General features: G+C 37.4%; 1 protein-coding gene across 1 annotated transcript; it reads right to left on the bottom strand.

Annotated features, from left to right (window-relative positions):
• Positions 1–15,620: 15,620 nt before the first annotated feature.
• NDUFS4 (NADH:ubiquinone oxidoreductase subunit S4) lies at positions 15,621–65,248 on the bottom strand. The gene is made up of 5 exons (XM_072860211.1): positions 65,074–65,248; positions 44,118–44,196; positions 24,567–24,739; positions 20,199–20,272; positions 15,621–15,829 (listed from the first exon to the last, which is right to left on the bottom strand). The coding sequence occupies exons 1-5, from the start codon at positions 65,157–65,159 to the stop codon at positions 15,726–15,728; spliced, it is 516 nt and encodes a 171-aa protein (XP_072716312.1). The 5' UTR covers positions 65,160–65,248; the 3' UTR covers positions 15,621–15,725.
• Between the last annotated feature and the right edge of the window lie 6,841 nt (positions 65,249–72,089).

The following is a 72,089-nucleotide window of genomic DNA, read 5'->3' as shown; positions in this document are numbered from 1 at the left end:
TACTGCTGTGGAGGAAGCTAAAGTCTTGATCCACTGGAAACAGGCCGTTTGATGATTTAACTGAGTTGTTAATATTAATCTCATCCAAACCTACAAATTTAGTTATACTGTTCTTCTTAGCTCCAATGTTAAGTTATAGTTCATTTAGCTGCATGATTAAGGGAATATGTTTTCAATGACAGTTTACACATTTTATAATAAACACTTCTTTCATCACTCTTTAAATAAGGAACAGAATAGTAAAGCTATCAAAGGAATATCTTAACACATTGCCTTTCCTAAACAATTTGGGCTTAGCAAATTAGCATTTGTTTCAACAGTTGCAATCCTGATATACATTGACCACTGCCACATTGCAGTCTGCAGTCTTGATGAATAACTTCCCTTTCTCCTTCATCTATCTTATGTGTGACTACACACAAATAATCATCAGATTAGCAAGCTGTGTTGCAAATGGAAGGTAAATACTAGTAGTCCAATCACCACCATGGGCACTGTCATTCTCGTAAGAAAACAACTCCCATCTGTTATTTGTTGACTATATTCAGTTGACTTTTTCCTTGTTGTTTTGAAGTTTATAAGACAAAGTTTGTAGAGAGAGGTGATAACATTTTTAGGCCAAATGACGATAGAATTTTCTTTGAAAAAACTACCAAATCAACAAAGAAAGTGAAAATTGAGATCTGTCCTCACTACTTTTAATGCTCTAACTTTCTCTCTGTTTTAAGATAAATTTCTTATTTTTGTATTTAGTCTAAACTAGGTCCATGGAAATGTCTCCCATATTGAAATAAAATTGCTAAGACCAAAGTATTTCAGTGCCATCAGAAGGCAGTTAAAAACTACTGGCTTAATCAATTCCGCATTTGATTTCAACTTGTTAATGAGTTAGAAGTTATTTCCTTGAAAACAACAAAAATCAGAACAGTAATTTCTTTTTCCCAGTGCTTCTCTGAAAATTTTCGGTGTCTCCATTCAATAGATTGACCAGACGGGTATTCCGGACTCCTTACAACCCAAGTTCAGAATCTGATTTGCAAGTCACTGCCAACTTTCAGACATTTTCTACTTCTGAGAAAATTCTTAGGCTGTGATGTTTCATACTAAGATTATCAAATGCTGGTTTGGGTTAACTGCACTTTGTGGCAGAAACACATTTCTTCCATTTCCAGAGCATCATCAGCTCTAATGACAACAAACCAATTTCTATTCCCATTCTGAATAATGTTTTGGCTTTGCATTGGGCATGATTTACAGATGAAAGGAAACTGGCTGAATAGAAACCTTCAGGTAAGCCTTCCCTATTGTCTTCATGCCGAAACATACTTTGAGTATAGGAAGAGGCTCATTCTTTATGTATGGCCCTGCAAAACAAAAAATGTTTTATAGATACATTTATCTTCTCACATTGCCTGCAGACAAAGCTATAGAGAAAACTCTCGTCAAAAGAAAAAAGTGCCAGGGGCTAAAATTGTGTATGCTCAACTTGGCTGTGCTTGTCTTGCTGTCTAGTAGACTAGCTGGTCTTAATAATATTGAAGACAACTATACTGTGCTATGAGATTATTAGTGCTCTGAAAGTGAATAGCATCCAAAGCTCTTACCACTTATTTTACAAAAAGAATAATTTAACACAGTAATGGCTACTAAAATGATTTGGGAAATGGCAAGCCAATGGCATGAGAGGAGATTAAAGAAAGGGTTTGATGTGTTTAGTTTAGGAATCAAAGACTAAAAAGGAATCTGATTAGGTATTTTAGTTCAGAAAGCACTTACCAGAGAGGGAATATTGGCTAAGTAAATAGAAAGGTGTATGAACTGGTTATAAATAAAACTAGTCTGGAAATAAGAACAGAAACGTCAGTATTTCAGAGATGAGCTATTCTGGACTGGTCTTTGAAATGCAATAAGGACCACAATGAATGCAATGGTTCATGCTGGCAATTCACAAGTTTGTAAGTGGGATTTGATGACAGGATAGAAGTGATCCTGCTGTTGAAGATTAAAACTTGTGATTTGTATCTTTGGGTGGTTAACTTCTTGTATCTGTAACAGAGGCTTGAAAAGAGACTGCATTTCCATATATCTTTTTTGCACCGTATTTTAAGTACTTTAATCCTGCCAGCTGTTTACCTGCAGGGGCCAGAGAGATTTACATTTGCCCTCAGTGCATAATTTGGCTTTTGGGGAGTGAAGGCAGGCAGGGTTACTTTCTTTCGAAGCATCAGACAATGGCCACAGAAAGTGACGGGATATTGGGGCAGAAATTACTGGTATTTTCATGATATTGAAAAAAAACTTTACTGCCTCTGCTCAATTGTTTTGGAAGACCCTGATTGTCAGGTTTGGAGTCACGTGGATTCCTCTCCCCAGATTCAGTGTGCTGACAGAGTCTGTTAACAGTCTTTTCTGTTTTCTGCCTGTCTACATGATGTTAGGCAGTGCTTACTTTCTAGGATCCCCTAGGGACTTTCTCTTCACAAATGCCCTGCTATTGCTAAAGCTATGGCTGGGACATCAGTGATGTTTAATTTTTCCTATTTCACTCTTGCGTATTATCACAGAATCATATAGGTTGGAAAAGACCTTTAAGATCATCAAGTCCAACCATGAACCTAACTGCCAAGACCACCACTACACCATGTCCCTAAGCACCTCATCCAAACGTCTTTTAAATACCTCCAGGGATGGCGACTCAACCACTTCCCTGGGCAGCCTGGTCCAATGAAGTAAAATTTTTTACTTTTTTTTTTACTTCACCCTTTCAGTGAAGTAAAATTTCCTCGTATCCAGTCTAAACCTCCCCTGGCGCAACTTGAGGCCATTTCCTCTTGTCCTATCACTTGTTACCTGGGAGAAGAGACCAGCCCCCACCTCTCTACAACCTCCTTTCAGGTAGTTGTAGAGAGCCATAAGGTCTCCCCTGAGCCTCCTTTTCTCCAGGCTAAACAACCCCAGTTCCCTCAGCTGCTCCTCATCAGACTTGTGCTCTAGACCCTTCACCAGCTTCGTTGCCCGTCTCTGGACATGCTCCAGCACCTCAATGTCTCTCTTGTAGTGAGGGACCCAAAACTGAACAAAGTATTCGAGGTGCGGCCTCACCAGTGCCGAGTACAGGGGGACAATCACTTCCCTTATGGTCCATTATGATTTTTTGTCTTTATACTAAATATTTTGCGTTAATTACAGAGTGATAGAAACTTTTATACAAGTTTTTAAGGTTTCATGGGTAAATGCACGGTTGCATACTTGGGGCATTCAGCAGATATTTTTGTAGACAGCTGTGGAGTATCTATTCATGGTTGGCTGTGATTGATTCCAGGTCCCTCCAAAGACCTATGTTTCTTAGTATTTAAGTTCACGAAATAGTTGTTGAATCTCTGCAACTGTGACTAGTTGGAATATGTTTGATGTCCTAAAGAACATTAATCATAGGGAACTGCTCCGTATGTCCTTTACCTGAACATACTGCAAAAATGTAGTTTACAGTGGGGACATGATTTTTTTCTTTTAATGTAGGCTCTCCTGTGATTTTGTAGTAAAACTTCCAAGGCTCTGTTTCACCAGTTCGTCAGCTACAAGAGTAAGTTCTAGCTTCTGGGGATGCAGGAATATAATAGTCACTTCATCTAGGTTTCCATTCTAACTCCATCATGTTGGCAGGTTGGCAACATAGCAGGATTTGGTCCTTGGATAGTGATGCTGACGATGTGATGTTAGAGTCATAGCCTTTTATGCCAGATGACAGAAAAAACATCTCTGCAACTTACCTATCATTATTTTTTGGTACCATTCCAAAAGCAGCGTAAAAGTTTGGACAACCTACAGTAGGGACCTTGCTCAGATTTGTAAGATGTCACTCGCCACCTCCTATCCTCAGTCTTGACACCTGGAGACTATAGGCCACTTTGTTTATTGCTTCCCGATGTAAAAAGTCAACCTCTAGTTCTACAAGTAGATTTATGATGAGTGAGCTGTTCTTTGGAGGAAGAACAGTAACTACTACTAACGCAGCTCATTCTATGTGCTCATCTGCACCTTGATGGTGCTGCTGAGCACACAGCAACAGGAAACCCTGTTCTTCCTAGAACATAAGAAATTCCAGATAGCGCTAAAAGTGCTTTTCCCATGTATTATGAATTAATTCTCTGTTAAACATACTGACTGACCAGAACAGATCTGTTATTCAAGAAAGGATCAGTCTTGGAAAACCACCATGAACCACCCTGCTGGAGCTAACATGATAGACATTCACTGAGCAGAATTGTGAACATCCCTTAAAAGAAAAAGCATCTATGTATCCTTACTTGTTATTGAATGAGTAGCATCTATTTGGAATTACAGCTCAGCTGTGGATAAAATGGGATGGGACGGAGAGAGAATACCCAGCACTGGTTAACAGTATGCAGACATCAAACCAGTTGGATGCCCTTAGGGAAACATTTGAACATAAGCTTCTTTGATTAAGCAGCATTTCAATCTTTATTTAGCTAGCTGCTAAACATCTCTTCCTATCACTGGATTAGCATTTGCCAGGTACCAACAGTGAAATACATAAACACTTACTCAAAGGAGACCAAACTGTTGTTTCTCCTATGGTTCCTGTTTTATAAAATCTATTTGTGTAATAAATCTTCACCTGTTGTACATATGCCATACATGCACAGTCAGAATACTTAATCCCGAGCTGTTAAATGGTCTTCAGTGGAATCCCAGATACTTCCTTCACTTATAAATCTGTTAAAACCTTTATAATAGCAGAGTACTGAATACATGTATACAATACAATGAACAGTTAACTTGTGGAAATAATTCAAAGGAGACAGAAAAAGTATTATGTATTTTATTCTTGGATATGACTTCAGTGGCAGGAGGTAATTGCTTAGTGTCTGACTGAAGATTAAAGTACCACTTCATCAAAATAAGCATACAACCCAGACTTGTCCCACGAGGAGCAGTGTTTCATAAATGCATAAACAGGTGGCATAGTGCATACTCCAAAGATGGGAATATTTCCAAAAGAAGTTGCAGAAGCTTTTATGGAGTAAATCTTCATCTGACTGAGGAGAAGGTTCTCATATAGCTATCTGTTAACGTAGAGTATTTGAGTTAGCAATCCATATGGATTCATTTTGGGAGAAAATCTGCAGCACTGCTTGCAAAATGGTTTGTTCTTTTACTCTTTCAACAAAGCCAGTCACCTCAATCAGGTTGTTAATATTTCGGTAAGATGCAAGTCATCGAAAAGTGTTCTAATATATAGAGTATATGAAGACTTTTTATTGTAATTAAGTGATTGACATGGAAAGCTACAACTATTTTAAGGAGAAATGTTGTTTGGAGATTAAGGCATGGTGGACTTCTATTAATTCTCAAGAAGCAGAATTAAAATGCTCATAAAAGGTCCTATATTCACACAAAAATAATTTAAGAAACAAAATTAATGAGTCAAAACCCAGTCCCCATTCATTTCACCTATGATGCTAGAAAGGAAGGGCTCAATAACTGCAGAGTACAGACACAGCATTCTTTTTGACACTAGAACAAGCTGGATGGATTGCTGCTAAATTAAGTACAAAGAAACCTTGATAATTCATCAGACTCCCCAGGTCTCAGGGAAAGAGGAGGAGAGCTTATTTGGATGAACATAAGATTGCAAATTTTTTTATCAGCATCACTGCAGGTGAAGGTTGTGAGAACAGCCTTATATATACTGTAAGAGGATCCTTCCACCAGACATGCTAGAATGTTTTCGTCTCTGAACCAGGATGCCAGGCCAGAAATTCTTGCATAAAACAAAGGCAAAATCTGGCTTCAAGAGAAATGGACGTGCCCAGTGGCACATGACTAAGTATTCTCAGATTCAGGCTTATTACTGCCCAGGGATTTCTCTAAACTTGAAGTGAGTTTTACTGATTCCTGCTGATGCTCTGAAATCCAAAGTTTGCAAATTCTATTCTGCAAGATGGCATTAGAAATTATATTTCTTTTTCATTCTAAGACAAAATTTGGCAGAGATTTGAGAAGCAGCATATTCTGTCTGTGATCTGGCAAAGAAGATACTCTAACTAGAAGTGGGTGGAGAAATATTATCCCTGAGGATCTTGCCTGGAAATAAAACCTGGAGCGTTTGAAGTTCCTTGCAAAGAAAAATAGAAAAGAGCAATAGAGAAATAAACTAGAGCAAGTAACAGTCACAGCAGCTACCTAGGAGACATAAGATCCAGACTGAAGTTCTGGTTCCGAATCAGACATTAGGGCCTGGGTCATTTGCATTCGAGACGAGTACCCTAACAGTATCTAGAGTCCTTGCTTCAGCCACTTCTTTGGAGCAGTCCTAATTTGTGCAGATAGCTGGGTATCAGTTGGGTCAGCAAAAAAGAGAGGAATTCCTTAGCCTAACAGTTAGGGAATTCACCTGGGATGTAGCAGCAGCAGGTGCCAGTCCCTTGACTGTGCCTTCCCGGACATTGTGCTTTCCTGCTATTGGCTACTCTCATGCAAGTTCAGTGGTTTTGATCTGAAGTTATGCCTGGCTGTAAAAATATTTCAAAACTCATGTTTACTTAAGCCAGAATTTTCCCACAAATCACAACGATTTCAACAACTCAACATTTCCCATTATTACATAATTTTTTACAGAATATTTCCAAGCTTCCTAGATTCAGAGAACTTCTTATGTTGCTGACAAGTCAAACAGCAGGACTCTAATACATTAAAAAAATTCAAAATGAAGCCTAAAAATAAAACCTTTTTGAGCTAGCCTAGTACTAGATTAATGATATGCCACAGATAAAAAGAGTTGAGCACCTAGACAGGACTAGCAATTCTAATCACAGATGAGACAGTTGGCTACATTCTGCCATTTTATGCCCTCAGGAGATGGTGAAGGTCATTTAAGTGCACAGATGTGGGATGCTGAGCCTACTGGCCAAAAAAGAAATTCCAAACTCCATAAAACGTAGCACCAGGATGGAGCACACCTAACCACATCACTCAAAGACCGACTGTGAATCTTTAAGGCAATGCCTATGGAAAAGAATAAAAGGCCCAACAGGCGCCAGTAAGAACTGGATTTTTGTTTCTGTGACACCATTTGTTTTCTATTATGGATATTTGCGTCTTAGGTTAACATTCCTCCCAGATAAGACCTCATACCTGATAACATTCATCCCCAGGCCAGGCCATGGATCTATGTCCCTGGCACCATACAACTATTTCTGTCTGGAATCCAAAATACTCCAAAGAACCACATAACTTTGTGTTTAAGTTGTTTTTTGTATAGAGACCTGGTCAGAAAAATTGTCCAGGAAGAGAAAAATGAATCGTGATCCTGGAAAGAGACCCAGAGCACGTATGAAAAGACCATATGGTAATGATCAAAGTTGAGGAAAAACAAAAAGCTGCCTTCCACCTGCAAAACAGAATTGTCTGAAGATAGTGAAATGGGAATGCTTTGAAGATAAGCCATCATGTATTGTGGGAAAAGGAGGCAAGAAGCGAAACCTGGTATTGAGACAATTTCCTAAGGTGCATTCTGTGATTGGTGAGTGGGGGAGCCAGGTGCTGATTATTTTCTACCCTGTTCTAACATGTAAAAGTCAGCAGAAGAAGTGCTAATTGTATTTGTTACCTGCTTTTCCTCATAACCTGCCTTCCAGTGGATAGAAAGCAGGCAGGGAAGGAACTAAAAATGATCTCAGCTTGCTCTTTCAAAATATTGCAGGTAGTAAGTCATTTGCCCTTCCTGAAATGGGATTCCTATATTGTCTTCCATGGTCTTCTCCTGTCTCTCCTCAGGAAGATAAAGGCTTAAGTTCAAACACTGGCTCTGCAATTTTTCTCTCCTGTGCTTCTTAATCAGTCTGAAATCCGAAGGTAGGCACTGATGGGAAGTGAGGATGCTATTTTTGAGATCACATCAAGAGAAGTGTGTATACCTAGCTCTCTCCACTCCTCTACTGCACTCACTGGTAGCATCTATGCCTCCTTCAGGAAGCATATAGAATCTTGAGACACAGGCAGGACTTTGATACTGACCAAACTACTAGTCTGGAGGAAAAAAAAAAGGTTAAAAAGGCATTTCTTAGCCATTCTTTGTAGCAGAAGTGGATGCTTCAGCCATCATTTTTAAAGGAGGCAGAAAACTGAAGGAACTTGAGATAATATGACAAAATAAAGCTATGTATATGTAATTCATCCCTCAGTTAGATGATATTTTACTGATCAGAAATTAATTCTCTCTCAGACATGAAGAGTGGTGTTGATGATTGAACTTCAGGTGTTTACAGTGGAGATGGCAGTAGCTTAACTAGTCTCCATTTATAGTCATGTAAGTGGTTATAAGTACATAAAGGTGGTTAAGGTGGCTCTGTCTAGCCCAGGTCCTGTTTGTGATGGGGAGCGAATGTAGACAGCTGTCTAGCTCTGTAGGGATGCCTGCCGAGTTGCGTACCTTTCAGTATTCTCACAGCCTCCAGCCATTTGTGCTTTAGGGACTTCTGTGCTGGAGGTGGCTTCTCTGTGCTTAATAACCCTTAATGATATTTCTTTTTTCCCTGATAACTTGTTTGGTCTCTCTTTTGGGACACAAACATTTAGCATTCATATCACACCTATGGCAATAAACAAAAAGGTATTTTTAAAGCTCAGTGCATCTCACCTCTTCAGATTTCTACACTAGCTAAATGAAATCCCCCAGCTATTAAAGGAATCCAGTTTAAGTGTGGATATCCACATTGTGGACAGGTGGGTACTTCTCACCTCACCTCACTTTAAAGCAGATACTGTAAGATGTTGGCATTTGCAGTTTTACACCAAGTTACAGTGATGGGCTGCCGCAAAGTTGTTTCCAATTTACTGTTCTTTTAAAAATTTGGATTATATTCACAGTGGCAGGTTTTGCTTTTTTATAGCCTAGTTATTTAAAGTAATTTGGTTTAAATCATTTTACTTACATAGTTATTACACTTGTGCAAGTGCAGCTCGTGGAATCTAGTTACTGCACATTCTCAGTGCTGTGGTTCAGTACTCCCCATTGAGGCAAATGTACCTTTTGCTCCCAAATTCTGTTTTATGTATAGCTGCAAAGAGCAGTTGCAAACTAAGGATCCTGAAAGTGGAAATTAAAAAAGACTTATTCAGTTGAAGTGGTAAAATATTTAGTAGTTTCTTTTACAGTGTCTCGGTGAAGCTTCTTCATTTGTTATAAATGAGATTTTATGTCTGTTCTAGTTATTGGGTATTTATATATTTGAAGGCTATACTTTAGGATGTTGACTGGTAAAGGAACTTTTCTATCAGTACCCCAATAATAAACTGGAAATCTGTCTTGCCATAGAGAGAGAAAAAATGCACCATCAGAAAGCTAAAACTTGAATGACCCATGCAATAGATTAACGACTAAGACAGTCTGCAAGGTAAAGGGCACTGTGACTGCAGCATTTCCCCAGCCATGTGTACCACTCAAAAATATTTTCTCAAGCACTATGCAGACATCCCAAGTGAAGCAATAAAAGTGGTCAGGTGGAGGAAAGGGGAAGAAAGCAAAAATAAATTTCATTTTTGAGCAGCTTTGTAATTCTGACAAAACACCTATTTGGCAACAACATCAGATCATACGTAAACCAAAATAGTGAAACACCCAAGAACTGATCAGAAAAGGTGCTGTAATAAGCAGAGAATTTATTAGGCATCACTTGTAATAAGTGGTATGTTCTGGTTTTAAATTTACAGTATTTCTCAGTTTGATGTTTTACTTCCTTTAGCTGGTTAAGGCAGAAGGGAGAAATGACAAGCTTGCATTTGATTAGAAAAATCATCTCAGTAGACTGACTATAACTTTGCATACATATTCCTGTAACAGACAACCAAGGCATGCTAAAAGACAACTGCTTTACTTGATAGACATGTGAAGAATTTTCTCATCTTCTCTACTCAATACAGAGAAATTAAAATATCTTCCAGTATTGATGGGCACAATACAAGAATAAACAGTTTTCTTCACTTCTTCTGACTTAGCGACACCTTTTTAAGAATAATTGTACTTATTTATCAAGTCAAGCCATTGTTTTACCGGTATGTTTTAGGAGGGTAAACTGTACGTATAATATGAAAATATTTAATCTTCATTTAAATATTTCTGCAGTCTTAGACAATAATTTTGAATCTGTGGAATTCAGCCACACGCAGGTATCTAAGTATGATAACCTGTTTTAAAAAATCTGATGATCACTGAAGATCATGATGGTCAGCAGTAAATCTCCATCAGCTTCAAAGTGGAAATTTTTTGTGGTCATTTCTTCACTCTAAAGAATGTATTTAATCACAAAACATTGACAAACGCAACAGCATGAAATATTTGAATGCCATACTGGCAAATAGTACTAAGAACAGCCATTCTGCGCCAGATCAGGATATCCACCTGAACAAACCCAGCTTTGGCAGTGGCTAATAGTGACTGCCAAAGAAAGAACATAAAAACAGGGCTACTCCAAGGATACCCTTTCCCAGCTGTCAGCAGGCTATAGCTCAGGGATTTTTCTAAACAGGATACTATTTTATGTTTAATGCAAACTTTTATTGCATGCATTTGTGTTGAATTTGAGCTAGTGTAAAGTCAGTCTTGGTAGTCAAAAAGTTGCCAATGAATTTCAAAATCTGCTATGTGAAAATGTACTCATTTATTTTTAAGCTGCATCCTCACAAGTTTGTTCTTCTGCCTCTGTATGAAAAACAGTGAATAATTATACACTATTCTCTGTACCACTTGTGATTTCAGAGGCCACTACTGTACTCATCCCCAGCTCTCTCCTGTAGACTGAATAGCTAATTCCACCCTACAGATTTGCTTCTCAAACAAAAGATAATTATGTCTTTAAGTATGCTGCTGCCTCTCCCTGTAACTTGGTAAGAGACCTTTTTGAATGCCCTCGGTAAATCCAAATGGACTACTTGAATCACCTTGTCCCCGTACTCATCAACTCCGCTGAAGAACATGACAGTGAATTATGTCCAAAATAGCCAAACTGACAGATCATTTTTATATCGTATCTTTTCACAGCACTATTTATAGAGACTTTTTTTTGGGGGGGGGAGGTGCCGGGGGGGCAAACTCAAAACCCAATAAACCAAAACCCAAAACCTGTCACCTGTTATTCAGGTAGAGAGTTTTAAGCAAAATGTTTAAGCCACAGATAACAGTTGCAGAGTTTCAAATTTGAATTCATTCAGGACTCTCACAAGACCACTGTCTGACCTTTGTATTTATTCTAATCAACATGGTTTGAATGAAAACCAAAAAGGTTTTCATTCGCATTTTCTGTACAGAAAGAGTTTAAGACAAGGACCTTTCTACCTTCCCTCATGGTGAACGTGGATGTGAAGAATCAGTATTTTAAATCCAACTGAAATCCACATTTTAATACAATTTCAAAATAATTTGCCTTTTTTTGTTCTCTTAAGTTGCTGGAGGCACATTTATTTCAGCAATCCTGTGATATTGGTGATATACTCCAGCATTAATCAAGTAGCAATTAAAAATAAATCCATCTCAGAATGTAGGAACAAGAAGGACTTATCAAAGCAAGCTACCTTACCAGACATACCATAACTTACTATACAACTGTCTAAAATTATTTTTTCATGTTATTTCAGGTTTCTTTATTTGCACTTTTTTTCCTTTTGGAATAACAAAATATGTTGTCATGCCCAGTAACTGAATATAACGTCAGATAACTGTATCTCTGGCAAAACCAAACTACACAAGTTCCTGGTGTGAAATTACAAGCAAAAGCTAAAATTAGTCCAAATTAGCTTCTCCTTTTCTACCACATGACAAAACTTTGCAGATAAGGGTAATTAAATTTTCCATTTCATAGTATCACTTAATAGTCTGATTTGTTTTAAATTATCCATCAAACTGCACAGTTAAGGAATACACTGCTAGAAATCTGAAACTGTGCTTTTAGTTTCCTGACAGTCTTTAGGTTCCATTACAACATGATGATTTTGAGAGTTGCGGGGCCTTTGTTACAATAAAAAATGTTCGTTGGAATTATGAATGCTGCCAATCTTCAAAATATCTTGGTATCCTGCACGTGCCATTTTATCACAACAGAACTAGGCAAAATATATCAAAGTACTTGCAGGTATGCACCCACCTTTAGTCCTATACAGTAGATATTGTTATCTGTAGTCAGCAATAGAATGGGGAGTGTTTACATCCAGCATTTCAATTTGGCTTAGGCAAAAGAAGTGCCATAAAATATAAAGATTAGGACCATTCTGAGCATTCAGAAGACAGCTAAGCAGGGCTGTTTTGGGTTTTGTTTTTCTGTGGCTCATCACTGAATTGATGTAAACAGGCATACATTTAACAGAACAGAATTCACTGCAAGGAACTTGGAGAAAAAGTGGCAGGAAGGGGGAAATGCAAATGTAGAGTAAAATAAAAAAAAGGAGGGTTAATAGTAAAGTTAAAATTTCACCAAAACATTCCTGGTTTTAAACAGAAATTATAGTACTGGAGTGGCCAGTCTTTCAAAACTCATGTATGAAAATTCTCACCTGGTCAAGAGACATCAAAAAAAAAAAAAAAGAAGTGCCACATACCTTGTAGAGCTGATGGGAGTAAAAGTAGTAGCATATGGTGTTGCTTCTTGCTTAAAAGAAGGAACTTTCACACAGACTTGACAGGAATAATCCAATTCTCATTGTGACATGTAGCTGGCCAAGACAGCAATGACAGATAATAAGCCTTTTTCAGAAAACTGGTGACACTATGGACTAATTTGCTAGAACTAGGAAAGGACTTTGTCCAGTAGCAGAATTCTGCCTCCAGAACTTCACACAATACATCTACACAAGTCCAAGTGTAAACTACTTCAGGTCACCCCATTAATTTTTTGCGTAAGACCTTCTACAATAATGGAAGCTACGAAACTGTAAAGAAAACCTCTCAGATCTACACAGCTCAATGAAAGAACGTAAATGCAACATCTATGTAGGGCTATTCTGCAATGCTGGCATGCAATTCTTGTAACTCTTTAATACTCTTTTGGTTGCTATTGCCACATAAGGTGGTAAGATACCTCAGATGCATGCAAATCCCACTGAGTAAAGACCATGTTCTATTTGTTTGGGAGCTTTAAACTTTTTCTTTCCCCATTAATGATTTTTGATACTTCCAGATGTTTGAAATATTACTGCCATGAGAAGCTTTGATTAGTTGGATGCAGCACAGCTACATCTACCACCAAGATGAATCTCTAATCTCATTCAGCATTTCTGTTAGCCTTGAGTCCTCAAAATCTCTTTAGATTTCCATTTAGAGATCAATGGTTGAGAATATGAAAAAAACTAATTATGGTAGTTTACCTGTTGTGCCTTTTGTTTTGACATATTCTAGATTTGGGAGCAATTTTACCTGTCATAACACACTGCAGAGTAGACAGAAGCTGGAGTTCACCAATGAAACATTCACTTCTGAAGATACTTAACTAAAGATGGTCAGATTATCTTGTACAATTTGTTCCAGACTAGTGCTGTAGTATTCTGATAAATTAATGAAAGGGTGATGAAGTTTGGTATCTAGTAGATTTTTTAATCTCTAAAATATATTCCTGTTGGCACTGGTCCTCTGCAAGCTCTTGCACTCAATTTCACTTCTAGGGTTTGAAGACTATAGCGACAATAATCAACCCTCTTCCATTGTCAGCATGCTCATTCTTAAGAAGCCGTCCAACAGGAGAAAAAATCCAAGTCCTAGGAAAGTGATTGGAGGAAAAGAAGGTCTGGGCTCATATGCAACTTAAAGACTTCAAGGTGGGGTGCACAGTACAGAATCACAAGGAACATATGCAAATTAAAAAAAAAAGCTTTCTTCCTCAGGAAGGGGACTTAAATTCTCCTTTTAATATTTCCGTTATCTTAGCAGGAGAAACAAACAAAAGAAACTGTGCTCTGTGTGAAACTGATTCTAGATACGAGAAGTATACATTAACATACAGTAATTTCATGTATTAGGTGTGCAAAGATAATGTTAGGTATCTAACATTTATCAGTCGTTTTCCTGGACTATATAATTTCAAAAACTAAGCTGTGCATCTGCTGCATTAGATATCCAAGCACTTTTCAATTTTAACATTGACAATCTTATAAAGCTTGAAGATCACGAAATTAAGATCTTGCTGCTCTTCACTTGTAAAAGACAGAAGAAAAAAAAAAAACAAAACCAAAAAACAACAAATGGCTTTTCTTATTTCTGTCTCCTTAGTAAGATCAGCATATTACGCTTAGCCAGAATACAAAGAGATGCAGTAGATTCTGGACTGTTAAGATTCCAGTTTGGTGCACTTTGGCATTCCTGGAGGACTTTAGGCTCCACTGCACAATACAGCATTCAAAATTCAATAGGAAGATGAATTGGAATAACAGTTCTCGTCTGTGATAGGAAAATAGCGGCATAAGACAACTGGTTGATTACACTGAAACTGGGTCAAAAACAATGCTTTAAACAAATGTTAGCCAGCATATAGGGCAGCTGGTTAAAACTGAAACAAGAATATAATCAAATCTGGGCAACACAAGGTAGTTTTATGCCTTCCTTTAGCTATAATTCAGTGCATAGCACTTACACCATTCTTTAGATCTATGTGGAGAGAGCTGTCTCAACTGTTTCTTTTGTGAGAGTTGGGATAAAACTCTCAGTTGCATATGAAAAAGGTGTACCCTCCCCCAGTTTGTAATAGATTTCACTGATCATGTGTTGATATCTCAATTTGTTAAGTGAAAGTTAAAGTGAATAAACCAAAAGCCATAGATATGTAATCAAGGATTCCAAACATAATAATGTGCATTATTAAAATTAATGATATAATGTAATGTAAGACAAACTGAGTTTAGCTATGTATTCGATGTTAAGGCCGAGATGCAATCACCACATCTCGTTAGGCAACAGGAAACCTCAATGCAGATAAACATGTAACTACCAATAAAAAAACCAGAACTATAATTATATAACATAATATATGCTGCTGCTGTGTGAGGCACTCGACGCTCTTCTGACTTAATTTGTGAATATTTAACTGGCTTAGTTTTACTTTTGAAGAACATCACAGAGAAACAGTTGCACTCTCAATCTTTTGGACTAAACCTCTCCCATATCCAACACAAAAACCAGTGCTTTCTATTCCAGTCATGAATGCTTCTGGAATAATGACAATATTAATTTGGGCAGAAAGGAGGTTATATAATATACATTTATACAGAATAGTCTAAGTTATACTCAGATGTTAAGTTTTATATATCATACTTTGCTCTTCAATTGACAAACTTCTCTTGTATAGAAAGAGAAAGAAAAAACCCCAGCTTCTATTGAGAGAATTTGTATATGCAAGGCTGGTAAGTTTAAACAAGATAGTGAATATAAAATTACCATCAAAGATAAAACATAATCTTTAAAGTTGCAGCTGATTTCAAACATTCCTTTTGATAGATTCCTAGTACAGCAATTTTTTAGAAGTATGAACACTCCAAATCTCCTCTATTTATAGGGAAGTTTGTAACAGGTTCAATTGTAGACATCAAAAACATTTTAAATAGACATCACAAGATGCATCTGTAGTTTAAAGGTCAAATTTATTAGGAGATTAAGAGATGTATTATACATGGACTATAAATATAGCACAGCTGACTTTATTCACAGTCAGACGGCCAATGCCAACCTATTTTGTAGACACCCTTGTTCTTTTGTTCCAAGAAAAGTTTGCACCATAAGACTTGGATTTAGGTTTTGGAATCTTCTTCTCTTCAACGTCATAGCTCCAGCCTGGAGGTTACAGGGGAAATGGTGGGGGGAGACAAGAAACAAAGAGAATTCTAAATATTCTCAGCATACAATATAGAGCAAATGCAACTTAAACCCTTTAATATTCTTTTCTCCACGTAGGCATCCACTAGTTTATTCCTTTGTAGTTGGCAGCAGAGAATACTGAAATGCCATAGATGTGACATATGCCCATTCTCTCAGGTGATAAGACTTCACCATACTACGTACCTTCATTTTCTTTACTCCTGGAAAAAACTTGACAGACATCAGCGAAAAGCTCAACAGGGAACACTGACTGTCCTGCAAGTTCATGGCTCCACAACTCCATAGCATCACAGAAGCACTAAGGCTCTGTGTATGCTGGGACAGGAAATGAAAATAAGGAAACATGGAAAAAAATAGCACATGGAAGATCAATCCCAAAGGTTGGGAGAGAATGGAGACCTTGGAAAGCTAGAGAAAAAAGAAGGGTGGGAGGACCAAGGAAAGGAAGATCAAAGAAAAAACTTCAGCATTAGAAAGGAGTTTAATACTTAACATTTTTATAAGAACATAAAAAATTAGGAGTAAAAGAAAATCGAATGAAGTGATAGAAGACAAGTAAATTATGTGATAGTTAAGCAAGAGAAATGCTAAAAAATGTCAGAAAAGAGGAGGTGGAGACATTAGTGTTTATGTAAATCAAAATGCAAATTGGCTGCAGCCTCCAGGTGCCTGGAAAGTTGCCAGGGCAGCACTCAGTATTCCAAAGTTTGGTCTCTTTAGCTGCAACATTTCACTCAAAGTTGAGATACTTGAGTTGAAGCTAGAAGTGGTTAAGTATGCAATTTTAACTGATACTAATAGGATGATACTTTTCTTCCTCAGTTTTAAAACAAAAATTTGGTAAGTCCTAAAAGGTTTAAGATATACCTGAATTCCTACATTTAAGATGTTCACAGAAAATACTCAAGATACATCTACACATCAAAACATGTTTTGTAAGAAACACAAATTGTCACGTCACTGTGCCTCAATTTTGTGTACTCACAAATGTCACACAAACATTTTCTTCATGTTTATTAGGCTGAACCAATGTTATTTTCCAAGTTAACTATTCTCTGTAAGAAATACTGGAATAAAGATCTTAAAAACATCTGTGAGAGCACTGGCTTTTACCTCCTGTTCCGATTAAAAATACAAACTTGAGTAAACAGCCAAAACTGTACCCAGAAACAGAATTTGGTATTGCAACATTCATCATTGTAACACCTAACTTTGAGGCACTTGGCTGCTGCAATGGAATCTACAGCCCCAAGTTATTGCTTCATCTTTTTATACACCAGATAGAGAGGAGCCGAGTGCCTCCAAAAGAGGTTCACAACTGCCAGCACAATGACTTGGGCTGCCATAGCTACCCAAAATCCTCAAAGTTAGTTACAGATAACTTTGTATGACAAGAGGCCACCATATGTGGTAAGGTTTCATGCTCTAGAACAGTCTCCTTGAGTTAGGCACCTTCAGTTGTTCATGACAGAGAGCAGAGGTCACTTTTATAAAAACACCACAATGGCGGGGGAAGTTATTCTTGCCCAGAACCCTGCCATACAAGCCAAGTGGATAGAAAGAAGATTTCATCATCTCTGGAAGAACACCGTCAACACCTGACTAAAGGTTACTGTGCAGCAGAAAAACTCTCTGTCCTTGTTACTAGAGCTGTATGTTTTTAAACAACTGCCTCGGTGATGTCGGACAGGACAAAAAAGAATTTAGGTCAACAGGCTAAACTTTTAATTTCATCCAGTCTTTGCCTTGACTTCAGACCATCCTCAGCTGTCATACTTTGGACAGAGATCTCTCCTGTTACTGTATTCAGTGCTTTTATTCCTACATTAGAAAACACATCACATGGGGCAGGCAGAAAGATAGCTTGCCTCAGGTTCCTGAAGTTCTTAGGTGAGAAAGAATTCTTAGGTTTCCCAACCATATCAAAAACACCTGCAATATCTAGGATTTGCAGAAATTAAACTTGAGGTTCTTAAGAAATTTTGTAATGGAAAACTTGGGTGGTTCATATGGAAAGGACAGAGAGGTAAATATTTGTGTTCCTAGACTTAGACATGTTTCAATAACACCTCAGTGTAGAAGCTAAGTTCCATTGTAAATGTGTGCCTAAGTTTCTCATTTCTTTCTAAAAGCAGAACTAAATATTGTAAAATTTATATTTCCAGCTACATCTGATACTGAAGCTATTACTACAGAAAATATTACGCACATATCATATGCATAAAACTAAACCACCTTAAAAAAAAATGGAATAATAATTTAGGCAAGCCAGTATCTGCAGAAAAGCTTGGAACATCTCAATTATGATAAAATTAAGGGTGCAAGCTAAGTGAATATTGAACTAATAATATTAATACTAAGTCACAGCCTTAGTTTAGTTGGTTGAATTTATTTGCAGTTTTCCTGCACCATGGAGATTCATTACTAATTTGGTAAAGGCATAAACCTCCTACACTGTACAAATCAAGTATTTTACTTGAATCTGCATTTCGAAAGGACAGAATATATCATGTCCAAAGAGATGACATAAGCAGCTCATTAATACAGTGATGTATAGGCCAGGATTCAGTTTTTTTCTCTTATAGGCTGAATTTCCCAAGAAACAGAAATAGCATGAAAAATACAGAAGCGTAAGTAAAGCAACACCAGATTCTCCCAAATTTCATATTTGTTCACAAAACATTACAAAATACTATTAAAATTGCATAGTAATTGGTATATCCAATGCAAATATGATGATCCTATTAATTTCTTAGTGAATACAATTTATTTTTCAATAAAATTAAGACTATTAAGTTAAAAAAAATCCATTCAAAGAGGAACAGAGGAATTAAATACTAGCCTTTACCATTAAAAATTGCAAATAAATTGCACCTTAAATGGTTTAGCTTCTTAATTGTGTAAGTTAATGGACTTATCCTGGTTTTTGGGTGTACATAAGCCATCTAACAGCTTTGCACAATTTGGCCTGACCAAGAAACTTTACTATCTATTTACCCCAGACTAAATTTAGTTGAAAGCTGTAGACCACAGGGAAGACTTCTGAAGAAGCTTACACTCCATGTGCATTATTCCTGGTTTTAACTCAGTGCAATTAATCTTCCTCACATCCATGAACACTAAGGATCAAGCCTAGCTCTTTAAGGAAAATGAAATAGATTAAAAAAAACAAAAACAAAAAAATGCAGCAAAAAATTCATACCAACACATAAAAGGACTGCTGAATATTCATAAGGCTGCAATTATGGATACTGCTTGTGGTACCATAATTCTGTGAGAAAAGACAAGCCTAAATAACCAAATAAGTTTACAGACACAGTCCTTCTGATACATCATTAGCATTAAAAATATTAAGTAATGATACTGGCTTTTCTACTATCTTTTTCTCAAATATGAACAATCATCAAGTGTAAGTGTTTAGACTTTATTATTGTACTCAGGAAGAGTTAGGTATAACTTCCTCAATCTACAACTTGCTCAAGAGGAGCAGTGGAGGGGGAAGTGCTGTCTCTTCTCTCTGGTGATCAGCGACAGGACACAACAAAATGGAATGAAGCTGCATCAGGAGAAGTTCAGATTGGACATTTGGAAAAGGTTCTTCACCAAGAGGGCTGTCAGTCACTGGAACAGGCTCCCCAGGGAAGTGGTCACAGCACCAAGCCTGTCAGAGTTCAAGGAGCGTCTGGATGACGCTCTTAGTCATGTGGTTTAGTTTTAGGTAATCCTGCGAGGAGCAGGGAGTTGGACTTGATGATTCTTATGGGTCCCTTCCAACCTGAGATATTCTATGATTCTATGATAAATCCATTCTGCAACATAGCCAAAACTAAAGTCCGACATGCTTACTTGGTAGTCACTTAATTTTAGTTTTTCTGACTATCAAACATTCACAAGGGTTCTGACAGTCTTTCCTTAACTAGAATTCAGATGCTCATGTCAAGCCTTCAGGCAAAAATCCCACTGCCATGTAGCTGGGACGCCCAGCCCGGGATATTGTTAAAGTATTAATACTAATTTTCCTCCAAGACCTGAGCAAGGCTCAGTTATCATTCAAAACACGGCTACTTGCAAAAGCATTGCAATAGTAATGCTACGAGGCTGGAACACTTTTCCAGAAAGTGGAAGGCCTAGATCCAATGCCTTCAGCACCCTCGGAAATATTGCCCCCGTTTTCCTCCTCCTGAAGTAGAGCACTAATAGTCTACCAATTTTGTGGAATAGAGGGAAGGTTCTCTACCCTGTACTTTTTCTGTTGTTAATACTTTGAGATTAAGATTGCCTATAGAAAGCTGAATCCATCATACCTAATACATACAATACGTACCATTTTTTTCAGCAAAGGCAATGGCATCTTCTTTAGTAGAGAAAGTAAGAACCATGTTGGATAAAGGATCAGCTCTGTAAGAAATCAGATAACAAATTTTAAGCACATTTGAAATATAAAATAATTATATCTGTATCTCAAACGCTGGTCAAATGCTGTATTAGACAACTTTTTGTAGTACACCACCTCACAAGCCATTCAAAATCCCTTCATTTTTAATTATTTCCAGGATTAACACTTACTTTCTGCAGAGTATTGTTTCACTCTTTCAGTCTGTTGAAATTCCCTCCCAACTCCTTGCAGAAAATTAATGTTTTAAGGTTTTTATTACACAAACATGTCTAACCACCTGCTGAGGTTAGTAAGTGCTCTACAACAACCTTTTTAATTTTTTAAGCTGTGTAGTCCCTCTCTTTTTGGAAGATCAGGAGGCTTAAGGTAATTTTGAACATTTCAAGGAGATCAAGAGTCTGTAGAGTGGCTAGGGGAAGAATAACCTTATACAGAAAAGAGCAGAATATCAAAGTGAGCAGAGCAGGACTTAATCAGAGACTGAAAAGTATGTAAAAAAACTCAATACTTCAGCTCTGGCTGAGGTCACATGACCTCCACAAATTATTCCAGTACAGCAAGCAGATCACAGGCCACCACTGAAAACGAAGCTCAGAAATGCAAACTGCTAGCTAACTAAATACACAGTGGTTAGTTTTAGATGATCAGCTATTTCTTAACTGCATTTCTGAAAGGAATCAAACAGCAAAAAGCTTTTTGAAACAAATTAAAATCTCAGTTAAAAAAACCCAAACTGCCTTATTTGTTGCTGTAAAAGCTCAATTTAAGAACAATGACAAAGGATGGGGGGGGGGGGGGGCGGGGGAAGAGTTCTAAAAATTAACTTACAAAACTTTTAGAGAAATAAGATAACAGTTGTAGGAGCACAACGATTAGATGATGCTTCCCTGACAATGCTTCCCTGAGACAACACTGCACATGAGCCTGGGAGACAACCAGGAAGACAAGACCAAATTGCAACTAACTATTGAAGCAGCTGCCTCTTCAACTGTTTTCTCTTTGAAGCTAGAAGGGTAAAAGAGAAAAAGCAACCAAAGATACACTGAACTCTCTACAATAAAGGACAAAGCCTGTGACTGGCGGAGGGGGAGGGGAAGAGGGGGAATCTAGCTTCCAGCAAAGACAACAATGTAATTTTATCTGATGTACACGTGGAAAAAATGGAGTTCACTATATATCCAATATATTCCCCAACAACAACAAAAAAACAGGATAAAGGCAGAAATTACACTTTCAAAAGCCACTAAGATGGGTTGTCTTAAAGACATTTAAAGATTTCTCTTAAAAATGCAGTACGGAGAATTAGGAAATACGAATTAGTCTATGATGTGATCAGTGGAGAATCAAGTGACCCAAATATACCAAAATATTGTGACAACTTTTGCTTGTCGTTCTTCTCTTCCATGGTTGGAAAAATCTTCGCAACGCTACTAAGTGGAAACAAAGAAGCTTAAGTCTGAAGTGTAGTGAGGGACCAGTGCCTGTTCAGTACTGCAAGTTTGGCGAAAACATTCCAGGACAGAGACAGTTTGGAAATGAGGATAGTGCAGAAGTTATTTGCTCTGTTTTCATGTGGGATCATCCTCCATCCAATCTAAATACAGCTTTTTGATTTCTTTCCATAAATGAGCTATCCACATGTTTAAGTTTGTGATAATCTGTGAGCAAACGGGAGTTCAGGATGGCCAGCATGATGTCCTGACAGTATCAGCAACAGCAGTGCTGCAGGATTTCCTACGCCTGCCCTAAACTGTCGTATCAGTCACTACAAACTGGGATTCCACATTTTGTTCTCTTATGAGATCTTGTACAATGGAAACCATGCATCTCCCATGTTTCTTTGTTTTGAGCTTTATATTAAAAAGATGTACTCAAGGACTATCCATAGGCATTCCTGTAATGAAACCTCCCAATTAAAAAAAAATGCCATGGGTCCATTTTATTTAGATCCACAACTGGATAATTTTCACTGAAGAAAACTATATCCAAGGAGCAACTAATGCAACCAAAAAAGCAAACGAGACTGTAAAATGACAGAAATATAGCAAAGACCTATAGGTAAATAAGTATATTGAGTTCAGAGGAAAAGGGCTCTAATCCCTAGACCCTAAAGGGCTCTAATCCACTAATCCCATTACATTAATCAAAAGTAAATGGGGAAACTTCTAAGAACTATTCTTTGCAGAAATTAAATCTGAAGAGAAGACATTCTTCTTAGGTATTTCTGGATGTTGAATGGTAATTTGAAATTACCAGAATGTCCACCAATACTTTTTGCGAGAATTCCTTAAAAAATTAACAGATACAAGCTAGTTTACAAAACCCTTAACCTAGCAGTGTCAATTCTCAACACAGCACTTGCTTTTGGCCTACCTGAAGCTTGAGTACACAGGAAATATTCCTTTCCCTACCCCAAAATAAAGACGTGTGCAGAGATGTAATTCAAAACAGCCATTCCTTTTTAAATTCCCACAATAAGCTCACTTCAGGACAATTTAATATATAGGTAAACTCTTAATACCATGGATCATTTTTCTAGGTGGCTTATTTAGCACAAATGGTTATAACTGTTAGAAAGGTTAAAAGCCATTGTTTTGGCTGAGATCATGCAAAATCCCACCCAGAAAATAATTTGTCTGGGGAGGTTAAAGTCAGCTGAAAAGCAAAGGGGGATTAGAAGAAAAGCTAAATTCAACCTGAACTAAAGCAGGTGTTACTGGCACCTGCTCCAGTGTTATAATCTGTGCAGTGGTATAAATAGACCATACTTTAGTGGCTAGACAGTTGGGGGACACACAAGACAGGAGGGAAAGGTGTATCGCTGGTCAACAGTCTATCACTTAATTAATTTAGGCCCCATGAAACAACCCAGTGATTACTTGCTAAATGCAGAAGCTACTTGCAGTAGTTGAGTCATCCAAGGTATACATCTATTAAATAATTGAAATCTTAATCTCTGAAACAGCAATTTAAATATGCTTAAGATGAAATGGTGAAAAACCCCAGGACATGCTTAATATGAGGTCATTGTTATATACAGGCTTAAAGTTTAAAACAGGTATTTTAACAGACTAGTTTAATACAATTAATATTTTAATTCATATTCACTATTTTTTCTCGTCTAACAATAGTTGAGCTTGGCTTGCCTAATGCTTTGCAATACCAATACAACCAAGATGTTCCAGGTTGTGAGCCTCCCCAGTTTTTTATGGGAAATAAACATAACAGGAAGACTTGATTTCACGGTTATTTTGCACTAATATTTCTGGATACATTTATTTTAAAATAAACAAAAAAAGAAAAAAATAATTATGTAATCACATTTAGAATGTTAATAAATCTCAAAAAATACGTCCTCAAATTATTTCATATTTTATGTTTTAAGGTTTTTTTTAATAGAATTTTGTGGTCTTTGATCGTAAGTGCTAATATGATTGCAGCCAGACATTTTCAATACACATTGTATTCTTTTTGAAGTTTGAAAAGTAATCTCTAGTGGTTGATTTTTGTTTATGTAGAATAATTAACTTTTCTGAACATGCTTCAAACAAGACAGCTTTAAATCAAAATTACAATATTGTCAGTAGAATTGCTAGCATAGTCCTCACAGTTTACAGGAATTCTAACCACACTGTAAAATGTAGGTAGTTTATATAGAGAAAAAAGAATTAAAAATTAGCTGCATCCAAGTTATAATTACATGTCTAAATTATAGCATATTTAGCTAAAATTAGTACTTTTCTGGATTTTGGCCTATTTAAGAGTTTTTACTAATATTAGCAACATCGAAACAAACAGTGTAATATTTTAAATAGCTTTGGATTTTTTTTTAAATTAGTTACAGCTCCTCATTTCAGATCTTCAGGATATTTATAGAACTTAAAAAAAAAATAAAAATCCAGAAGCTAAGCATTGTTATTTTATGTTTAACCAAATTTAAAAGATGCAACTGAGAGCTGAGAAGGATTTACTGCTTCAGTTAACTAATAACCTTCTTTCCCTGATGCTGCCATACAGTAACATTACCACAAATGTAATCGTTGAAATTTCTGGTCGTTAACACTTTTTTCAAAGTCTTCCAGATGATGCTGTGAGCTAAAAATCTGCTTTTAAACATAACAGATCATTAATCATACGACTAACAAACCCAACCACTTACTCTTAAAAGTACTCTTTAAGTACTCTTAAAATGCAAGTAGATTTACAGGTAGGAAGGACATTTCAAACCTAAAATTTACATGACTAATAAGAGCCAAATATAGAAGAAAAGTATTTCCCAATTCAGTAACTACTCACGTAGATGCCCAGCCCATTAAAGGGTTCTCCCAGCGCTCCCTGTTATCAAATTCCATCTTCCATTTCTTTGTATTGTTAACTCCTGCCTGCATTGCATTACGTGCTGGAACAAAAATGTGAACTTTTCTGGTTTTGATGTGCTCATCTGGAACACCAGTTAAAGCAGTGATATCCTATGAAAAACACAATGGAACTTGTTAAAATAGGGTTCACGTACAAGGCTTGTAAAATAATGCTGCTTATGCTTTTTACATAATTTCATGCTTTATTTTTATTTTTTAAGCTACAAAAAAGGATAAAAATGCAGAAAAGTATGTTATGAGTCCAGTTGTATATAAGTGAAGCTGATACATGTTGGGGCTGCTTTCATCCTGCCTCCACTGGCTGAGTAAGATTTTTGCATGGATCAGTTACCTGAACCTGCTCATCTCCCAGCTACACAACTGCTAGTGCCAGAGGAGGACAGCACATTCCCTTCCATCCTCTGACCACAGCAGCTAAATCAGGACTGCTCCAACTTGCACCAGCTAAAGCAAATGCGGAAATGTATAAACTCTTCTTTCTCCCTTAAAGAAAATGTTAGAGCACAGATTGAAACATCAACAAATCCTGAAATTTTACATTACCATTAGGAGCCTAAACTTCATGTGAACAGGACTCTTCACCAAAATCCTAGTCAGCCAACTATGTGCTGCAGTGTGAGTGCTTTCACTTGGGCTTAAGTCTGTGTATAATTAAGAGGCAACAACATCCACGCTGACTCAAGAAACTACGCTTTAGCATGAAGGAAGAGGCAGGACATTATCTTTTGCACAATAATCTAATGATTGTTGGAGACTGCAGAGAAGGTACTAGAATTCAGCTCTCTTATTTCTCTAACCATTAGTTATTACATAAAATTGACCCTCTAAACGTGTTTTAAGCTATGAATATCAGCTTTTGAGAGTCAGTTCTTCTGCTGATGTTCAAGATCAAGAGAGCAACGTTTGGCACTGGTAACATTCTTTGGTATTTTTGTGAAGGACAAAAGGATTCAGGAGATTCCAACCTTCAAAGAAAAAAAAAAAAGCTTGTAACGTTGTATATAGTCAGTAGTAGGATGCCCTCCTCTACTAAGGCTTGGCTTGTGAGCCCTCAACAAATAAACCTAACAAAGATAAAAACTGAAGGATCACAAAACCAGCCTAAAAATATTAACTGACTTTAACACAGAATAAGATAGCGAAAAACCTCACAAGAATTGCTGTGAAAAATTACCCTCAGCAGCATCACATATAATCAAAGTGAACTTTCTTGCTAAAAACTAAACAGTAATTACATAAAATTAACCTGTCAGTTCACCCTAGTAGAGTAAAGAGTGAAATCAAACATCAAATCCATCTCTAAGGATGCTAAACTGCTCCTGTTCCTTACATACTTAAAAGGCCAGTGGGAGCTCCTTGGTCTTCCTCCCTGCCCTCCCCTCCTCTGCTCTCTCCAGGAACAAACAGTAAACTGGTAGAAGTCCAAAAAAGTGCAGCAAAATTTTGGGCATATCAAACTCATCTCGCCAGTACTGCCATGACTTGAATTAAAAGGCAAACAAGTTTAAATAAATCACTGTGGCTTTACATGTCTGTAGCTACTAACTTTATGGGATTTTGTTTTGTGGCAAACTTAAAAGCTCTTGATGCTGTCACCAGATCATCCTTTGAAATGAGGCAAGTCTCACTTTTCGCTTTACTTCAGAAAATAAATTTTGGGAGATCAGTCCCTCCAAACTACACAAGGGAGCAAGTTTAAAGCATTTGACTTGTGTTTGCAATTAGAACAGCAAGGGAAACAAACAAGCATGCACGCTAGTTTTCCAACTTCTCATATTTCTACCCAGAATACCAAAAGAAACTGTCAAAATATCTTAACAATTCCATTATAAATGCTTTTATTAGGATCAAGTAATGTTTATTTTTAATATGAGTCTAGCAATGATATGAAAAAGAAACACTACCAGTCACTGGAATGTTGCAACACGTATGTAAAACACCTCCTGACAGACTGGCATTTCTGACTGCTGAAGCTTAAACCACAGTTTTAGAAGGAAATAGCTTAAAGTTTTCTTATTTGAATTGGCAAAGTGCTTTGTTTAACAAAAAGGGCTTTTGACCTGCAGTAAAGTTTGGTGGGGCTTCAATGTTTCAGCTTGTCTGTTTATAGGAACAGGCTACTGTATTAGCCTTTATTTCTGTATTTAACAAACATGCCCCTTGAGAAAATGTAATATTCACAAAAAACTTCTTTTTCCCCTCTGAAATAATCTGCTACATGCAAAAATTCTGGGTTTGTTATCACCAAATACCTAAAAATATGCAAGCTTCAGAACAGCTCAAAATTATGAAATTTTTTTTTACTATTATTATTCTCAGCAACTCATATGTCTATTATGAATTTTATGCTTCAGATTTAGAGGTTTTTGAATTATACCAGAATTATCTGGAATTATTAAAATAAGATACTATGTTAAATAACATTATGGACATATACAATTTCCTCTTTCAAAGCCTCCACACCACACAATCATAAAAATACTACACATATTAGTGCATACAGAACACAATCTAAAGAGAGTATTAAAAACCAGCAAATGCTATATTTATGAGGTAACCGTAGTGAAGAAATGCCTAAACTTGTTCATCTGGATGAAAATAAAACCAAAACCCCAGACAAACCATAAGTCCCCTCAAGCCATGTTTTTTTGGGCACTCAGTTGGCTCCAAATCAAAGTTATTTCACTAATAATATAGGATTCATCCCATAAAAATCTTTTCAAGGTGAAAACTAAAACCTGCCTATTTTCAGAAACTAAAATATCTACATGGTGTTGCTAGCTCTTCATACTTTGATTCATTATAGCTAAAGTTTCCATGCCTTCTGGGAATCTAGCAATTGTTTATTGATATCTTCCCCATTTTAAAGCTGGCAATTGAACAGACAGTTGTTAGGACAATGAGTTTCTGGTTTCTGAAGCCCAAGTTGTTCTGACATAAAATCACTGTTTTTGCTTGCTGTAGACATGTAAGGTACTGTAGCATAGCTGAGCTGTTGCCAAAGATATGGAATAAAAAGGCTTGGCATCTATCACATACTTGACACCTAAAGAGCACAGAAGCTCTAAAATTCCTATTCCCTGTAGGCGCACTCTTAGTCTAGACAAACTGATTTCTCACACTTTTAAAATGCATTACAACACTCTATTGTGATCATTTCATCCACACAGCTCCAGCTAGTGACAGAAGAACCTGTCCTTTAAGCGACATTTCAATGGGCTAAAGCTCCCGTTCCAAGATGCCATTAAAACAATATAATACTTGAAAAGAACTATGCTGCACTGGGTTGAACTCTTTACTGTGTCTTCAGTGCTTTGTTCTGAGTTCAAGTTCTCATTGAAACTACCTGTGAACCAACCTTCCAAAACAAAGATGTTTTTGACAGCTGGTTTCACATTACTATCTCTTTTTTTTTTTAAGTGTTCCTTACTGAATTTTGCTATATTAGCATATTAAAATATTAGTGAGGTGTTTGGCATTCAGAATTCTAAATAACAAGGTGACAATATAAAAGACTTGAATTTTGAACTGTATAGGTTTGCTTTACTAAAAATTAACAACCCTGCTTCACATTTTTAACACAGGCTATCATCTAAAAGGTGCATTCTGACATTCTGTTTTTCTTAATATATATAGAGGGGCTTTTTTTTAAAAGCAAACTCTGAATTTTTTTACAATTAAAAAATTAAAATACTCATTTTGAGGCATTTTGGTTCTTCTTGGAATAAGCTGAGAGGGACAACACACTCACTTTTTTTCAACAGAAGAAATCACATCAAATTGCTCACAAATGAAGAGGAGGTTTTGTCTTTATTGTAGCTTACACTATTTAAGAACACTTGTCATGGTGGAAAGCCTGGTAAAGCTGTTCTGGAAAGAGTAATAAGAAATGATAAATATGCTATACAGCAGGGAGAAAAACTGGTTCACAGAGGCAGTGTCAACAAAAGCAGTATTCGGCATGAAGATGACTTCTAAAGGAAATGAGAATTTCTTTCAAGTACCCCACTAATAGCACAAATTCCAAAGGGGGCAAGAAAGGGAACTCTATAATGCAAGGGAAAGTGACAAAATGATTGGAAGTATCTCTGAAAACAAGTGTTTTGGAATAGATGGGTCAGGTGTGCATAAAGGTGTCATGTTTCTCCTATGACATATCCTTCCATGCATAGACAAAAACTGTACATAACCACTATCAACTATCTACTGTTTAGCACCCCCCCCCCCCTTTTTTTTTCCTAATAAAGGAAACAGGGAACAAGCAATGGGAAGTTGATGTCAAAACACAGAAAAACCTCCCAGCAAGCTTCCAGCAACCACCCAGGATTTAGAGTCTTGCTAGCCGCTCTCTTTTCAATACCAGAATTTCACACATTTCAATGACCATTATGACTTCAAAGAATCAAATTTTCATCATTGTCCGTCATCTGCCGGTTGATTTGTATAAAGGAGTTCTTCTGCATGCACTCCAGACAAAGGGCTCCTTACTTTCGTGGCTATATATCAAGTTTAAAAGTTCTGTTTGTGACAGTTGTGTCTGTGGTAAATTAGGGTAACACTGAAGGAGTGCAGCTGCTCTGCAGGAACCTCCTTTTTGGCATCATTTCACTTAAATAAAAACTGAATAATTAGCTTCTGCCTTTATTAAACCGCAAAAATGCCACTGGCCTTAGTAATTACTTCCGGTTGCCCCACCTACTTAACCTCAATAGTTTACACTTGTTAGAAAGGAGGAAAAGTATAAGTTTTCTATACTTTATAGAAGACTACAACAGCTTGCTCTCTTCCCCGCCCCCAACATGTTTCACCAGACTAAGTGCATAAAGTTTTGCTATAAATTCATGTTGCAATATACTTTCTTTAAGACCTATTATATCAAAGCACAGAAAATCTTTCATAATACCCACAAAATAGCTGCTGTGAAAGGAGCTTTTTATTTAGTGTGCTCAGCTGCTTAGGCTGTAAGTCAGGATGAGAACATTTATGTTTCTACACTTCAATACGGTACTCCTGAAACAAATGTAAGAGAACTGAATCTACTATGCAAATTCTAAGTGGAAAAATGGAGCAGAATGAACTAAACGTGGTCAGACAACATTTATCTAACAGCTACAGACATAACAAGGGGAAAAAAACATATCTGCCCTTAGGAAACTCTGTATCACACAGAATACAGTTTCCTTTCAGACTTCACAATAATTTTGCATTATCACAGTAATCTGCAAACAACATGGTGTTACCCATAACGTGTTCTCCCATCTAGCCATCCTACAGAACAATTAATAAAGAACTTAATAAAAGCAGTGAAAGAACCATATTTTAAAAAAGAAAACCGAACACTGTAAACAGGATTAAATAATAACGATGATTACATGAAATCTTCTATTTAAAGAAAATATCTTTCCATAGGCACTTTTGCAGAAAACACTACAGAGAAACTAGATATGGAGAAAAGGACATGCTGAAAAGTGGGTCTAACAGAAGCAGAAATTGTCTAGAATCAACATAAGTCCATTATTATACTTTTTAGACTACTGACTGCCATTATGCAAAGGAGGTGTCAGCATCCAAAACCGTCCAACATTTGCAAGTGCTGCTATACCTTCAGCAAACTCTGCTCCTCAGTTTGTATTTCACAGCTGAGGAGATACTACTCTAACAGCCACAACGGCTAAGCATTCACTGTTCTCACAAAAACTCTTTGAGAACTTCCCTGTCATCCCACTGCACAAAGGCTCACTTCACCTTCCCAATATTTTGCATGCCCAATATTATTCCATGCTGCTTGCATGAGATGCTACAAACATAATGGGATAACACATTCCACACACCATTAAACCATCGTCACTTGCATTTGTTCAGAGAACACAATGAAAGAGTAAACAGCAATAACTGACTGGACTTCTAAAAATCCCAGGTGCTCTCTACAAATTGCAACAAGACTTCACACTAGTAAGTAGAAAACTTACCCCTCATCAACCCTTCTTTCACATCTTAAAACACTTTACTTATAGTCTGCATTACATTCCTGAATTTTGTATTCACATTTGTCTCCTGCAAAAGTCATAGAAAGATTGTATTTATAAAAGTCATTAATGGTAAAAGTTATGGCAAAAGCTGATGAGTTGTGCCTTTCAAAAATCTCAGATTTTGCAACTCTCAGTGCCCTGACAAGCCTCAAAACAGAGAGGCATTTTTCTTGACAAACATGCAAAAAATACCGATCATTCAGCCTGCATTCTTGATGGACAGGTAGACAACATTTTAGAAATTTAAAAATGAAACCTTCGAAACACGTAAGTCCCACTTTCAGCACAGACGGATATTTCATGCTCAGTATAGTTTTTCTGCCAAGAAAGAATCAAAGAGCAAGACAAAATGATTATTTAATTATTAATAATGTATTTTTTTCCTGTAACAGTATGTCTTAATTTTGTAAATGTTGTCTGGGTAAATATCATTAAATTAAAGAGAAGGGGAATCCAATATCTGGGTTTACACTTTGCAGTTTCTCCATATGACTGAAATTAAGAAAATCATTATTAAATGGAGGAAAGTAGGGGCAGTCAGCAGAGAAGAATGTATTTCATAAAAATAGATTGTTGCTACTAGTAGTCATCAGACTTCAGTGTGATCAGTGTGATCATGACACTCTTCAAATTGAGGAAATGATAAACAGTGTGCTTATCTCAAACAAGGTGGGAAAAAAGTCAGAATTACTTACAGCAGATCTTGTAAACTACTTTTTCTTGTAATACAGCAAGATTTAGAGAGGACATACTTTCTAGAACTCATTCAAAGCATATGTAAGCAAAACTTTTGCTTCCACACACACAAGTGGCTAGGGTTCTTTTATTACCTGTGAGGCATTTGAAAATACAGAGTTTTCTACAGCGCACAACTTTCAACCATTCTACAAGAACTTCACAATCCTCAGATTAAAAAACATGCAAAAATACTAATTAGTTAAGAATAAGACTACAGCAAAGTTTTTAGACTGTAAACTTTCAAATAAAAGGAGAGGCAGTCTTAGTTTATCTGCATTTAGAAAAAGAAAGAGGATAACTGAACAAATGAAATAATATGATTCCTCTTCGAATAATTTAGTTATGGGAAGTATGGCAATACTCTACTGCTTTACTACCATAAGCAACTGTTCTTACAGATACTATTTCTCAGTTGAAGAACAAAAAAAACAGGCAGGAAGGAGCTTTAAAGGAAAGGAGACAGAAGTACTAGCGGCTAGAGCCTACCTAGAACAGACAGCTTTGTACTGATTCCCCTAATTAGTTCAATTTTGTATATGCTATTAAACAAATAGTATACTGTAGTTCACTTGTAGTTCAGTGATGGTATATTCTTTCAAAGAAAATTTATTCAGTTTGCAGTTCCAATTATTTATGCTATACTCTTAGCATAAGTCACAATAAGCAGACTGTCTTGCAAATCTAAACATAATATTTCAATATCTTGGTGAATTATTCACTAAAGATGACTCTTGAGCCTACAGTCTATAAAATGTAGTTTTGATCATGGACACCCAAAGCCCCAGTCAGCAGCTCAGGGTGAGGTTTTCCATATCTTAAGTGAGAGCCAAAATTCAGGTTACTCTTTCACTCTTTCTCTATTTTTTGTGTGTTTCTGATGCCATTTTAGTAAACTTGTTATTTTTAACATTCATTAAGAGTTGCCTGTCTTTACAAAATAAATGATAAGCCTATGACATAACTGAATTTTATAAAGTTACTGTTTTTCAGGAATTCTGTCAGGAACAAGAACATTAACAGTTCTGATTTGCTTTATGCCCATTTGAAAACCTTACAAAGCTTCCTTTAAAGTACCTATTACGAAATTTTCCAAATAAGGCCCAGGTAGAGTTCCCAAACACGGGCACCACTTGCTTCATCATCTTCAGCCTTTGGAGGGGAAGGGGTCTAATCTGTGTTAAATGTGTGGCTGGGGCACCTTTTCTCAGTTTTATGGAAAGCTCCCTTACCAGTTCAAGCTGCAAAAGACCCAAGGGAGCATGATGTTCAGAGCCTAGCAGTGAACTGGGACACTACTTACACATAAGCAGTGCAATTGCTGCTGTGAAGCAGGAACACCTCGGCCAATTTATACTCTAATCTGCACAGCAAATGTCCTAAGGTCTGAGTTGTTGAGTATCTGGATGTACAGCAAAGTCTTAAGACTTGATAACTCTAGCAAGATTTCCTATGATGAACTCATAGGAAAGATTATCACTACAATATATGAAACATCCATTGTGGATTCAGTTTTATCTAGCTAACAATCTCCTTGGGCTGGGAGCTAGAGCAAATAATACTAATTTTTTTTTTTTTTTTTTTAATTTCATTATCATGTGTTCTGCTGTTCTTTTCCTGTCACTTCCCAATTCCCTATTTAATGGTAGCTGTGGAACACCATTTAACTTTAAGGGTTAAAATTCAACAAACTATTTAGGCTTTTATTAAAAAAAGACATTCATCAAAGGTGGGGGTGAAAAAAAGGCAAAAAGTAGTGTTTTAAAGTTTAACTTGGCAATACTGTCACGCTAGTGCATGGTCTGCTACTAAGAACAGTATCAAGAAATCCTGAGTTCATGTAAACCAATGCTTGCCTTCACTGTGATGCATGTTCTCTAGTCTTTACATCTCCTTTATAAAGAAAGTGATTTCTGTAACAGACCTTTACCACAAAGTAACAAGTGGTGTGAGACACAGGGGAGAAAACCAGAAGCAAATCCCCAATCAAGAAATGCAAATTTAGAGGAAAATCCCTGTTGGTGCATGCTTTTTAGAATAAAAGTTGCATTTAAGAAATTACAAGGAAGCCAGACCTGTTAAAAGCTGTCCCTTACCCTAATGCAAGATGTAATGCTTCTACGTAATATGCACGGACTTTAAAAGTTGAAAGCAAGTGCTAAATAGTGTACATAATTTCAATACACAGCAGGTAGTGAAGCAAGAAAAGAACTGACACAGTTACCCTCGTTAAAGAGATGCACAATAGAGAACTGTTATGCAGTGTTAGCATACTGAAGGTCTATGCATCAGGGATGCTGCGGCTATTAACAGCTTAAATGTTCACTGTATTTTGTTAATTAGTGCATACAGCTTTTAAGCCTTAAATGTGTTTTAGAAGGTTCTTTTCTAACAGTAACACAGTCATTATTCCCTGGTGGGGATGGGAAGGGCTGATGGAGCTTCAACTGTTTCATCATCATCAATAAAATACGCAGCTTAATGCCACTGGACAAAAATGTTTTCTTTAAATTTATCTGTATGGGTAGTTAAAATGGAAGCTTTCTACAATCTCTCTCTAAAAAGCTGAATCATAACTAGAATGTATTAGTGTTACTTCACAAACTGTTTTTAGCTTGTTCTAACTAGAAGCCTGTCCCTATAATTTGTGCTTTGGCCTTTATATGCTTGGCCTTTAAGGTTATTTACAAGACAGAAATCATGGTCTTACACTTCCTGATACAATAGAGAAAAATCCGTCACCAATTAAATTCAGTAATTCAACTTGATACACTACATGTCTCCTTTCAGTTTTCTATTACTGGGGGGAGGGGGGAGAGGGAAATCAAAGGAGAGTACAATGTACAATTGTGTTTACTAAACAGTGATAAAAAACCTAAGAATTTGTATTGGAAACAGACATTACAGAAGAAGATATTCAACTTCTGACTTATCAGAGAACCAGAATTAGTTGACCCATGAATGCTTTCAAATGGAGTGGACATGGCAACAAAAATGTGGTCCTAAGAAAATGCATCCAAGAAAAAATAAAAACCAGAAGAATAAAGAATAAATTACTAGTGCAAACTACAATTTTAATCTTAAAAAAGCTTCTGCTTGGTTAACATGCTGCTCAGTGAAAACTTTAAAATATATGATTTATGATGATGATGTTTAGACAAATACTGTTATATATTTTTACACATGAATATATGTGCACATCTGTAAAATGAATCTGTAAGGAAGAACTACCCACTTCTTCAGATGCTTGTAATCAGAATTACTCATCATAGTCTTAATTTTTTTTAAAAACATTTGCAACATAATTATAACACCTTAAAAAAACCCCTGTATTTGGTATGTCTTATCAGCATTTTGTAGAAATTCCTTATAGCTCAGCTTCTTCTCACTTGTTAACCCAGTTTTCAGGCTAACAGGTAATAGCATAAAATTTATTTCCCCATAAGCAAAGATTTTCTTTTCCACTAAATGTAAGCCAATGGGGTTTTTGGACTGAATAGAACTGATTATGCCAAAAATATATGTAAGGGACTGAGCAATTTCCCTACAGTGCATACTTCACAACACAAGAACTAAACTGCATATTAAAACACTGGATCTGAACATCAGATGCTCTCTCCATGGTCCATGTCCCCAGTTAACACAGGTTAACGCTCCTAATTTGAGAAAGCAGCCATGAAAAGTAGTTCAAAGATACCTCAAACAAACCATCAAGAACTGGAAGAGCATCTAGTTCCATTTCATCATTAATCTTCTGAGCAGGAAGAGGTAGTACTGAAGAAGCACCAAGTTCTCCTGCAGCATGACTGAGATGTTCAAGGATTCCCACAGGATTACTAGGCTTTCCAGACATGGAAAGCTTTTCCCTTCTGACTTGACAAAATGATTCAGCTAGAACTTCATGACTAGAAACAGCTTTCAAGTCTGTACATAGAACTTTGTTAGTTAGGGTAGGATTTTTGTCTTAAATCTACAACTTAGATATACCACAAAAATGCAGAAAGACACATTTGATTGAACAGAAAAGCAAGGGCTCTACAAGGAATTGTTTATTCACTATTCCTGACAGGACAAGAAGAATTCATGTCATCTACAGAAATATTTCATAACAGGGGATACTAACTTAGGTGTTCTAGAAAAGATTCAGATACTGGTACTGTTTTATGAGTTCTAGTCTTTAAAAAGCAAAACTACTACACAAAACAGATCCAAAAAGGAAGTTACTTCTTACTCCTGTTGATTACCAGACTGCATAAATGGCTTACTTTTATTCTTTCTAGCAGATTAGAAACATTGCTTGCATATTTAGACTTACAAAACCAAACAAGTATTTGCATGTTGAATAACCCTTTGGAAGCCAGACAAACTAAACACGGCACAATGATACTCCTTTAATTTGTTCTGAGCAGCCATCATAGCAAGCTCTTCAAAACCAGTATTCTTTGATAGAAAATGAAATACTATGTAATGAAACAAAAAAAATCGCCTGCATACCCTTCAGAGAGACATAGTCTTTGACCCAGTGCTCCAGACTAAAGCCTTGAAATCTTTGCACAAGAATGCTGCATGAAGGAAGCCTGGACAAAACAGACACTCGAGATGTTAGAAGGTTGTGTAACCTTAGTCTCAGACACTCCTCCTTCCAATACCCAGCAGAGATAGCACTACCATGCACCAAAAGAAAAGGCTCTCAGACAAAGAAATCCAAATCCTTTACCCCATCCTACAACCAAAATAAACCTACATAGGGATGAGAGTGCAATTGCTCTCATTGATACATCTATGTATCACTTTATAGGAAGTTCTAGGCTACCTGCAAAATGTGTAGTTTTCTAAACTGAAAAACAAAATTATCTCAAGCTGAAATTTAGTAATATAGCAATATTTATTGCTCCTAAAAGACAGATAAAGGTGATGGCAATTTCTTTACTTGGACTGTCAGAGTCATAGAAAGCTTCTTTATCATGGGGAGTAACTTGTTGCCCACAGACATTCTTACAGAAAGCTCTTTATCGGTATCCAGCCAACCCTGTTTTCTAAACCACCGCAAGTTTCATCAAACTACAATTGCTTACAAAAACAAGTTGTAGCAAGCAGTATAGGCTGAATTGAGTTAGGATATTCCAACTGAAGAGGGATTTAATTGCCAAACAGCAAAACACAGTGAATTTGCAGTACTGAACATGTGTACATAGCTAGATAACCTGGTAACTACATGTACACCTACACCTGAGCTTGTACTGTATTTAAGACCAAATGCAACTACCAGCCAAAACTGTAAAAAGAAAATGCCAAATTATTTAAATTAAAAAAAAAAAAAATCACTGTTTAGAAATAAATATATGCTCTGGCAGACTAGCATGGTATACATGAAGTGAGAAGGATTATCACCATCCCCAAAATCATTAAAAATTTTAAATATTAAATTTCACACCAGCTGCTTGACAAAGTTATACAACACAGTTTTTTCCTCTCCAGAGCAGTATTTCTTAGTCTTCACTGGAGGGGGGGGGAGGGGGGAACTTTTTAATATTATGTTTTGCAGCAAAAATGCAGATTCACAAATAAACTATCAGTGACGACAATAAGTAAAGGCCTTTAAGTATTTAACTCTATGCAAGTCCACTCCTAAATTAGACACTTTTATTAAAGTAGATGTATACGTATTTTTACTTGCAAACAGTCTTCTCTTTGGAACATTTCACTTTTATTGGAAGAATGCATTTAATTTTGAAATAATTCTAGAATGTGGTTTTATACCTTAAATACCTTCTACACGTGAAACTAGTATCATTCAAGTGTCAAACACCACAACTGCAGATGCCTGAATGCAAACCAAATGCATACGAAGTGAAACGAGAGGACAAGGCACACTGTATGAAATATTTTATAAACCATGAGCAAACAACTTTTCTTTTGTCTTGAATCCCAAGTACAACACAGTTCAAACAAGCTGGTCACCTGCTCACTTGACAGAAGTGTGATGGAAGAAAGTACTTCTCCAAACCACAGGCTTTACGTACAAGGCCATTTTAGCCTAAGCTAGAAACTGTTACTCAAAATATATCTGCAAAGTAAAGGGTGGAAAAAACACTTATTAACCTTATTTTACGTAACAGGTTTATTCACTTTTATTCATTTTTCATTATTCTGAAGCAAAATGCAAGCTACTAATCTAATTGAGAGAAAAAAATAAATAGAAGGAATACAACCTACAAGAGAGAAATTTGGGGCTAGGAGGAGGGAATGGGTAACTCTGTCTGAACCCCTCCAGAGATTTCCATCACAGTACCTTGAACCCTTTGAATACGACAAGTCCCTATCACAGAGACATACACAGAAGGCACACAAAAATTTGTACATGTTACATTCCTCATCTAAAGAGGAATGCTGTCCTTGAACTGAATCCTTTATGGTAACCAGTTGAGTAAATACTGCAGCTAGAGTGGATTAAACAAAGAAAAGATTACTCTAAATTCTTTTACCACATTAAGTTACTTTAGGAACACCTTGAATTCACCCTCAAGGAATAACTCACAAGGGGTTAACAGCATTTTGAAAATCCAAAACATAGAACATCCACTATATCCTTATTATCTAACACAGTGGTAATGCTTGGAGAATTCTTGGCTGAATAGTAGTTTCAAGAAAAGAAAATCTAGTAAGCCTGTCTTTAATACATGCATACTTTGCCAAGTGTTTCTCTTCACCGAGTTGCAAAAACAGCTCCCATACACAGTCTTCAACTGCAACGTCACGCTGTCTCGCACATAATTTTATGACACATTACTGCTTTGGTTTTCAAAGTAAAGTATATTATATCCTCTTAGTTCTTGGGAAAGGCTGCTAGCAATGATCACACTTTAAAAAGCATGTTAAAGCTTGATTTGCTATGTCCTTTGTTTCACAGTACTGCAGACTATCAGATTGAGACTTGAAAAAGTTTCATAATTCCAGGCTATTTTTCACTTGTTTGTATATTTTATTTTGAGCTGCAGTATTATCACTGTTTATTATAGTAAAGCCTATGCTTCTCTAATCAAACAAAGATTATACAATTTCAATAATTTCTAAGCCTGGCCAAAGTTGGGATTTTGATGAAGGTGAAGGAACTATGAGTCAATCCTGAAAACACCATGTGATGTTTGCTTGATGAATGCAGCTGATGAATGCAGTCTTCTAGAAAAAATGGACTGGAGTGTTTCCGCAACTTCTTTGACGAAGAGGTTCATGGTCTGAGAATCCTACTAATACACTGCTACGCCTGGATTATCCAGTAGTAAACACTTACAACAGACACTAACTGCTTACCTCTGAACAGCCAAGAGGAAGCTCCCAAGATTCTTGATACTGATTTCACAAGTTATTAGGATCACAGAATCAATTAGGTTGGAAAAGACCCTTAAGATTGAGTCCAACCATTAACCTAACACCGCGAAGTCCACCACTAAACCATGTCTCTAAGCGCCACATCTACACGTCTTTTAAATACTTCCAGTGATGGTGACTCAACCACTTCCCTGGGCAGCCTGGTTCAATGTTTGACAACCCTTTCGGTGAAGAAATTCTTCCTAATATCCAACCCATTTCCTCTTGTTACTCGGGAGAAGAGACTGACACCTACCTCTCTACAACCTCCTTTCAGGTAGTTGTAGAGAGCCATAAGGTCTCCCCTCAGCCTCCTTTTCTCCAGGCTAAACAACCCCAGTTCCCTCAGCCGCTCCTCACCAGACTTGTGCTCTAGACCCTTCACCAGCTTCGTTGCCCTTCTCTGGACACGCTCCAGCACCTCAATGTCTTTCTTGTAGTGAGGGGCCCAAAACTGAACACAGTATTCGAGGTGCAGCCTCACCAGTGCCGAGTACAGGGAGACGATCACTTCCCTAGTCCTGCTGGCCACACTATTTCTGATACAAGCCAGGATGCTATGGGCCTTCTCGGCCACCTGGGCACACTGCTGGCTCATATTCAGCCAGCTGTTGACCAACACCCCCAGGTCCTTTTCCGCCAGGCAGCTTTCCAGCCACTCTTTCCCAAGCCTGTAGCGTTGCATGGGGTTGTGACCCAAGTGCAGGACCTTGCACTTGGACTCATACAATTGGCCTTGGCCCATCGATCCAGCCTGTCCAGGTCCCTCTGCAGAGCCTTCCTACCCTCAAGCAGATCAACACTCCTGCACAACTTGGTGTCATCTGCAAACTTACTGAGGGTGCACTCGATCCCCTCGTCCAGATCATTGATAAAGACATTAAACAGAACTGGCCCCAATACTGAGGCCTGGGGAACACCACTTGTGACCGGCCGCCAACTGGACCATTCACCACCACTCTTTGGGCCTGGCCAGCCAGCCAGTTTTTTACCCAGCAAAGAATATGCCCATCCAAGCCATGAGCAGCCAGTTTCTCCAGGAGAATGCTGTCGGAAAGATTGTCAAAGGCTTTTCTAAAGTCCAGATAAACAACATCCACAGCCTTTCCCTCATCCACTAAGTCCACTTATTAATCCACTTTGGCCTAGGCTGCTGCAGTATACAGCATTTACTGCTCCTCTTGAACATCATCTGAAAAAGGGCTTCAGATTTTCTGTGCCCAATTTGGTGTATGCAAGTTATCTTTAGTGATTTATATAGAGCTTATCTACAATGAGAAGGAAACTTGCCTTCTGCTGAGGTTCAATACTGAGACTTCTGAACCATTACTGAATAAAAGTTTAACTAACAGTATAGAAAAAACAAAACAATTTCAGGACAGGTGCTGAAATGTCAACAGCATCATTGTAGTTAGCCTGTCATGCCTGTAATAGTCGGTCCCTACATGTTCTCACAATGCTGCAAAAACTACTTCAGTACCATTTCAATTGCACTTGAATTGGTACTGCTCTTTCATTGGGACTGCTCAACTGCTCTTGAATGCCTAACTCTGTGTAGCAACTCATCCTATTTTATCTTGGCCTGATACAGAATAAAAACATCTGTGAGGTGGCTGCAACTAATAGTTGATCCTTAACCACAGTTCCACAATGTTTCTAGCATCTCCCCAGTGACCAAACCCTACAACTGCTCTTGCAAGAATTTTTGCTTTGAGCTACAGTATATACATTATCAGTGGAATATTCTGCTTTAGAGATGCAAATGATATTTACTGGCAGTTGTTCTAATGTTGAAACGTTCTTGCAATATTGGTATCATTTAACCACTACAAAAGTCCTTATATTGGCAAATACTTGGAGGTACCTTCCAATTGCAGACAGCAACTTTCACAAAAGTGCCTAGCCTGTAGAAAGCCCAGGCTAGACACCCACAGTGCAGCATTACCAGCACTGACTGGGAAGCCTGCTTAAAGCACACATGCTGAACTGGACAACTTTTAGCTACAACAAACAGTTATTGATGCACCCTGCTTACAATAACTGAAACAAATTGCAGTAATTAAAAATAGTTCAAACCCCCCTTTTAAGCAAAACCACTGAAGCTTTTTATAATGATGATGGAAGCTGTTACTCCATACGCACAAACAGTTAAATCATTTGGAACATTACCTGAGGGAGATTTGCTGCTGACAGCCTTTGTCCTCTATAGCCCAAATTTCCTAATGCAAGCAGGGTCTTGAGAGACTACTTTTCACACAGCTATTTGTCCAGACTCTTGGAATATGACCTAATTGGTGGCCAGAGATTCAAAATGTGATGCAAGAACTGTATTTCTGTTCAGCTTTGTTCATTTTGTATGGCATTTTCTTCGGATTTAACTGTTCATTAAAAGTTATTTTATTCAATATTCACTGAAAACAACTAGTAACTGAGACAAAGATACCATTTCTTGGATGTGTTCTATACAAGCTGAGCATTTAACTCCTTTTACATTTAGAAGTCCCACTTTCTTCTAAGATGAAAAATGAATGTGGTCTAAACTACTGTATTTTCTACTATTTCAGCAGAACTCATTTTTCTGTTGTATTCAACACATGCTGGGCTGCAGTAAGAAGGTGACCGACTACTGCTTAATAATTCAATGTCAGAATGCTCTTCCCCCTTCTATTTCATTTGTGTTTCCCAAGACAAGGAATATTTTAGTACTTACAGAACCAAACGATCAAATTCTAGCATATGCACGTACACATAGGAATACAAGATCTACAAAAGCACTGGAAATAGACAGATTAATTCAACTACAATATGCAGTTAAAAGTTTTCAGTAACAAGCCTTGTAAACATCAACTCAGAGAAGAGTTCAGTTTCAAAATAAGTTGCAAGAGGAGTAAAGCAAACAACAATAACCATATCTCATTTTCCACCTGTTCTTGCTTCTTCTTGCTGATATGCAAGTAAAAACCACCCATAAGGCGATGCCAGGCTTTAAAAAAAGTATGACAAAGCCAACAAATACATCAAAACATGATATAATGATTTCTAACAATAAGATGCATATATCTGGCAGTAACACAAGAGGAAGGGTCTTTTTTTAATTAAAAGTTAAGCATCCACTTCTGGAATACAGAATTAATTACAACTTGCACGGAAATAACAGTTTTATTATGCTTAGCAACATTATTTAAGAAACAGAAAATTAATGTAATGTCTTAAATGAGTTTTAATGGGTTGTAATTAATTCTGCTTAAAATTAGGGAATATACTGCAACAACCTGAAATAAGTTAGTACAGTACTCTACTTTTCCATGAGGTTTAACAGGTGTCTAGAGAACTTCTCCTAATCCTGAAAGAACTGAAAACCACATCAAACCTCTTTGTGAAGATTCTCCTTGTTAATGGGATATGAACTTTTGCCCATTAATAGAACATCAATTATTGGATATTTTATAGCATTATGGAAACTTCTCCAAAAACTTAACTAAATCTACAAATTAAAATTTTAAAATAATATACTAATTTTCTATCATTTTATTTCAGGCCCTACAATAATCTGGAGAAAAATAAAAGATTTGTGTATCTAGAATGTGCACCTACATGCACAATATTGTAGGAAAATACTATTCAGTCTAACATTAAACCTAATACTTGAAAGAACTGAGGATAAAATAATCATTTAGATACATTATACATATCAAAATTAAACAAAACTATTCAATGGCTGCTACCATGAGATCTCAAAAAACCCCCCCAGCAACTATGATATGAGCATCTTCAACTTGATGAGAACATATAATGACATTAGAAATAACCACTTCACTTACAGTTCATTTACACTAACACTAACAGAACAAAATAGTTGTATTTCAAATAAGTATCACTAACTCAACTTGAAGTATAAACTCTCATAGCTAGACAAGGTAACGTACAACCCTAACTGAGGATAATGTACATTTAAATACAAAATGGAAGATAGAAGAGTATTTATTTTGTGGGTCTGTCTTCGCACTGTAGTCTCTTTCAGATCTATGTATCCATTACCTGAGGTCACAATAGGGAAATGTGATACTGTAAATTCCAGCATTATAAAAACGCTATTTAGATTTTTATTTTATGTTAAAGAATAGCACTACAATAATCAAACATAATTCATAATTCGTTTAGGGAAATGTAGGTCTATTGAGTTGGTGAATCTTATTTACATAGTGACTCATTAACTCTTGTACATTAAATGAAATTTCCTGGATCCCAAGTTATGCAACTAGATTAGCAAGATAACCATGTTCGCTAGAATATAGTATTAACTTTTTCCCTAATTTTTAAATCTAAAATTATACTATTACTTTTTAAATTCAGAAAAAAGTTTACAAAAGAACCGAATTTTTTTTACCTGTGCATAGATTATTGCTACATCTGTATTACAAGGCATGAGAAAAAAAAGCCCTGAAGAGTTGTTAAAGTAGGTGCGTTTTTTTCCAATAGCCTGTTAAACTTCAGCTGTCTCAACTTGTAGTGATCATTACAAGTGTTCAATTTATAAACACAAATTCCAAATATTTCTTAAGTAGTTAATATAGCTTCAGGGATACAAGAAAGTACATACAATATGAACTGTCTGGTACATATGATGGGAATTTTTTTTTCCTGAAGATTCAAAAGCGATATGAAAACCAATGAAAAGCATGCTTCTGCTGTGACACATTCCCCCCAGAAGTCTTACAAAAATTATACTATTGAATAATGTAAACAGAAGTGTCAGGTTGCATCTAGAGTAACAGACCACACATTATGGAAGAACTTACAAGAAAAGATTGCCAAATTTCTGATCTGCTACTGATTAGCAGAAGAATGTTATGCATTTGTTCCTAGTTGTAATCTAACCTTCATGCATATTCAAAAGCTAGAGTATATGTGCATAGTAACAATAACCTTGCATGATGCTTCTTTACACAGTTTCTTTAGTAATATGGGTACTAATGAAGATAATTTCAGGAAGCTGGCAAATTCTGTATAATTTCACTACACAGAAACTATACCCAGATTTCAAAAAGAACAAACTTGTTATAAATTACAGCTCATACTGGTCCTTGGCCATAATATAATAATAATAAACAAGGTACTCATCAGTTTATATTGCTTAACATTTTGAATGCCATATTTCCTTCACATACTTATGTTTTACTAATGCTTCCCTTTTAAAAATGTATGAAGGATTGTTGCTTTGTAGTTCATATTTATACGGCTTTCCTAGAAGAATGCAGAATACCATACTGAATGCCTATTGTGCAGAAATAACCCTGAAGGCTGTATCATAGCAGTATGCAGTAGAAAACCCTTACCAATTTTTCATCAACTGTGATGAGTTGCGTGTCTCGAGTTTGGTCCTGTGCCAGCCGCCATGTGGAAGTGCTCAGTGACCTGCAGTGCAAGACTTGAAGTTAAAAAATGATTCATGCAATGAGAAAATAGAGGCAGACAAATCTTACATAAACAAGTTACTTTAACAATATCCGTCTTGTAAAAAAAATTGAAGAGGGAGAGATGAGGGCACAAAAATCCTTTTTCTCCCCAATTAGTTCTGTCTGCTGAGTTTTTGGCAGACTCCCACTTAGCAGTTCACAACAGGCTGCACTTTATGTCAGCCTACAGGCTCTCTGTCACAGAGAGACTGCCAGTGGCAAGGACTGTACTGCTCTATATGAATGTACAGTAGCTGGTTTGTCACGAACAGAAAAATACAAGGCTGCTGCAAGCATTCTGGAACTCTGATCCTTAAAATGATGCCATCAGAGGAAAAAAATCCTAAATCTATTTGTAATGGTAAAGCTCCAGTTCTACACTTTAACAACTTTAAAAAAAGAAAAAAGAACAAAAAAACCAACAAAACAAACCCTAAGCTGATAATTCAAACAAAGGTTTCTCATTTTGAGTGGGCAAAGCTCACAACTATTTTGCTTCATTTCTAAATCAGTATGTGTCACTTATTTGTTTCCAAGAAATATGATTAATCTTGCATAATTACTAAACCTGTAAGGCACAGATGGAAACACAGAACCGAATTCCATATCACTGAATTAAGAAGTAAAATTTGCCCTTAATTTGCATTATGCCACTAATGTCAGGATTGGGCCCTTTGCGTACAAATCATCTTTTTGCAAAATAATGCAACAGCAAGTGAAACAAGCCAAAAAGCTCAATTCTCTGAGCTAATAGCGTGCTTCACATTTAATTAAGGTCATTTTAAACAAATGAGGCACAAAAATGCAAGAATATAGGCAACTGAAAAGTGAGAGGGACTAAGCCACTTCCGTTTCAACTGTTCTTCAGAAGATTACCTAATCTGGGAAGCCAGACATGCTTGCAGATGCAAAAGAACATTGAGATTTTGCCTATGGGATACTTACAACCATAATTATAGTAATTTAATGCTATTGGTAATGTTTACCTCATTTTTTGAGGAAACCATCCATAAGTGTGTTTAAAATCACCACAGCTTTTAAAGCTAAATTCCAAGACTTTCAGAAAATCTGCAATACTATCCAAACTAACCCCTCCCCACATAAACTATAACTGTTAAATAGTCAATAATGTGAAAGGTGTCTCAGGACCAGATAACTTGCACACAATGATTCAAAACCTGTAGAATTAAAAGAGCGTATCTTCTACCGCATTCTACTAAGCCATGGATACTAAGCCATGGAAACATGGAAAACCTAACTGGGGGAACAGTCTGCATAACACAGGCATCTACCATGTCTTCTAATCTCAAATCCCTCTCTAATTTTTGTTGATTCTGGTGAGAATGCATTTGAAGATATGAACTTGATCATTTAATTAATCTAGCTGCACTGGATTTAACACATTAACTAAACAAGCATTCAACTTTCAGACAATATTAGCATGGTAAAGTTTTTAGGAGGTAAAACCTACACTTGAAAGGAATTTGAAATTAGTGACTATACAGAAAGCCACAAGAATCTTATAAAACTAAGCAACTGGAACAAAGTTCAATTCAGTAATATTTCAAATGCAGATTCACACAAATCTGTACTTCTAATACAGATTACACTCTACTAAATTACCTTCCATTTGCCAATAAGAACTTCAAAAATCTCCATATCATGAAAAACAAACTCAAAGCACAAAGTTTATAGAATCACCCAACTTTGTGACATGGACAGACACATCTATTCCTACTCAAAATGACAAAATCTGTCTGGAAGGGTACTTTGAAGAACAAGATGAAGTTTTCAAGTGCAAGGGAGCACAAGAATTTCATAAACATCAAAATGATAACTACTCTGTTAGCTCAAAATCTCTGTCCAGGAGAGCTTCTGTCTCAACACAGCTGTCATTTTTTAATTTGTACATGTAAAACAATACAACATAAAAATGGAATAGACAGATACTGCAGTATGCTATAAGAAATGGCTCTGAGATGGTCCTTATTCAAAAATACACCAAAAGGGAAGTTATCCTAAAAGCCTTCAGAACAGCAGCATTACACTTGAGTTCCAGTGGTAAGCAGCGGAAGCCACAAAATTTCCAACCTTAAACAAGGCAAAAACATTGTAATAGGAAAAATAATTTCTCCCCCGCTCCAGGAATTTTAGTATCAAAGTAATATTCTGCAGGTATTCTAGAACTTCATGTGATACAGTGTTCACTACACTACTTAATATATGGCCAAAGAAGGACATTGGATTACGCAATCAAATTGGTCCTTTCTGGGCAGAAAATAATCCAAACTATGAACCAAGAAGTTTTCTGAACCTTGCTCTGTGGAGAGGTCTGATGAATATGTACAGATTTGAGTACGCCAGGATTTAAGTAATAAGGCTGATCAGAATCACACTTTTTCTTGTAATAGAAATGCAATTCGGAACAAAATTTAGCACAATTCAATTTGAATTTGGTTGTTTTTTGGTTTTTGGGTTTTTTTTTTTCATTTGGAAAAGCATTAATCAGCATTAATTGAAAAGTACAAATGTCATGCCCATCCAAAATGATTTCCACTCAGCATTATGTCATTTGACATCGTTTTTACTCAGATGATTTCTCATTTTGGAAATTTCTGTATTTGCAGAAAAAAATTGAAGATATTTCATACCATTATAATTAATAAGGAAGAGACGGGTAAAAATCCCACCAGATTAAAGGTGGGCAGAATCTCTCTCTGAGATGCCTCTACACTGCATACAGAGGGAGCTGATTTTTTTGCACAAGATGTCCCTGTCAACTGGGATAAATTGCAAGGCATCACACCTTACAGCTCTTCATGATGTTTTAGCTCTTCTTCTACAAAAGCAGACACATGGTTTACTAACCTAAGTCAACTTCTGCTCCTCTTCATAATTTTTCAAAGCCATTTCTCTTGACTACACCATTCTGGAAAAAGCCCAACTGTTACTGGAATTTGCAACCTTGAACATTTCTTAAATGCCCAGCCTTCTGTCCATCCCTGGATTGCAATGAGTTGGAAAGAACATACTTTCCTTAAGAACTTGCTATTTGAAAAGTGGTTGAAAACTGGCATTTGGTCTAGACTAGGAATGTGAACTGTAAATCCGTGGAGGTGTCTCTGTGTAAAAATACATAAAACACCAGTTTTGCTTTAAAGATGACAGGCTGTTGATATTCCCATTCATTGCATCTCTCATCAGAAAGTAACCTGGAGCTTAGAAATACCAGCAACTCTGAAATATCCTGTGATCTGAAATACTACTATTTAAAAGTTAATAGAAAGTATTACTTGATTTCCCAGAGCGCTTGTTTAATTTTCAACAGGTTTCATTGCAAGTTTGTCCCTTATGTCAGGCACTTAACTGAGGAGATAACCAGGAAACAGACCTCTTTCACACCATCCTCTCTTTTCAAACTCCCACAACAAGTATAATTTAATCACTCAAGTTTCCCCTTAGAAACTATATAAACTTTACAACATTTATCTTACCTTCAAATTAAATGAAAATGCAATCTAAATCACTTAAGTTGACCACTCAATTTAAACCTTTTATTCTGTCCTCAACAGTAAAGTAATTCTCACAAAACTCCCAATTAATATTTGCCTCTGCTCACATGTCCTTAGGTGGCTTTTGTGACAGATAAATTTGCAAAAGTATAAAACATACTTTTTACAGTTCCATTCTCACAAGGTTCTCCCCCTTTCTTCTACTACTGACATTCGGAAAGGTAATCTGCTTTCTTCCTTTCTCTTTGTAAGCAATATGGATCCACATTATCCTGTTTTCCCTCTTTTTGACTGCTTATGCATTTTTTTTCCTGTCAAAACATCTTGGGATGAGGTCTTAGGAGCAGGAAGTTTCATTTCTTACCCCAAGACTAATCAAACTGATTTAAAATTACTGTACACAGAATACTTTAAATAATAACAGACAGAACAGCAATACAATTCTAAAGTTCAGAAACTATACAGAAAGTTTTACACATAATAGCTAGCAACAATAAACCCTGCTATCTTCTAGGCTCATTGATGTCCCATTGAAAACACAGACCAAACTTCCTTCACAGTTACTATCTAATAAACAAAGTGTGACAAGACTCCAAGCTGGCCACAGCTCCAATGTGAATCTGCCCAAATATTTTTCTTATAGTGAGCTCCCTAGTGATGAACAAACAAGCTTTTAAATGTAAAAGCCTGGGTTTATTAGAATAGTTGGCCTTTTAAAACAAAAACCATTTAAAATTATGTACACAAAAGTAAAATCAAGGTTTATAAAAAAAAGTCACCCATGTCCTTTATGATCTTGGAGACACTTTCCGGCAGTATCTCAAATTAACGTATGTGGCTAATCCAATCTGCAGCTTCCTGGATTATAACCAACCCTTTACAAGGTCTTCTAGTCCCTAAAAAGTTTTTCTTTCATCAAGGAGGCCTGGCTGTATGGCTGGTGAAGACGCCACACTTAGTGCACAGGGACTCAGACAGCAAAATGCTTCTCTTGCTGAAGTTTGTCTTTCTGGGCCTTTTCGTTCAGTTGCATCTGGCATCACGCTCCTCCTTCCCAAGCATATTCCCTCTCTCAAATCTCCTAGTCACTCTCTTAATGGAAGATTCCTTCTTTGTTCTCTACATGTTAGTCTGTCACACAAACACGGAGGTGTCTTTGTGTTTCCACAAACATGGATAACTTAGCATGAACTTATAGCAGCTCCTTTGGCTACAGAGATCACCACTCAAATTGTCATTTGGTTTGCAGTTATGAAAGTGGTATTTTCTCCACACCCTATGCCATTGTGTTGGGCATTTAAATTCCTTAATCTTAATCTACAGGATCTTGTATTATCGTTTTACACTATTATCATTTAATCATTTCTATCATTTATTATAATTGCATTACACTTATTTCTACAGTTCACTTAAAATGTAACTTTGTAAAATACAATTTTGTCTTTACCATCAATCTGATCATGGTTCAGCTTCAGCATGAACTCTGCTTTAATATCTGCTATAAAACAATACACTTTAATGATATTTCTGGGTTTCAGTGTTAGGAATTTTAAAAAGGTTAAGGCCACTTTTACTTCCACAGTGCACAGTTCTTTAGAGAGACATTATAGACCTGAACATTGCATCTAGACTGGGTTATGGCTACAATTTGTTATTTTAGAGTCTCACAGTAAATCTAAATGACTTTTATACCGTGTATCGAGACGAGTAGTAATTTCACAAAGACTACACTACACCATCTTCTTATTAAGTACTTGTAAAAATACTCTTAGATTAGCTCAGTAACATGGAATGTATTAATGATGACTACTGGTGAAAATGTGAATTTGTAGACTTCAAAAATTTCTATAGGTATCGCATATCCTGGAAAAACGCTGTGATCATCTAACCACGTGTCTTCCACATGATGCGTGTACTCCCACTGTCATCTGCTGTTCCAGCAAAGTCACAAATGGGTTCCACATCTCTGCTATACAAATGGGGGGGTCCATTGAGAAGCCATTGGAAGTTCTCCAGTCTTCACTACAATATTCCCATCAGTGTCAGGTCTCTCAACCATCTTATCCCCCCGTGGGATAAGGACGTAGCACAGTTCCTTGTTTCAGGGGACATACTTATGCCTCCTCTTCCCTTCTTACGTTAGAGGCTCCAGCTCTGCTGATGCCATTAACGAGTTCTGTTGAACTGGAGAAACCAAACAGTAAAAAAAATGGACATCGAAAGCCTTTTGCGGTATCAGGATGAAGGATATTAAGGCATCTGATTTGAACATTTATCTTGGTAGTTTTGGATATCTGTATTCAATTTCTAAAATTCAACAAATTTGAACTTCTTAAATATCTCCTAAATAACCTATGCTTAACCCCTATATGCTTTTGGTTTTTAACCACATAAATGGAAAAATAAATGGAAGTCTTACAGAAGAGAATGCCTGCCACAGAGCCTCTGGAAACGTCACGAAGAATCCCCCACAAGCCTAGTGGAAGGTGAGAAGCAGCCATATTTACAAGGCTTGAATTTGCCTTCCACAAAGAGCAATGCTGTGACTGGCATGTTACACAACACCCAGATACGAAAACCTGTATTTACCTGATCTAATTCAGTAGCCAAGATTTAATTCATTGCACAAAAAAAGGCTCATTAACCTCTTTATGGAACACATCTGACTGTTTGATCTATTAGCACCCCCTTTTGGTCAACTGTTGGAGATATGTTAAAGAAAACGAGATATCACAGCACAGGTAATCAGATCACAACACAGAGATGAAAAAAAGTCTTGAAGAAAAAATCATGTGCCTCATGAAAAATGAAAGTAGTCATTAGGAAGTAAGCCTAAATGGTGTTTTAAGTATTCTGATACTGAATGACCAGAGCACCAGTAGGTGTGAATATACATATACGCAGAAGCAGAAGCTGTGATGAACCATTCAATACACTGAACAGATAATCATTCTTAGAAAACCAACCTTTTTTAAGATTATGGCATGTATCAGGAATAATATAAACTTCACAACATACAGCCACCATAAAGACATTAAATTCTGAACAAAAAGAACATGGAAACACTGCCAGCTCAGAACTTCCACAGCATCCAACCATCCAACACACTGCAATTAAGTAGACAAAAAACAAATCAGTATAATGTTCTCTCATATAAAATAAAGGCATTAATGACTGCCTGTTTCACAATGTCAAATACAGTACAGATCACAGTATTCAGCCCCAATATAATGCATTTTTATAAAGACAGCTTGTAAAGTTGAACTTGTGAGAGATGAACTTAAATAGAGTGGGATAATACTTCCTTGGTATTAGATTCACTATTGTAATTAAAGCGATAAAGACTTAACAGAGTCAATGGTATTTTATTTTTATCAGGATACATTTACTATTCTTATTACATCCCAGCATAAACAAAATATGGAATATAATGCCAAACACTGACTGTGGAGACCATGTAGTTCTATTTTGTAGTATGAACTGCATGAGTAACTTGTGGGTTTGGAGGAAACGCAAGTTCCCCATTTATAAATAGTTGCAGTCTCAGACAATATTGGCACATCATCATTTGTCCTTTGCTTACAAAATGATGTTAAATTATAAACACAGTAAATTATGTTTCTGGATGGATGAAATGGAATGAAATGGATGAAAGGAATACCAATTTATTTAATCTAAACTACTGAAATTTCTGTATTAAGTGACAAAAAAGATCAAAATTGAAATATATAAACACTGCTTCTACTTGCTAAAAAGTTCATATGCAAAATATATATATATATTCCAGGTGTGTGTTTGGAAAACAGGAGAGGAACTGATTGTGCTTTTCTGTTAGACAAATCTGCATTATAAAAAGAAGCAATGGTCATATAAATGTACTGAATAAACATGAAAATCACTTTAAGTATTTGACTTGTGGTTTGCAACTTGGTGTGCATCTTCAAAGCTAAATGTTGTTCACCTGCCCTTAGAAATACTAAATGAGTTAAATTTTCAAGTAGTAAATACTTTATTAAGTAAAAAACAAACAAATTGTTGTTATTTTAGGTTCTATTTTAATTATCCCACAGATAGGAAAGCACTATTGACGTAACTACAGACAACTAAAGTATCAGCTGAACCACAGCACCATGCAAACACAGCCGCAGTTCTTCCAGAACTACCGTAGCACCAGAGCACTATAGCCACTCCTGGCACTGCAGTTAAGTCCCCAGGACAAAAGTCAGCTCTGTTACGACGTGGCTTGGGCTGCCCACCATCAGTTTCCCTCATTTAAACAGCTTTCTCAGGGTCAACAAGGAATGAGGAAGGTTAGCTCTGACTTGGCGCCAAGCCTGCACTGTCCCTGACTCAAACAGGGCCCATTTGAGCTGCTCTCTAGGCAGCTAATTGAGCTGACACCACTAGGCACACAACAAAGACCAGCATAACCCTTCAGAAGGCTCTGCAACAGCCAGACAGTAAGCGCATGCAGGCTCAACCTACTCCTGCAGAGCTGCACAGGTGTCTGCACCATGCTGTTGAGCATTACGCCTTGCAGGAGCACTAATTAGGTGGGCACATGCATGGCACAAGCATGCACACAATGAAAACAGCTTGAGCTGAGAAATAGCTCCGGCAAAAATCCAGAGATTGGGTTCAAGTCAGCTCACTGGCAAGCAAGGGCTGCACATCCTGAAACAGTTCTCTGCAAGTCCCAGACTGATACCCAGCTGTGTCTCCATGTGCTTGGGTGTAAATTCAGTCATTATTTGCATCTAAACTTCTGAACAAAGTCATACCAGTGCTGCTAGACCCCCGTATGCACATGACTCAAAGTATGCCAGTGGTCTCTCCCAGATTACAGCAAACAGACTAGAAACACTTTGACAGAGGGGCTTAACATGTTAAGAATAAAATGACCCAAAATTATTTAAATATTTTTATACTAGAAATCATAAAACTCATTATGAAAGGAGATCTGGTGTACTACTTTTACAGTAATAGAATGCATAATTTATAAGATGTCCAACTGCTGTCAGGTGACAGGAGCACTGAACTACTGCCACCTGTACAGTTGCTCATCAGCAATTTCATTACATGCTACTCTCCAAACCAGAAGACCTAATCTTGAAAATTAAGCTCAGGTCACAATCTGAGAACAGCAGGTTCCCCGTGAACCAGTGGAAACTTCTTGTAGGCAAGTCAGCTGAAAGGCAGATAATACTAGAAATGCTGCACAGCCCATATCAACTGAATTTTACATTATCTAGTTAGAAAGCCTAATAAAGTTAAAAAGGAAGAGGGAAAAGTTATGTAGGGAATAAAGACAAAATACACAGGTGACATATTTGCTCTGTTTGTGCTTTCTAAATGTCAAACTTCTCCCCACACATACATATTCAGGCATTCATACAACTAGACAGTAACTAAAAACTGTGCTCTCTTTATAGTAAGAACAACAAAAGTCAAAGGGTTTAATTCCAAAACTGTGAGGAATGAAACTAATGTTCCACAACCCACCTCTGTCTTAGGGAAGTTTATGCATTTTGAACAAGAGCCTTTGAATCAAATAAAATTAAACAAAAAAATGAGTAAAGATTCCTCTGCGTTTGCAAACTGGTTTATAGCATAGTATGGTCCTTTATTTCATCCCTATCCTTTCCTCTTGATTTAGCCTTTCTATTTGACCGCACTTACAGGCTTAAGTAATACTTATTCTAATAATCCAAGGTAACAGCAAGGTCTGTAAAACATGGCATATAAATAAAGGCAACTTCTTTCTTATTTAATGTCCTCAAACACTTGAACTGTAAACTACTGAACTAAATCATAGTACAAAAAAGAATCCTTTAAAGTGTATTGGAAAACTACATCTTGGTTTATAATGGTTCATGAAAGTCAATGAAGCTATTTGGCTAGTATGCCTCAGTTGTTGGGCAGCTATGAAAAAATGTATTTACGAGCTATCTATTCATTTATGTTTGTAGTACTTTGTAAAAGCCACTTAGAGACAGCTAAATGCCTCACAAATGGAATGCGACATACAGAAGCAGGTCACTTTTCAGAACTGTACGCTCCCAGCAGTTGTTCTAGATGAGAATGGGATAATCTAGCTAATATTATTGCCTATGATTTTATTTCACCCTTGCTTTGCCAACTTCGCCTTGTCTCAGCAACCTTACTCTTCAATTTCCTTCCTGACATCAACCCTTCATCCTCAGCTCCTCTTTGAACTGCTGCCATTCCACAGTTAGCAGGTACCTTAGCTACTCTCCATTATGTCACACACCTTAATCACACCACAGCCCATTTTTTCATTCTTCTGCCTGTCCATGTCATTCCTTTGTTGAGATATTTCCAACTTCATTTTCACACGCCTCTGAGTGGAACAACCCCCATGATATTTCAGTAAATCTTTGTCTACTGAGTTACATGCAGAGAAGATACACCAATGTGCCATCTTACTTGCAAAAATGCAACCTGAGTTTTCAAATCAGCTTGTGCTCTAATATTCAAAGACTGAAGACAAACTCTGTCAGACCACGCACCAGGACCCTAAGGGCACTAACAGGTCTTAATGGCCATGACCAGCGTCACCCAGGGTCTCCATGAAGACCCCCTGCCTGTGGCCCTGGAGCTCCATTTAAACTCAGCTCTGGGTGTTCAGCCCTTGCCTGAGTGACATCATTGACTGTACCTGCCCGCAGCCCTGGCTCTGGCTCCTGTCTCCGAGCCTGGCTAGACCCCTCACCCAAGCTGCAGTATGACTCCAGTCCTGTTTAGACCCTGTTGCCTGGATGGACTTCAGACATGTTGCAGCTTGTCTCCAAACCTGTCTCTGGTTCTTTTTGCTCCTGACTGGATTCCCTGGGTGGTCGCTGGACCTTGTTCATGACTTCGCTGTGTCTAAGACTGTTGATGGACCCTATTACCACCACCTAGCTCTCCTCATGTATAGATGCTGTGGGACTGTACCCTGGTCAGTGAGGGCACTGTCCCTGCTGGGATCACCCTCAGCTCCCAGCTTGCGTTACCTTCAGGAGCAGCCAGCCCTTACTGCTCCCTGACACTTTGCTAGTCATTCCTACCAAATTCAGTTTTTTCCAGTGTATGCGATATAGTCGCACTTGTTTTTCAGCCTCATTATTTTGCAAACAAAGCACAGTCTTTTATTTGTTACGTAGTGTCTCTATAATGACCAATTTTAAATCTTATCTCTTTTTAAAAAGATACTAACCACATAGGTTTTTTTGTTGTGGGTACCAGTGTGATTAATTACCTTCTACAATACACATCTGTCTTTAGCTTAAAACAAATGGCTGCAATGTAAGCAACCTATGCAAGTGTCTCCAACAGAAGGTTTTAAAAAATTATCACACCAAAACTTTACTAGTTTAGAAAAAAAAAAGTCCTTTCTTCTAGAGAGTACTGTATCAGCATCTGCAGTCTTGGGACAACAGTTCTTTAAATTGATGAAGGATACATTATTGTGTGTTACAAGAGTAATATAATGAAACTGCCAAGCTACTTAAATGAAGCCTACTTTAAAAGAAAGCTTGAGTACCCTGTTGTTCCATAATTATCTTACTTCATTTTCTTTCCATTTACCACTATTTATTAATGTAAACACACCTTACAAGCATTTTTTGAGAACTCACCTTTGAGAATAAAAATAACCTCATCAGCCACCCTATTTCTGTGTTCTCTTGTACTCTTACTTATACACGGACCCTCTCCTCCTCCACTAGTACTATTCTTTCCTTTTGCTAGTCTCTTTTCATGTTCTTACCATCTAAGCAGCTATTAGCTCTCTGAAAGGAGGCTGCTAGCCTTGCTATTGCTCACTCTTTTCTAAAGTGGAATAAACCCTTAAGGCAAAACGGGTGCTTCAAATGCAAACCTTATTCTTGAATTCCAGTTCAGACAACAACATTCAGATTATTTGTCTCTGGTAGGCACAATCAACACTGACATATGACAAAACATCACTGCTGCAAAATTTCCCTTCAGATAACTTACAAAGCACATACAAATACTCCTTGAATACATGACAGAACAGTCAAAGCTACTGCATGAAGAGCTCTGCGGTTTTTTCCTTCATTTAAAATGTAGTGGTTCACTGAAAGTAGTAAGCCACTTGTTTATTCTTGGGTCCTTAAATAGCCACAAAATACATCTCTGGTTTTATAATGAAAGATGGTACTTCTGAACATTACTGACATCAGATGCAATATCCATAAAAATCTCTACTTAAAACTACTGAAATACATAGAAAAGATGAAAAATTAAACAGTTATCCTCTGCAACAAAATTTTGGTTTGGACTTAAATACAAATGGCATCACTAACATTGAGTAGAACATTGCTTCATTAGACTGATAGCAAATGACAACATCAGAAGTATTTACAAGTAGCGTATACATTCATAAAAGGTCTTCAAATATTTTATATAAAATACATCACATCTGATTTTTAAAAAATAATTAATAGAAACTGTTTATGAAATCTTCCATGTTAACACTCCAAGAATAAGCAGCTCCAAGAATTGTTTGCCCACACACATTCTGTAGCTGCCTACAGTGTCTAGTTGAGTCAAAAGTTAATTTACTTCCTCAACATCAGTCACAGGTCAAGGGAAGATTAAGACAGACAGAAATTACTGCAGCTAGAAAGTGGCTTGTTAACAAAAGGGTACCTAAACATACTGTTATACTGCCAGGAGGGAACAACTGCACTTTGAAACTCAGAAAGAAATATGCCATTCATTTCTTAGGAAAAATGAAAATATGCATTATAAAGAAGGTAATGTTAACTGTTCAGCTTGCCTCCTGCCAGTTTAACAATATCTTTTATTAGAAACAATAAAGGATGTGATCTTAAGACAGTTTGGAGGCATACTTTGTAGCACACTCAGAATCAAATTCTTACAAAAGAATTTAAAAAGCTTATCAAAATCCACTGTATTGTCATGAGAACGAAAACATGTACATGGATAAAACATATAAAACAACAAGCTCTTAAGGATTATACAAATTTACTGAAACTATTAGTATAAAAGAAGATTTTTTTTAAACTTGGGGGTTTTTTTAAACTATTTGTGAGTAGGTTCAAGCTTCCCTGCTAACTATACAAGCTCCTCAGCATTTCAATCTCTTACAACAGACAATTTCATCTGCAACAGACAATTTGGCCAACAGCAGAAAAATCAATAGGTGCCTGGCAGGGTGGGATATCTTTAATTTCTAGTTTTTCTCAAAACATTAAAAATTTCATTTCAGGCCCTATGGTAACCAAAAAAAAAAAAAAAAAAAAAAAGCAAACAGACACGGTTCACTCTCAAAGAACCAAATATGCACAAGTTTAAAGACATATTTTTTCCTGCATCACAAAGAATCGCATAAAGCATAATAACTATGAACAAGACTGTGTGTTAGTACTAGATAGAACTAGTGACATTGCCTTTGTATCTCCAGAAAGTTACCTTATGCCTAACAGTTTTCAAGCATGCTTAAAGTTCACAAATTCCTTTAAAAAAAAAACCTGACAGCAAGTCACAAGGTTGGGCATGATGAGAAATTATTACCATACTAAGTAGATGATTTGTCCACAGAATACATTATACAAAGATGTCAGCAAAAGCAACATTCAAAATGGAGAATGCAGGTAAAAGTTAAAAATTTCAACCATATTAACTGTAATTAGTGTTTCCATCCTCACTATTCACAAACATGTGCTTAACAGTAGGTGAGATTTCCCACAGTGCCACAGGGAAGACCTATTACATTGGTCTAATACACTGAGAGCTATACATTGGTCTCATAATTCCTACTGTTGATTAGATTTGCATTTATTTCCACGCAAAAAAAGAAGTATCAGATACTGATTTTGCTTGTGTCTAGTTGTGAGTGAAAGGCCAAAGCAGCATGTCATTGAGGTAGATGGTATCAATTAAATTCTGAAGTTACTTTGGGTTTTGGAACTTAACTTCTTCTGAATCTCACTGGCATTTCGATAGTGCCTGTTTTTGTGAAGAACAGCTTTGAAAGTGGCAGTTCCTATCAGTCAGAAATACAACCCAACCCAATTGCCTTCTGGGCTTTCCCAATAATATATAAATATTGCATCAAGTTGAGAAGTATAATAGAATAACAAGGCTAATTGAGTTATAATATTCAAACCTACATTAGGACAACATGAAGGTCATTTTTGTAACCCAAAAAGAAGTATTTTTCCAGAATGAGTTAAACCTGCTGAACAGTATATATTAAACCACTACCACCAAAGCAACTTTTATTATTTTGTTAACATAGATTTGAAATTCTATCTATTAACACCTGGCATTCGAATTCCCCTTTTCCGTGTATCCATATGGCATTTCATAATCTATCAATTTATTTATTTATTTGAAAAAAAAATGTGCTTGAACTCATTGTAACAAGTTCTATAAAGACATTTCTCTCAAAATTCAAGATACCAAATATTTGGTATTAGGAAATACCAACATGAAAGTCTTTTCCATAAAAAAAGTTTGGGGTTTTGCTTTGAAAACAAAGTAAGTGTCATTTTCCAATCCAGTGTCAGAACCTATTTTAAATTGTTTAGTCCCTGAAGGAAAGTATTACGTTCTCCTGTTTTAGGATACTAGTGCCAACAAACTTCACCTCTACCCTCCAACGCTTTTTTGTTTGGGTTTTTTGGTTTTTGTTTTGGTGGGGTTTTGAGTTTTTATTCATATCTCCACTCCTCTTCAAATCTTCAAAGCAGAGAGAAGACTATTAGGTTCTCAGATCAGTAGATTTAGGGAAAAAGTTATTCTAGCTTGTAATAATGCTTTTTTTAAAGATATGCCAAACTTTAGGTAAGTGACCTGCAGTTCTGAGCCCACAATGACCAGTTGCCACAGAGCTGGTAAGAAGACCTTTCAGCTGTTCTAGTGCAGAAGCAAGCACATTGCTTATTTACTAGTCATCTTTCAACACAAACATACCTTAAACATCTGTCTGCTTGTCTCTATTAAACCTTCTCTTGCTGAAAAGGCTGTCATTCCTCCCCCTTTGGATTCCTAATTCCAAAAGTGAAGGAACCAAATGTAATTAAAATAAGTCACTCCCAAGTTATATGCCCAATAATGAACAGCAATTTAAGAAGCCTCATTAGGAACATTTTGCTGTCATGATGCCTGCTCTACTTACTTCTCCTTAACTACATTAGAAAAACAGCCATTTCCAGAACAACACATCTCTCCCTTGCCCCCACTTTCAAACTTTGGCTCTCCCAATCTCTTTCTTCCCAAACACCTTCTGCTCCTCTTACTTTCATGTCTTTCTGCCCAGCCTCTTCCTCACCTAGACCAATACTGAAAATAATTGAACATTACAGGAATCCCATACAACTTTAAGAACAAGAATGATCTTGATCTTAGCTCACTAGGAGACAAGTTGTGCATTAGAAGGTTAAACTACATTATACACAGTATTTTTCACTTTTTCATTTCTCTAATCTGTGACAGAATTCTTCACCTTGACAACAACATCCTACTGCTCTAATGTTTCATTAGATCCAACATCTTTGTTCCTCCATGGGGGATTTCCAAAGCTTCCCCTTTCCATTTTAAAGGAAACAGGGAGCACTCCTACACCCTACTTCCCATAATGCCAAACAGAGAAGCCAAAACCAGGAAATCTAAAACACCATTCTGGTTCACCAGAGCCACTCTGACCTCATAATAAAGGTGCATATCCATTCACCAGTCGTGAATAAGACAGTATGTGGTTGTCCCATTAACTTTTACAGGACAGAAGCAAGTAGTGATGGATTAGCAACTTTGAAATCTTATGTAAAGTACTGCAAAAGGACTCAAGTCATCCTGCTTGTCAGAAATCTCCTACTCTCTCCCTCAAAGTATGCAAAACTGATGGGGAAAGAGGACTTTCCTTCACAAGAGCCAGACACTACATCATCATCAAAGGACATGTGACTATAAAAAAATAACAACTGATGATGCTTTCAGTCACAGTGAATATGTAAGATTTGGCTGCTAGACCCTCTCTTATCCACACAATCATTATCCGAACAGTGTGGACAGAGTCAAAGGGAATGCGTTTTCAATTAATTACACACTTAGATATATGGAACCTCTACTTCTCCCAAACTATTGCTTCAGGCTGTCTGCAAGATCAGATGAACACTCACTGCTGCCTGGAGTCTTCCTTTTAAACTTATCCTCATTAAGTCTACAAACTGCAGTGCTTTTCATCTTTTTCTCCCCTTGCTATGTCCATTTGTCTCTCCACATCTTTCACCTTGAGTCTGCTCCAAATCTCCATGTCACCACAATCTTATGACCAAAAAACTCCCTGGAGTTTTATTCCACATTTCAGTTTACAGTTGTACTATTGCGTTGTGAGATAGTCTGATTCACTGTACTTTCTCTGATACACATTAAAAAAAAAAAAAGACATTAAACATAAAATTGTAAAATTCAAGTTAGATATATATTTCAAAAGGTCTTTTCCCCCTGTGAATAACCAGAATGAAAGTATGTATAAACACCACTTATACAGAAAAGGCAAGACCTCAAAAAACTTCTTCCCCTGGTCTTATCTTGAAATTTTATTCCAGGTACTGTTTGCGGATGCAGTTAGCCATTGGAATTAATTTTGATGAAGTTAAACACTGCAGAACTATTTTTTTAATTAATGAAAACCAAAGCTTCTGATGTGTCTGAACTTGACAACGCCACACATACATTATCTTGCACAGTATATGAGAGTAAGTAGCAGACACGCATTACAGCTGCATGAAATAATAAGTAATACACTGCTGCAACACACTATTTATTCCAAACTTGACAAAAATGTCACACTGGCTAGTGCTAACACTGGCTAAAGAGTGCTTCTATTAACCAGACGCAGTCAGAGCTTTGTGTAGCTTTGTGTAGCTCTCTGGTCTACCCAGATCTAGATCTGGGAAGTCTACTAAGCCCTATTTTAACATATGGCTTAGTATGAACATGCAACAAAAAAGCCAAAACTATTTTGAAGAAAGAAAGAAAAACAAAACAAAACAAAACACCACCACAAAAGAGTAAGCTAGTTATCTTAAGGGGAAAAAAAAACTTTTTTGGAAAAGTTAATGAACACTTTTTCTATTATTCATGAAAGAGCAAGATAGAAAATGAAACAGGTTTCTTCTATATTTTATCAGTCCTTTATTTTCCCACAAAAATGGCTTCCCCCTCTTTTAATGAGGGGGAAGCTTGCTTATGTATACGATAACTGAAGAATAAGATTTAAATGGCATCCCAGGTTTCTTCATTCTCTTGAGCATATAGCGTGAATTGAGTAACAGGCTTTCTACTACACAAATGCCCATATTTCTTTGCTTTCATAACCTCAAGTATCCATTTATGATGAACTAGCAAAACATTTGCTATCATGCTCAGAGCCTTTACAAGAGAATTACAAGGGGAAGGTAATACATTTTGAAGAACCATCATCTATCACTGAAAAGTGGCAAGAACAATCCATTATCATGAAACGTAGGGACTGTGTGGCCAGGTATTACGCCTGCACACACAAAATACTCTGCTTCTGCAACAGAAATTAGTAACTTTGTATCCTGATTGCAATACCTTGTGAAATAAAGGCACTCTGAAATACTAAGTGGGTTTGGAACAAATAGCTGATTCCTAGTTCAGCAGAAATTTGTTTGAACTTTTCTTTTCCCAGCTCCACCTACCCATATTTTCTAATGCAGGGCAACACTGCAATCTTTCCCAAGACAAAGACATTTAAGAGTCCCTCCTCTGCTTTCCTCCAATTCACATGAAACTTAAAGAAATGTAAGTGTATTATTTAAATTATACTCCTTAATCAAGTTTTGGCTGCAGATAACTAAAAGGTAAAATTTGAAGTAATTAGGCAAGACAAACAAGGTACAACTTTCCTCCTGAAGAGGTCAATCTCAGAAGAGCACGTTCAACATAATTTCAGACTCCTGAAACCTTGAAAGATCTTACAGCATGAAAGCTTCAAAACTGCGATCTAAGCAAAGGAGACACTTCTACTTTCTGTATCAGCTCAAGCCATCTGCTGATGGTCTATTAGGCTCACCACCAGACAGAATAATGATAGACTCAGTAACCACTGCTTCAGTGATTTAATCTAGGCACAGATAACTTAATAAATATATAAGGAATGTTGCTGCATGTTCTCTTAACTTCAGACTGAATACTTATTTCCTTCTTGTGTTACCAGTAACCAGTTCAGAATCATGAAGCAGCTTGGGCATGAATATTTCGAAGTGCTTAAACATGTACTGACAAATTCAATCTTCGCATTAGAGGATGTCATAGTATTTGTAAGAACCAAATATAACTCATGGAATCAGAACAGAAACTCTCTTGTGACTATTGGAAACTGATCTTGGAAATTGTTTTCAAAATCAGAGGGCAGATATATTATTCTGTAATTGAAGTTCTGAAAACTGGAGAACTATCAGAAGTTTCACATACAAAAATCTCTAAAAAACACTGCAAATAAAACTACTGCTTGAAGGTTTTAACTTTAATCCTACAGTACTCAAACAATAAGCTATATTAGTCTCATAACCTAATTTAGGCAAATAACATGAAACCGTAATTTAATCAAGTTGTACCAAACTTGACCAAACCTTTTTCTGAATCTGAGTAAACAAAAGCATAGTGTTGAAGTGACAGAAGAATCATTCAAATACCCTCACAGTTGAGAATTCCAGCATCTTCTTCAGTCATCTCCTAAGAACAGTGTTAACTTTCATTGTTAGTAATTCTAACACCTATATTTACTTTCAGATACACATCTAGCATACTGGTATAGCACATTTTTTCTACAGATTGACAAATATACAGACTACTCCAATAATAAATTAGGCAGACAAAGGCTTTAAATATACTCTGAATTTGTTGTAACAAAGAAGCTATTTGCACCAAACTGTATCTGTCAAAATACTTTTCTGAAAGGAAACTAGTATTGCAGGATCTGTATACCCAATTGCAAGATATGCTGCAAACTATTGGCTTCTGGATAGTTGCTGATCATTATAACTGGAAAATAAGCTTAACTGGTTTGTATTATAAGACAATTCACAATTCTGTGACATAGGCAAGTTCCTTTATCCCCTTTTTACAAAGTGAGATACGAGATACTAAAGTTAGAAATGGGACTGGCATACTGCCAAGCTTTGAGGCATCTACCTGTCTACTGAAATTTATGATGTTGGTGTCATCTAGATTTCTGGTAAAATACAGTGGATTATATGGTATATAAGAAAGGTATCCACAAAAGAAAAGGTATCCAGCTGCTTTCAAGAAGCAATAGAAAGTACAGAAGCAAAAGATACACTTTCTACCATTCACCTTTATCTAATTTTATTACCTCACTATGAGCTGCAGGAAGACATCTTGAATTTAAAATTTAGAGCCACAAATCCTGTTCTGTAATTATGTACCTTGATTCTCCCTTCCAAGCAGGGAGACTGCCGGGGCTGCTTAACAATGTTTTTTGTACAAAACAGTAACTGAGAAGCGGAAAGATGTAAGTTTCAGTGCCTACTTCATCAAGAAAATAATTGTTACTTTACCAAAATTACGCAAGGAATGACAGCCTTAACTGTTCCTTCATACTACCAAAACTGTCTTATTCTGAAACATCTTTTCCTTGTTACAAAGAAAACTTTATTCTCACTCTTCCAACATGCAATGATTGCAAAGATGTGTAAAACTTTAAATAAGAGAGACTCATAGTGCTCTTCCCTGCCTCTTCTCCAAGAAACCTGCAGTTTTATGATCAGGCCACTCTCCTACGGAATGTGAAACGTAAGTTCCAGTCCCCCTCAGGCAAATATCTTCAACCTCCCTCTTATTGAAAATATTAAGGGACAATAATTCTTCAGTCTCCCTCTGTGGCAGGGAAGGAACCTAAGGTACTATTTCAAAGAAGAAATTTCCTGGAAGAAATGCCAACTTAAGAGTCCCCACCTCACATTTGCATGCTGTTCATTCCCACCCCTGCTACATCCTACTATTTGTTCTGGAATAACTGCTTAAAAGGTAGAGTGGTAAAGCTTTAAAACAAACAAACAAAATTATTTTTAACCTGAATCAGTTGACTGATCCAATTTACCACATGGCACTAGCAACAGTTGTGTCAACACCACAGAGGACTAAAAGAAGGGCAGAAACAAGCAGTCAAACATGAACAGTAAGTTTCTGCATTAGCATAGAGGAATTTCTAAATTCATATGCACAGATTCCAAAGCATTTTTATGAGACTGAGGATTAATCTTCAGCACTGTAAAACAGGTGCATTTTTAAGAGAGAGGAAGCAGCAGTAATCGATAGGACAGTCAGAGCATAAAAAGTGGGAAAAAACAATATGGCCATAGTAATCTTTTCTGTGTGTGTATATATAGCTTTCTGTGTGTGTTTATATATATATATAATATGTATATAGACCCCACAGATTTTAAAAATTTCCTGAAATTATCTTTTATGCATGTTTATAGGTAAAGATTTAAGTAGCGTGGAAAAGCAAACCCCCCAAATCATAGTTAATAGCATTGAACCGTATTTTTCTCTCGACTAGAAGGGAGCCTTACAAAAACCTAAGTCCTGTGACATGCACAGCAGTAAATACATGCACGTATCTTCAACTACAGGTTGGGTCTTGTACTGGACTTTCATTACAGGTCTCTGCATTGAAGAAACAAACAGCAAAGTGACACAAAAAATTATAAAGTGATTTCCAGCATTATTTCAAGGAATTGGTGAAAGAGTAGCTACGCACCCCCTGAAAAAAGCAACAGATCTTGGGGAGGGGACGGAGAGGAAAAGCTACAGGGTACAAAATAGGGCAAAGGGGTGCAAATCTCTGGGAAGATCGCGCTGGCGATGGAAGGAGCCATCGCCCTCTCCGGCTCCCTGGCAGCAAGGCAAACGCTGCCCGCCACGCCGGGCACGGCGGGGCTCCTCTGCCGTTTCGACCAACTCCCGACCTCCGGGCGCCGTAAGGACACCGGGCGGGCGGTCACAGCGACGAAGACAGCAAGGAGAGACACGGACAAACACGCACAACCCTGGAGAAGTGCCTCGGCCAGGCGCCCGCTGGCAGCCCGGCCGTCGCCCGCTCGCGGCGGGGCCCGGCGCGCCCCCCCCGGCCTAGCGCCCGAGGCGGCCGCGGCGAAGCCCTAGGCCCGGGTCAGGCTCCTCGGGAGCGCGGCCGCCCCCGCGGGCCGCCGCCGGCGAGCCCCTGGCTGCGGCGGTGCCGCCCGCCCGGCCGGCGGAGCGCCGGCGGTGCCCGTTACCTGGCCGGCGACAGGCGAGCCGCGGCGGCCCCGCTCCTCGCGACAAGGTGCCTCAGAGCCGCTGACATTGAGAGAGCCGCCGCCATGACGCTCGTCGCAGCCGCTGGGAGACGGCGGCGTCGCAGGGCCAAACCTCCTCCGCCCAGACAGGAAACGCGAAGGCGAGGGCGGAAAGAAGGAGCGGGAGGGGCGGGCAGGGAGGTAGAGAGGGCTCGGGAAGGGGAGAAGAGAAGGGGTGGGGGGCTGCTGGCACCCCATCGCCAGCACTGAGGAAGGTCAGGCCTGATGCCCGTAGCCCCGTGGAGAAGCTATGCACGCGTTTGGGGCGCAGGCACCCCTTTCCCCCGACTACGCGTTCGGCCCAGAAACGTTTTTGGGCAGCTTCGGGCGTGACGCCATCTTCTCGACGGCAGGGGACGAGCCCCGCGGAGGGGTGGCGCAGGCCTCGGGGCCCAGCGGCCTCACCGCCCGCCGCGGCAGGGTGGCTGGGCTGGCCGAAGTGTGTGTCTCCGGGGCGGGCCGGCAAGGCAGGGAGGGCACGGCAGCCTCCCAGCCCGGGTGTCCCCAACGCCTGGAGCCCCTCCGGCTTGGGCACAAAACCTGTGGGACGAGTGTTTTGGCCCCATCCTTTCCCATTACGTTTCACAGAGAAAATGGTGCATTCCGTACAAAGACATCAAAGCTTTGATATATCTTCTTGCACCTGTTTTTTGACATGTTTCTTAGTTTCATATCTAAAATGGATCCACATTCTTGGTTCATTAAGATAAGCAAGTCTCTAATGTACTGTGCTACCTTCAGGAGCTCTGTTTTGTTTTTAAACCAATTCCAGTCTTTCTTCCTATAGTTAAGCAAGGAAGATGAGCAAGACCCCTGTTAATACATTAACTGTAAAAGGGAAGTAAATAACACTACTTATTCCCTGGAAGCATTACGGTTCTGTGTTCATGGTTAAAGAAGACAGATTGCTATAAATCAAGAGTCAAATACAATCATATTCAGTGCCAAAACCTCAAATGACATAAAGTTTCAAAAAATGTGTGGCGCAAAAGCATAGTGTTATCATAGGATCTGTAATACTGTGAAGGACTGAGAAGTTTTTGGTTCTGGGGGGAAAAAAGGCGGTATTCTTAAAATTATTCCAATTATTTTTATATTTAAAATCTGTTGACATTTTGAAAAAAGCTTAGCTAAAGTTTCAGCTTCAATTTTACTGAAAAACTGAAAAAATATTTAGAAGTTTGTTAAACAAAAAAGTGATGAAATTCCTACAGGAGGAGATGTTGGTTTTGACTAACTGTTTCTGTGTTGCTCCAGGAGAAGCCAGCCTTGTTCTCGATTTTGACAGCACAGTTTGACAGGGTCAGATACACAAATTCTGCACAAGCGCATAAACTGAGCATTTTCCTGCCCCAAATAAAGGAAGATGGAAGAAGAATAGTTGTAATGAAAAGTTAAACAAACTTTCAATGAATGTCTTCTGCAGTTATCAAATCAACAGAGTATTACTTTCCAATGAGAACAAACAAGCAACACCCTTTTATTGTATAACCCTAATTAAATGTCAGACCTAGAGCTATTATTTCATAGTCTTTGTATTAGGCAAAGGTTGCAAAATACTTTATATTGTAAATCATCCTGTTAGAACTTTCCACTCTCAAATATGTCATTTTCTATGCTTTCTTCCCATCAAATGTTTCTGAATTGTGAGGAAATGAAAATGTATACTGTTTTTCCCTTTCAAAACACCAACAATGCTGCAGAAAAAGAAGAAAAGTGAAAAATCTTTCACTCTCAGCAGCATAATACAGAGACACAGTAAGGACAGTGTTTTACAAATTTGGTGGTTTTATGGGTAGAAGTATTTAAAATTAATTTTTCAATCATTAGTGAATATGTTCAAAGTCACATATAAGAGAGCAGGAGTAATTTTGTAGCAATGATGAATTGAAATGGCTTATATGGGGAGGTGATATCCTTTGTTAAATGCAGATGGGAAAATACCCCAAACTTTTGAACTTCCCAGTTTTCTTCAGGGATTTTGAGAGAAAGACTTGAAAAACTCTGTTCTCCAAAGGTTTTTGTGATTTTTTTTTTCAACTGTATCAGTTATCAGCCTAATAATGCGTGTATTTCTCACACCGAACCTTCAGTCACATGCAGGTAGACATAGTAAGAATATCTGCATCTCGGGAAATTAATGAATTTGTCTCTCTCTCTCCCAAAATCTTTTTCCAGCGCATGAGTGGTGGTAGGTTAGAGGAGGCATTCACACCAACTCAGATTTACTTCAGCTAACCTAAACTTGTCCCTTTTGTGGTACTTCAGCTAAGAGAAATGTTCTGTCATTTCTGGAAGCAGAGGAAGATTTCTGGAAGCAGAGGAAGATTTCATAGCTGTTCAAAGGCACCAGTGGTTTGGTGAGGCCAGTTGCCCTTGAGGGCTCCGTTGTAAACTGAGGCAAGTTGTTTGAGTCTGTCTACTTTGCATCAGCTGGCAGATCATCACAGCTCAGCTGAAGACCTTTGGGGTAGATCCAGCTTTGTATCTGGTGTCTTCTTTCACTGTCAGAGATGGAGCCGGTGGTTTGGGCAGCACATGAAGGCTCCTGTGCTTCACGTGGCTCAGTTCTTTGAACTCCTGTTCTCCCTGCTACCTCTTCTTTGGGTGGGCAAAGGGCAGAGGTAGCACATGGTAGCTGGAATTTGGAGTTGCCACCTTATTAACTGAATCTGTCAAAGGAGGGTGCCAAATTCAGGAGCTGCCTTTGGCAGCTGCAGAGACAGGACTGTCTTGTGCTAGATCACAGCGACTGATGGGCTTGAGCATGTGCACAAGTGAACGTGCTGCTAGTTGCTAGCACAGTCCCTGGAACCGGTTTGGCCCTGGCCAATTAGCACTGTCCCGAACAATGTCTGAGCACAGTCTGGGAACTAGCGTGGGCCTGGGACTGTTCCTAATAAGCCATGTGGATGAGGCCATTCTGGGTTTTGGATTGTATTTTTGGAGCAGGGGAGAAGAGGGGAAAGAGTTTAGCTCCATGGATGTGGGCTGTGCCACGTAAGCTGAGCTGCATCAGGGGTACAAAAGGGTCCTCGGACTGTTTATTTACTAATATAAATGTAACCATAGTATTTGTTGCTGAAGTATTATTGTATAGGAGTCACAAACACATGAAAGACTATTTCAAGACAAATAATCATAGCTCTCCAGAGACAGCATGTGTGGCAATTCCAAGTACACAGTTTACCATGAAATTAATATGCACAACAGTCCCTTGCAGTCTGGTGCCTGAGAAAGGGAGAGATATGAGGTTTTCTGCCTCCCACTGTTTCTCCAGGTTTAGAAGTAGACCTGTAAGATACTCCTACGTAGGTTTAAGTTGAATGTATACTGTTTTATCTGATTGGCTTAAATTTGTGTAAATGTATTCACGCATATAATACAACACCTTTTAAAATCATCATGTCTTAGGTTAAACTAATGAATTAGCGTGCATAACAGTCTTAGAAAATGAAGTGTTAAATGCCTTATTCCCCAAAATAATTTGATGCATCAATTTTTGAGGTGACTGCAGAAGAATCATTCTAAGTCCTTACTTTCATGAAGGCTTAAACTTTTCATTCATAATTCTGGCTGCAAGCTGGTCTTCTGTCACTGATATACTGTGAAACACTGTCCCTCAAGACTGAAACAGTTCATGTGCCAGCACTTATTGTGCTGTACAGTATGCTCACAGTTCCTATTGTCTCACTCTATGAGAAAGCTTATTAGCTTAACTATGCAGAGTTAGAGTCATATTTTCTCTTCACATATGTGAGTTGCACAAATTGTGAGAATTGCAGAGGAAAATCTAACCTTTTACTTTTTTCCTGCAAGGCTGAGGTTGCATAGCTTTACTTCATGCCCAAGCAAATCAATTCTGGTACAAATAATTTCATAGTCTCAAATAAACCACAGTAACCAGTGACAAGCAGAATTCTAGAGCTATTCCTTAATGTATTGTTGCTTTGAATTGGTTTGTTTTCTTCTGGGTGGCAGAGAGGAACTATGTAGGAAACAATAGCATCAGTCTCAAAGATCTCAACAGCTAATGCGGCAAAGAACTGGTAGAAAAGGGGTACAACATACAAGCAAACTGATTACACTGCATGTATTCCCAGTTCCATTTTGTTCGTTGGTTGTATTGCTTTTACATATAGTAGCTATGATTTCAGTGTTGGATAACTCTCAGATTCTGACCCTTCAGACATCTAAGCATGACAGCTTAACACACACTAAATAATTCACATCGCTTAACTTTTATGGGACTGAAACTTAGTTTTTAAAATACTAATTTTTAGTTTGCAAATTGTATCTTTGTAAGAGCTTACTCTGTAAGTAGTGACTCTTTTGGCCCCATTCTGTCCAAAATAATTTCTTTTGCTGATGAAATATCAGCTGCAGTTACGGTTGCAGTTTTTATGAGTATTTGCAGTGGGACAAAGACCATTCCTTTTATATAGTCCTTTGCAAAGCTTACCATGCTTTAGGTGTCAGGATTAATTTAATGGGAGAATTTGTCCCAAATGTCAATTTCTGCATTAAAAGATGAGTTAGCATAAGAACATGATGTTTGGGGATTTTAGTATTTATTTACATTCTCTTATATGGCAGTCAGGTTGGTAAGGAAGCTGACAATATTCTCAAAGTCTATTTGATTGCATATGAAATTTAAAGTGCAGTTGGAGCTGTCTGGATTTAATTTTTCCCCCCCTTTGGTATGGGGGAATAAAACATCTCAGCTCATACAGGAGAAAAAAATTAAAACCAGGCAGAGCCAGCTCCATTGTAAGCTTCACATGCAATCAAACGGCCTCGCAGGGAAACTCCCCTTCCTGGCTGCACTGCTGCCACTGGTGAACCACAATTTAAAAAAAAATCACTTTTTATACTCCCTGCTTTCAAGCTAGACATTGACATGTGAACCAAGATCTTCTTTTTAACTATTGCCCGGGAGGCCACCAAAGAATCCCAGCTGACCCCCTGCCATCAGAGTGAGTGATGGTCGGCTGCTGGTGTTGCAGCTCACTTCCCCCAGGCTGCCACCCTGAGAGATCCCACCATCCACCGTCGGTGTGAGTGACATTAGCCCACTGGGCTTTGAAAACACTTTTCAGGTCGGTCATCGTGGAGAGATAGCTTCCTTCACACACACCATCAGGGTGAGTGACGTCAGGCCACTAGGGTTTAAAATACAGACCCTCAGGCTTGCTAAGCTGACACTGCTGAGAAAACTGCTTTTATTGTTTTACATCAGCAGGGACCTCTTTGTCTTTTTTTGCATTGTTTACTTAGAAGCCAGCCTCCCCCTTCCCCGACTCCCACCCCAGACAATTATTAACATCTGTAGGGTAATTTCTACTTCTTTTTTTTTTTTTTTGCAACTGGAGGTAAAGCAGAGTTTAGTCTTTGAATTTTTATAGCCATCTGCTTTCTTATATGATTTTTGAAAGATCCTGGGTGTGCCTGAATATTTGTTAGTGGGAGAGTCTTAGAATAATAAAAGGAGAGCAATTCTTAGAGATTCTAGTCCTTTTAGCTGTCCAGGTCAGACACTCCTTGATCGATAATGCTAATGATAGTCATTCTTCCTTCTTAGCTTTTCCTGAGGTTCCTGGAAAATTAAGACTTCAGGAAATGTTTCTCTCCAGGCTTGAGAGAGTATGACTCTGGCTGGTACTTGGTCTTCCGATTCATGCTGCAAAAATGTAAAGGCTCCTCTCTAGCCACCATTATAGAAATCTATACCTGACATTTTGGATAGTTTTTGAACCTTAAATTCAGATGATGAGATTTTAGGAGCTTTGTGAAATAATACATGGGATTTAGGATAAAACCCCCTAAACTGGTTAATATGAAATAAAAAGATTTTAAATTGTCACTTTATAATATTGCTGAAAACACTGTATCATAGAATAATATGTAGTGCAGTAAAAGTACCATTTTTCTGAACTCTATTTCCCTTTCATTCAAAATTAGGAAGTGTTTCTTGATATATTACTGAAAAGTAGTGATTTTCCTCAAATATTTATGTCTAAAGGATTCTAATTCCTTATGAAAACAGCAAACATAGGTAAGCTAAAATAAATACATGCATTTGAGAATTTAGGAAAATAAATTCTGAGAAAGATTACTTGGTTAATTGTTAATTTATTTAAAGGTATAGGATAGTATTGAAACTAACATTTTTTGTCTCATTTGTGACTTTATTTTCTTTTTCTTTGCTCTGTGCAATTTGAAGCTCATCTCTCACTGATCTCATCTTTGTATGCATAAACTTATTTTGGAGTCAGATTTCACAAGAGGTACTGTGCAGAGTACCATTGTTCTTTAAGAGAAATTTGATTGTTTAAAATAGTCTCACTTCTTCTTCAGCTTGCCTATTTTTTGAATGGCATCAACTACAGATAGATACTGAATGGCACCAGTTTCATTGATGGAAGAGGCTTTATAATGTTTTTGAGAGATTAGGAGGATATTATTGAAAATACGTAATAAAAATGTATTTTGATGAAGCAACTGGGCTGTCCAGTAAAATACTTTTGAAAATAATTTGCTTTAGCCTTATGAGAACTGAAATATAGAACAGAAATATATTAACAGTGCAGTAATAGATCAGACTGAGGTCCTTTTATGTTAGCATGAAAGTAGCCCCTAGTAGTTACCACTACAAGATGCTTCTGAGGACACTGCAGGCAAGGATGACACTGAGTGTTCCACATGGAAGTTTTCGTCCTAAGTAATATCCTTAAACATTAAGGTTTTTCCTCCTCATAAAAGTTATTTTAAAGATGCAGTTTTAATGAGCTTGATAATATCCTGTGGTGGTAAACACCACAAGCCAGTTATGTATTGTGTGTGGTTTTTTAAATTACTGTCCTAAGCCCCACCTCACTTCCATACAAATGAGACTTTCAAGGCCAACTGCTTGTTTCCACCCCATACAAACTGAAGCAAGAACTGGTCCTCAGAAT

The sequence above is a fragment of the Ciconia boyciana genome, chromosome 4 (assembly GCF_034638445.1).
Source record: "Ciconia boyciana chromosome 4, ASM3463844v1, whole genome shotgun sequence".
Taxonomy (NCBI): domain Eukaryota; kingdom Metazoa; phylum Chordata; class Aves; order Ciconiiformes; family Ciconiidae; genus Ciconia; species Ciconia boyciana.
This window is presented reverse-complemented; position numbering and strand designations above follow the sequence as displayed.

What these genes read in the sequence shown, in the direction of transcription:
- NDUFS4 (XM_072860211.1), bottom strand. Translation starts at nt 65,159, where the DNA reads ATGGCGGCGGCTCTCTCAATGTCAGCGGCTCTGAGGCACCTTGTCGCG. An exon ending in GCTCGCCTGTCGCCGGCCAG is followed by an intron (nt 44,197 to 65,073) that starts GTAACGGGCACC and finishes CTTGCACTGCAG; the next exon opens with GTCACTGAGCACTTCCACAT. An exon ending in TGCCTTTGCTGAAAAAAATG is followed by an intron (nt 15,830 to 20,198) that starts GTACGTATTGTA and finishes TGTAACCTCCAG; the next exon opens with GCTGGAGCTATGACGTTGAA.